This window comes from Taudactylus pleione, unplaced genomic scaffold, assembly GCF_031769625.1.
Source record: "Taudactylus pleione unplaced genomic scaffold, aTauple2 ptg000515l, whole genome shotgun sequence".
Taxonomy (NCBI): Eukaryota; Metazoa; Chordata; class Amphibia; order Anura; family Myobatrachidae; genus Taudactylus; species Taudactylus pleione.
In genome coordinates, this window is record NW_028284917.1 from 4,468 (window position 1) to 76,556 (window position 72,089).

General features: G+C 48.1%; 1 protein-coding gene across 1 annotated transcript; it reads left to right on the top strand.

Moving 5' to 3' along the window:
- Nucleotides 1-16,310: 16,310 nt before the first annotated feature.
- On the top strand, nucleotides 16,311-47,760 carry LMO1 (LIM domain only 1). The gene is made up of 3 exons (XM_088450303.1): nucleotides 16,311-16,520; nucleotides 38,995-39,120; nucleotides 47,320-47,760. Exons 1-3 carry the CDS (start codon nucleotides 16,315-16,317, stop codon nucleotides 47,423-47,425), a joined length of 438 nt encoding a protein of 145 aa, XP_088306429.1. The 5' UTR covers nucleotides 16,311-16,314; the 3' UTR covers nucleotides 47,426-47,760.
- Nucleotides 47,761-72,089: the final 24,329 nt, after the last annotated feature.

Below are 72,089 nucleotides of genomic sequence, written 5' to 3' on the forward strand. Positions count from 1 at the left end.
GATGGGGCAGGTGTTTTTAGGATTGCAGGTGCATGCAGCAGGTGGATTTTTCACTTTTGTTTTTTAAAGTATACTTTAGAACAGTGGTGTCAAACTCGGGCCCTTCAGCTTTCATGGGACTACATATCCCAGCATGCCCTGCCACAGTTTTAGCATGCCCTAATAGCAAAACTGTGGCACTGCATGCTGGGATGTGTAGTTCCACAACAGCTGGAGGGCCTGAGTTTGACACCACTGCTTTAGAAACACTTAAGCACCCATTTTCAAGCACACAAAATTTAACAGGACTATTTATTTACCACAAAAAAAATACTATTTTCTGTCATTCTTCACCACTTTTACAAATATGCTTCTAGAAAGCTTTTAGCACAAATTAAGGACACAAAGGGGGAGATGTATTAACGGCAAAATGCGGTAAAACCCCCGAAAATGCAGTTTTCGGGGGTTTTACCGCATTGCTCATATGTATTAAGCAGCAGAATGCGCTGCATTCTGCTGCTTCGCGTCGCTAGGTAACGCCACCTTCAGGAGGCGTTACCCAATAGAAGCCTATGGGCTTCTTAGCGCGACGCTCGGGGCCGGGAGGGATCCGATCGGATCCCTCCCATGAGCCCCCGCGGCCCGCGTCCTTCTGCGCATGCGCAGAAGGACTTCTGGGTGTTCAACCCGGAAGTCCCTCTGCCCGGCCGCATCGCAAAGGACAGCTCTCATCGAGAGGGCTGTCCTTTGCGAAATCCTTGGTACATACCGCGGTAATGAACTGCGGTATGTACTTGAACTCGGGGGGGATGTACCGCAACGGCGATGTCGCCGTTAATACATCTCCCCCAAAGTACGTTTATTAGGGCTAATCGTACACATCTGTACTGATTTCCAGTGTCAGAGCGTCTTATTGTGGGGTACAGACTGATTCCCCCAATCTATTCAGTACTTTCCGCCTGTCATGCATTCGCCTATTTGCGTTTTCGGCTCTTCTGTAATTGAATAGGGTGAAACGCGAGGACGTGCATGCTGCAAATTCGCGTCCCAAACAGGTGAATGCGACGGAAAGTACAACAGGCGAAAAGTTTCCGACTTTTTGCTTCTAATTGATGCATTTTTTTATATAGTGGAAGGAGCAGAGGGCCTGATTCAGACCCGGTCGCAAACGCTGAGCGCTTGCAACCGGGTCGATGGTGGCCCACAGCGCATGCACATGACGGAGCCGGCTCCGTCGTGCGCATGCGCGAGACCCGGCTAGCGACAGGCACTCCGTCGCTCCGGGTCTCGCACCAAAGGGGGCTAGCTGTCGATGTTGAGTGACAGCTCGTCCCCTTTGGTGGGCGGGCAGTGGGAGTGGCTGCCCAAATTGAGGCGTTCCCATGAGAACGCCTGCCGTTTGTTAGACCCGAAAGCTCTCTGGGGCTTGCGATGAACAAGACCCTACCACAAGGGTCTCGTCGCAAGCCTGATGGTCGCGATGGTTTTGACCATCACGACCATCATCCTGGCCGCTCGCAATAGCTGTAAGTGGTCACCCACAGCTATGCGAGCGGCCAAGAGGCTGCTCCAAAAAAAAAAAAGCCCGGCCCTGATTCAGAGCGAGCTACTCTGAATCAGGCCCAGAGTCTCTCAGCAGCACAGAGTATATCAGGGGATGAGTGATGTGTCAGTGAGGACACGGCTGCATCATACTTGTCTAAGCTCCCGATTCGGCCGGGAGCTTCCCGAAAATCGGGTGCTGCTACCGGACCCCCGGAAAGGCAGGCAAGCCTCCCGGCGGCCGCCGACCCCTCCAGATCCCTCCTTGGTTACAATAGAATTGAGGGTAGTCGATGACGCGATTCATGCTGAATCGTGTCATCATGACCACACCCCCTGCTTCCTGCTTCACAATGCCGGTAATCTCAGCATTGTAGCGGGGGCGGAGCCAAAATGATGCGACCACAACCACGCCCCCTGCTCCGCCCACAAATAACGGGTAATATTTTCCCCCTATGCCGGTCACGCCGCCGTTCTACAGTATTCCGACCTGGCTGCTCCCTCCAACCAAAAACTTTAATTCCAAATCGTCTCGTCTCCATAGGGGAATGGTAATTAATTAGCAGACATTGGGCAGCGATCTGTACAGTTTCCGAATGATAGGAAAATGACGAGACTGGCATAGCGTGTGCAGCGCTCACTACAGTATATCAGGAGCCGATCCGACCGTCGGGCCCTAGTGCTGCGTACACACTACACAATTATCTGCCCTGTCTTTTAGATATAGCCATGTCTGGCCAAAAATCGCATAGTGTTTATTGCCCAGCTTTAGAAGCTGACTGGTTGCTTCAGGCAACCAATATAACTATTTCCCCCCTATAACTATTTTTATTTGCCCTGTGCATCGGATCGCTAGTGAATTTTTTTTTTTTTTTAAATAATGGCAAGATGTAGCCACTGACAAAACGTTCATAACTTTATATTACTTTAATTATCTCCAAACAACTCATCACCGTTGTTTATCTCTTAAGTAAACATTTTGTTTTTATTATGCACTAAAATTGCATTGTGTCTTATTGCTTATCCCTGCACTGGAAAGGTCTGTAATAGATAAATACATTAACGCGTTACACCAGGCAGGGGGGCAGAACTGTGCTAGCTGCAGAGAGAGCCGTAGTGTAACTCGCTGCTAAATGTGACGAATGCCATGAAGTCAAGACCATCGCGACCATCATCATGGCCACTCGCTATAGCTGTGGGTGGTCACCCACAGCTATGCGAGTGGCCAGGAGGCCGTTCTGAAAAAAAAAAATGCCCGGCGCTGATTCAGAGCGAGCGCTCTGTCAGAGCGTCCGGCTCTGAATCAGGCCCAGAGGCCTTTTCTGTGTTGCCTAAACATGTAGAAATATAGGGCAGTTTGGGGTGGCAACCTGGAGCTTGTGGCCAGATCCTTTGCGTCTCAATGGGGTCCGTATGACCCAGACAAGGAATAAAGTGAGTTGGAGCTGCCGTATTGGCGTATTAGCCATGGCTTCGCTGTTCATTGCAAATATTTTTTATGGCATATGATCATTGCTGCATGTATTAAAATGTGTGTGAGGACTTTTTGTGTGTTCTTGCTAAGATGTCGTCTGAAGCAGTAAGATACTAAAGGAATCTGTTTTTGCTGCAGGTGAGAAAGCACATGAAAATATATTGTGGGGGGGAGGGTGACACCAAAGTCATTTTATGGGTGGTATTCAATTGTGTTCGCGGTCCGGATCTCCCGTCTAAAGTGACGGGAGATCGTGGGGCACTAATCAATTGTTGCTGATTTTCGCGCTCATCGCGCCCATAGTGGTCGGGTTTAGCCGCATAAAACAGCTACCTCCGAGCCAAAGTGCTGGGCGCGATTGTGAAAAGTGCTGTTTGGGCGCCCAAACAGGTCACTTTTCGCCCATTTCAGCTCGCACCCCCCTGGGGCTGCGAGATGAAATGGTGCGCCGGCAGCTGATCGCGCCTGACAGGAGCAACAATTGAATCACTTCTGTCAGGCAAAACAATTGAATACCACCCTATAAATGCATTCAGGAGCTACAGCATACAGGAAATTCTATGATTACTGTGTCAGTTGGAAATAAAGAGATAAGACAACACTGATATTAGTTGTGGAAAGGCTTATTTCCAGTAAGAGCATTAAACTGTTACATGAGCTCCCACAAGAATCTGTTCTAGTCCAACACTATGGATAAATGCAACGGGATGTAATCAGGATCCTGACGGCCAGAATGCCGATGGTCGCAATAGCGATTGCAGCATCTCGACGGTGACAATCATGACAGATTCCAAAGGTAAGTATTAGGGTTAGGCACTAGGGGGAGGGTTAGGCTGCGGTGTGGGGATGGTTAGGGTTAGGCACTAGGGGGAGGGTTAGGCTGCGGTGTGGGGATGGTTAGGATTAAGCACTAGGGGGAGGGTTAAGCTGCGGTGTGGGGATGGTTAGGGTTAGGCACTAGGGGGAGGGTTAGGCTGCGGTGTGGGGATGGTTAGGGTTAGGCACTAGGGGGAGGGTTAGGCTGCGGTGTGGGGATGGTTAGGGTTAGGCACTAGGGGGAGGGTTAGGCTGTGGTGTGGGGATGGTTAGGATTAGGCACTAGGGGGAGGGTTAAGCTGCGGTGTGGGGATGGTTAGGCACTAGGGGGAGGGTTAGGCTGCGGTGTGGTGATGGTTAGTATTAGGCACTAGGGGGAGGGTTAGGCTGCGGTGTGGGGATGGTTAGGGTTAGGCACTAGGGGGAGGGTTAGGCTGCGGTGTGGGGATGGTTAGGGTTAGGCTCTAGGAGGAGGGTTAGGCTGCGGTGTGGGGATGGTTAGGGTTAGGCTCTAGGAGGAGGGTTAGGCTGCGGTGTGGGGATGGTTAGGATTAGGCACTGGGGGAGGGTTAGGCTGCGGTGTGGGGATGGTTAGGGTTAGGCAGCAGGAGGGAACTGTTAGGTTTAGGCTGTGGGAGTGGTGGGTTATGCCAGCTACACATCAGAATGGTGTGTAGCTGGGGGTTCCAACAGGCCCCTGCATCGGCAAGCGCATACACACTTGCAGGGGGTGACGGCGCGATGTAGGATACCATTTTGCATGCGGCAGCATGGCACCGTACACGATATCTTGATTGACCTGCAGCACGGCCAACCAGAAGATATCGCGTGCGACCAGGGAAGCGAGCAAAACGGGCATACACACTTAACGATATGCCCGATTTGATGTTCCAATTTGCCCGGAAATTACAATTTGGGCCGTTATCTATTAGGTGTGGACCCAGCTTAAAGGTTAGGATACTTACCAAAATCCGGCGGTATTCTGACAGTTGGGATGCCGCTGTTTGTACTCTGACTATCGACATTGTGACCGCCGGGATCCCTTACCCAACCCGATCCAACAAAGGATTGGTGTTTTTATCTCACAATATAGAACTTACAGGGATACTGGCATTACATAACATGTGTGACCGTACAGTATGTTCATCCAGTTCATGATGTGACACGTATAATGGCATGTATGTTAATCAGCTTCCAGTGTGGAGTCAGGAAGGATGTATTGTGTCATTGGGGTTCACTGGCCTTCCCATGGTGCAGTGTAGGATTTGGAGCTTGAAGGGTTAAACCTGTTAGACACAATCACCGGTAACGTCCTTCCCAGTAACATTGTACCGTGCCTTCTTCAAACTCTGATGAGCCCTTTGAAAACGAGATGACAGGTACCAGCGAGATCCCTTGCTGATAAGTTTGTTGGTTTTAAAAGGGTTATATAGACTTCATCCATGGCAGCCGCCTTCCTGCTAATTAAAACTTTCCGGAGGTAAATTTAATTCATATCTAGAGCGGCTGATTGAGCTGTGAGATGAAAATTACAGCGGAATATGGACACAGATAAGCCTTCTCTGGCTGATAATGCGTGGCAGATTTCATTAGGATTGTGCAAGATCTATCGCAAGAGTTTAAATGGAAATATTTATTTTAGTTCTTAGAAATAAATACAATTTTATTTAAAGAGGCGCTTTATGAGATTTTATCTGTGTAAGAATGACTTGCGGAGGCCAAAACAATAGCCGTGCCTCTACCTGCGGGGATTAAGGAGTGAAAAATAAATAACCCGAAGACGCCAATTGGTTGGCGTTGAAAAGGAAGGAAGTATTTTTACTGTGACTTCAGATGTTGGCGGGTCAGTGTCAGTGTTTCACCTTCTATGGGGGGGATTCAATTAGCCGAATTAAAACGTCAACTTTTCTTGTTTAACTTATGGAACCTATCGCCCGTTCATTTCACTTCTCAGCTGTATACGCTCTTGTCTGCAACATTTGCGCGATAATTCTTGCAGATTTTGCACGCATAACTAAAGGTGAAAATGGGGAAATCTGTACCCCTAACAAAGGCAAACATATAGAATAACAGTATAGAAGTCTATTAGTGGCCATAATAAAAAATATTTGGGGTTCTTAAATTATGGCAAATGTCTGTTATAGGCATTTTGCTAAAACAGTGAAAAAATTATAGAAAGCTATTGTTTTCTTTTTGCAATATATATGCTCTGCTTAAATTGGGGCTGCATAAAAATCTTGATATATATATATATATATATATATATATATATATATATATACTTATCTGTGTCATTTTAAGCCAGTTTAAAAAAACCTTCAAATTACACCTCTAACAACCACCTGCAATCTTAAAAACACCTCTCCCATCCATACAGCACTCCCATATACCTGTCCCATCCATACGGCACCCCCATATACCTGTCCCATCCATACAGCACCCCCATATATCTGTCCCATCCATACAGCACCCCCATATACTTGTCCAATCCATACAGCACCCCCATATACCTGTCCCATCCATACAGCACCCCCATATACCTGTCCCACATCAATTAACTCATTTACCTGCACTTGGCATATTTTCTCCCCCAAAATTAAATGGGATTATTGGCCAAAGTAAGATAAATAAAACAATTATTTTTGTCTGTACTCATTAAGGAGGGTGTCCCAGTGTTTCTGAACCAAGGGCCTGATTCAGATATAGACAATAATGCGATCTTCACGCAGATCGAGCGATTGTTTGCCGTTGCGCATGCATATAAGCCGCACTGCACGTGCGCAGTAATCGCATCGTGATTATGGATGCACAGAGGAATCCCATCGCAAAGTGAGTGACAGGTAGTCAGGGTTTGTGGGTGGTAACGGGGGGGTGGTCAGAAAAACGCAGGTGTGTCTGACCGTTTGAGCACCGTTACATGGGCGTGCATGAATTAGCCCATGATAGCCCGCAGCGTGTCAGGAGAGCTGGTGAGTGTACAGATGGCCAGGCAAGGGCAAGATGGCCACTTAATGTGCGTCGATGTTACCGATAATTACACACATAAGCGACGTCGTATGCAGGTATGTAGGCAGCAGTGGATGTCCCCACGCTCGGGTGATCCTTTGAACCATGCGCATATATTCGCAGCTGCGTTGCGTACGAAATTGCAGCTGTGATCGCATTAGCCTGCATCTGTGAATCAGGCCCCAAGTCCCGTCATTTTTACCATAAAATAGGGATTTTCCCCAAATTTTCACCTGCCCAGGAGGTGATGAAAATAAATTTTTGTTTTAAATCGCTCCTTAACTTGCGGGCTAATTGAATAGGGTGAATGTATATTTCCACCCAAAATTTACTTTTATGCACTTTAACACGCGAAGACGTGGTTCATTGAATCCCCCCTCCCCCCCCCCCAGTGTTTTCATACTACTCCGGGAATAACTATAATAAAGTATGGTAATGCATAAAGTTGAATATAAACGGCAGTAGCCCCATGTGGGAATCTGATAGGGGTGGTGTTCGCAATTTGTGGCATCACCATTTTAGTGAGTTATGGGGTGGGCCAGGGCATTTTCTGAGTTTATCGGGAATGTTGACATTTTATTAGTCAAATTATGCTTCAAATGATGTTACATGAACTTCTAATTCTAAAAAAAAAACAAAATTACCCAAACTGTGCAAAATCCACCAGCAAAATCTCTAAAGTGGGTGTGGATCTAAATTTAAAATAACTTTACTATTGAATCTAATTGTCCAAATTAGAAATTAAGTAGATTGATAGATAGCTTTTTGGGGACTGTCCTGCCATCCCACGCGTGGGCCGCAGTGTCGCTAGGGGGTAAAAAAGTGGGTGGAGATCATCGGCAGGTGAATAGATGCCATGCGCATGGCATCTATTCACATTGCATGTAGAGCCTGGGACAGCCCAGCATTTCCGCTAATGCTGATTACGCCCCAGATGATGAAGACAAAGGCGTGCTGTGAGGCCACGCCCCTTCCAGGAGGAGGCGTTTGCCTTCAGACAGGGTCCTGATTGTACAATTAGAAATGTTGGGAGGTACGGCTGTTGTATTAGTGGTGCCTCCAGCCTTAAAGTAGTTCCCCAAACCAAGTAGGGCCAGATTCAATTGTCCATGAAGTAGGCCTCGGGTTTCATTGGGAGTTTACGTGGCTCTTAGCTCGCAGCTCCAAAATGACAGGACACAGTGCAGTACCCCTGGTACACCCCTCCCAATGTGAAATAATGGAGATGTAGTTTAAATCCCGGCTGTCGGGATCCCGGCGACAGCATCCCGTCCGCTGACATCCCAACAGTAAGTAGTGGGGTTAAGGAGAGGGTTAGGGTTACGTAGTAGGGGGAGGGTTAGGATTAGGTACTAGAGGGGAGGGTTACTTTTAGGGCAAGTTATGGCCGGTACACACTTGGCAATATGTCGTCCGTTTGGGCCGGATCAGATGACATGTCGGCAACATCGTCTAGTGTGTACACTCAATGTCACTGCTAGTGAGCGCTCCCGTGCATCTTCAGCGACATCGCTTGCAGATCTGACGGGCGATATTGTCAGCGTGCCGCCTTCGTGATGTTGCTCCCGACATTGGCAAGTATGTTTGCACTTGCCGATGTTGGTTCCTCCGCTGGTCTCGACGCTTGCGAGATCGTGCTGGGTACACATCTTTAAATGTGTACACAGCATTAGGTTCAGGCTGCGGGGAGGGAGGGTTAGATTTAGGCTGCGGGGAGGGAGGGTTAGGGTGCATGGAGGGATGGTTAGGTTTAGGCTGCGGGGAGGGAGGGTTAGGGTGCGGGGAGGGAGGGTTAGGTTTAGGCTGCGGGGAGGGAGGGTTAGATTTAGGCTGCGGGGAGGGAGGGTTAGGCTGCGGGGAGGGAGGGTTAGGTTTAGGCTGCGGGGAGGGAGGGTTAGGCTGCAGTGAGGGATGGAGGGTTAAGTTTAGGCTGCGGGGAGGGAGGGAGGGTTAGGGTGCGGGGAGGGAGGGTTAGGTTTAGGCTGTGGGGAGGGAGGGTTAGATTTAGGCCGCGAGGAGGGAGGGTTAGGGTGCGTGGAGGGATGGTTAGGTTTAGGCTGCGGGGAGGGAGGGTTAGGGTGCGGGGAGGGAGGGTTAGGCTGCGGGGAGGGTTAGGGTGCAGGGAGGGAGGGTTAGGGTGCAGGGAGGGAGGGTTAGGTTTAGGCTGCGGGGAGGGAGGGTTAGGCTGCAGTGAGGGATGGAGGGTTAAGTTTAGGCTGCGGGGAGGGAGGGTTAGGCTGCAGTGAGGGATGGAAGGTTAGATTTAGGCTGTGGGGAGGGAGGGTTAGGGTTAGGCTTCAGTGAGGGATGGAAGGTTAGATTTAGGCTGCGGGGAGGGAGGGTTAGGCTGCAGTGAGGGAAGGAGGGTTAGGTTTAGGCTGCGGGGAGGTACGGTTAAGTTTAGGCTGCGGGAAAGGAGGGTTAGGCTGCAGTGAGGGATGGAAGGTTAGATTTAGGCTGTGGGGAGGGAGGGTTAGGGTTAGGCTGCAGTGAGGGATGGAGAGTTAGGTTTAGGCTGCAGGGGGGGAGGGTTAGGGTGCAGGAAGATTAGGTTTAGGCTGTGGGGGAGAGGGTTAGGCTCCAGGGAGGGAGGTAGGGTAAGGTTTAGAGGTAGGGTTAGGATACTTACTGACAGGTGTCGGTATCCTAGCCCTGACGGAATGCCGGCCTCGAGATTTTGACCGCCGGCATCCCGTACCCATCCCTAATCATGTATTTAAATGTTTTTAAATGGGAAAATATGGCCAATAACGACATTTAATTTATCATGGCATTTTCTCTAAAAATAAAAGAAATGGGTTACACGATGTTGGATGTGTATGTTGAGGTGTAATGATGTGAGACGTGTGTTGAGGTGTAATGATGTGAAACATGTATGTCGAAGTGTATTGATGTGAAACATGTATGTTGAGGTGTAATGATGTGAGACATGTGTTGAGGTATAATGATGTGAGACATGTGTTGAGGTGTAATGATGTGAGACGTGTGTTGAGGTGTAATGATGTGAAACATATATGTTGAGGTGTAATGATATGATACATGTATGTTGAGGTGTAATGATGTGAGACGTGTGTTGAGGTGTAATGATGTGAGACGTGTGTTGAGGTGTAATGATATGATACATGTATGTTGAGGTGTAATGATGTAAAACATATATGTTGAGGTGTAATGATGTGAGACGTGTGTTGAGGTGTAATGATATGATACATGTATGTTGAGGTGCAATGATGTGAGACATGTATGTAGGGTCTTTTATTGTTGGGCCCCCACTATTGCGGGACACGTACATGCGGTGGGCCAATCAGAGGACCAGAGTGGGTTGGGGCTAAGCGCATTGCAATGTTAAGAATAACATTGCCATGTCACCATCAGACCTCTGCTATTGATGGCAAAAACATCGACCATTGGTGGCTATCCATACGTCATGCCTGTGCCCATATACTCCCCCTTTGTGGGTCTACAGAAGCTGTAATAATGCATCATTTGCACCCTATTTGTGAGCACCCACTGCCCCCAGTTTATTTTCTCTGTTATAAATGGAGATCTTAGCATTCCTCTGCCTTTACATTGGAGAGGAGGATTCTGGGAGGTCAGGTCTGGAGCAGCACTGGTTAACGCTCCTCAAACAGCCAGTGAATCTATTTATTTTACCATTTAAATACATTAACTGCGGTAGCGAGGAATGGCAAATGCGTACTTAGAGACAGTGTAAATGAGTGGCATTTTCAATCATTAGCTGCGCCGGGAGAGATTTCCAGAAAAGCCACTTTTAAAGCCTTAAGAGGTTTTTTTTCCTGACCCGTCTCCATGGTTTTGAGGCTACTTTGTTATGAAATGGATCAATACTTCACTGTTTGTGCGAAACCGTCTTAAGTGCTGTTGTCCTAAGCTTTTAGCTTCACTAGGTCAGTTATTACTGCTAAGAAGGGTGCTCTCATCACAAGCAGTATCAGCCCGAGGCTGCGTTTTAATACTCCGACAAAATGTCAAGTATAGATAGACTATTAGTGTTTACCGTGTTTATTACACAGACTGTATTTGTCCTTTGGGAGGCTGAAACGAACATTTAAACAGGAAGTTTCATGACACCAAAGCAATTTGCTGGATTTTATTTATTTTTTTTTTTTTTCCTTAGCTCGACCCAGCGTAATAAATTACAAATAAGTATTTGAAACAGAAGTGGCATAATGAATAGGCGCCTTGAAAGTTTAAAAAGCTTTAAAACGTTTTCCATTTAGGCTGCGAGGAGGATGCACTTAGTGCTGCTCCGCTGCTGAAATGTTCCTAACTCTGTCCAAATTCTAGTAATATATATATTTATTAATTATGGCACTTTTACTTGGATTTAGGATCGAAATAAAAAAACAAAAACCTTGTAATTGTTTCCAGCCATGTTAACGGATAATAGGGCTGATGTTCTTTGTTCGGCACGGAGTGGATCAGATAGACGTGTCGGCCCAGAGTTTGACACAGCTCCTTATTATTCGTTTTTAGCGAACTGCTTGTGCACAGACATATATGCACGCACTTTCTGAGCATCTGCGGCCGATTCTAAGTCCGGCGGATCTTGGCCAGATCTCTCTTGGCATGAAAGGGGCGTTTCGGAGTTGCAAAGCGGCAGTTGCCCGCCAGAGACCTGTCCCATGGGGGTGTAGCTACAGTTCCCTGCTGTTCTGAGTCGCACATAAAGTCTGTGTCTGACTGATCTCTTGCACTCGGTATGGCGCAGGTGCAAGAGCTGATAAGAATGCTGATGGCTACAGCTGTGGACGGAAAAACAGTGGGCGGTGCAGCTTCCCGATTGAAGCCGCAGGGGACCCTCGCGTTAACTTACGGTATTGAATCTGGCTTCTACAGCTTCCCCGCAAATATTGCCACCTCCAAATCAGAGTGAGGCCCATTACCGCAAAAGCGTTACAAGACAACTATATGGTCCAAGGTGAATTATATTCTGATGCCACACAATACAGGGCAGGTGTGGGCTCCCCAACACAATACAGGACAGGTGTGGGCTCCCCAACACAATACAGGACAGGTCTGGGCTCCCCAACACAATACAGGACAGGTGTGGGCTCCCCAACACAATACAGGACAGGTGTGGGCTCCCCAACACAATACAGGACAGGTGTGGGCTCCCCAACACAATACAGGGCAGGTGTGGGCTCCCCCACACACAATTCAGGACAGGTGTGGGCTGAATGTAGACTTTGAGAATGGAATGATGGAATATATAAGAGTCTTGTCTATGGTCATTCTGTGGAAGACTCGATCTGGCTTCATTGCTTCAGCATTAGTGGAATTATAGAAACCGTGTCAATGATGAGATCAGTATAACTAATATCTTCTGTAACACACTGGTTGAATCTAGAGTTTCCAAGTGATCCAGTTTAAGCATTTATAAAGGTTTGGGGGGTGCGCTCACCGGGAAAATCATTGGAATGTGTTGGGGAGCAGCCAAGTTACTGGTGTCACCCTCCCCACAATCTGGAAACTAGAAACAGTAGATAAAGTGCCCGCTCACCTCTTGTCTCGTCTGTCTGTGTGTATCACTTTATCAGTTAACACAGTTCAAAGATTTGTTCTTACTGTGGGGCCTATTCATCATAACTAAAAATTCTCTGGAGGTAATTAGGTTTAGAACTGGCATGGAGGTCTACCTAATTACCGGAGGAATTCATCATTCCTCCTCTCCATAACTATCTATTCTGAAAAGCTGTCATTTTTGCGATGACAGCTTTTCAGGAAATAGATACTTTTCTACGCTACTTTACTGCAGCTGTAATCAGTGCTGCGCATGCGCCGTTACATTCACAAAAGCAGCGCATGTGCAGCACTGATTACAGCTGCGGTAATTCTGTCCCCCACTCCCCCTTCCGCTTACCCCACCCCTGTCCCGCACTTACCTGCAGCCACCTCAGGCTCAGTCTGCTGTGTTGACACTGTGTTCTCCCGGAAGAACACAGTAAAGTTTAGCATAAAAACGAAAACATTTTTTTTTTTTTATATATAAACTTTACTGTGCTCTGCCGGGAGAACTCTGGCCCTGATTCAGAGCCGGACGCTCTGACAGAGCGCTCGCTCTGAATCAGGGCCGGCCAATATGATGGTCGCGATGGTCAAGACCATCGGGCTTGCGACGAGACCCTTGCGTAAGGGTTTCGTCTGCCGCAAGCCCTGGAGTGCTTTTGGCTCTATCAGAGCCGAGAGCACTCCCACTGATGTGATGTCAGTGGGAGTGATGTCAGTGGGGCCAGCCCCCTCCGTCTGGGCAGCCACACCCCCGATACGCCCACCAAAGGGGGCGTGCTGTCAATCACCATCGACAGCACGCCCCCTTTGGTGCGAGACCCATAACGACGGCTTGGCCGTCGTTATTCGGGTCATGCGAATGCGCACGACGGAGCCGCCTTGGGCAACATCGACCCGCTTGCGAGCGCTCAGAGCGGGTCTGAATCAGGCCCTCAGTGTTAGCACAGCAGAGGGAGCCTGAGAAGCGACCAGAGTGACGGAGGGAGCCGGCAGAGGACCTGCCCAGCTGACAGCAGGTAAGTGTAACCCGCTATACGCCACCTGAGAGTGGCATATAGTAACACCATCAAATTCCGAAAATACATAATTTTCGGAATTTAATAAATAGCCTAATTTCCATATCCCCATACTAATGTACTAATGTATGGGGAGTGTGGAAATTAATGCAGGGGGACTTAACCAGGAGATATCAGTGATCTATTTTGTGTTAAGTGTCTTCATGAATACTAAAATAACGGTAATTAAGGAAAATGTCCTGAAAAACGTTATTTTAGTGTTGATGAATAGGTCACTGTATATGGTATTAATGATGGTGATTAATTACCCAGCGCGGCTTTCCATGTTTATATAATATATATATTTACATAATATCCCCCATTGTGTATAAATTAAAAATATTGTTTATGACTGTAATTTGTGACTATATCCAGTGGTCAGGTCATGTTGGGGGTGTAATGTCCTATGTCTGTATAGAGTGTAATAGATGTGTATTATGATAATGTACAGTGGTCAGGTCATGTTGGGGGTGTAGTGTCCTATGTCTGTATACAGTGTAATAGATGTGTATTATGATCATGTACAGTGGTCAGGTCATGTTGGGGGTGTAGTGTCCTATGTCTGTATACAGTGTAATAGATGTGTATTATGGTCAGGTCATGTTGGGGGTGTAGTGTCCTATGTCTGTATAGAGTGTAATAGATGTATTATGATCATGTACAGTGGTCAGGACATGTTGGGGGTGTAGTGTCCTATGTCTGTATACAGTGTAATAGATGTGTATTATGATCATGTACAGTGGTCAGGTTATGTTGGGGGTGTAGTGTCCTATGTCTGTATAGAGTGTAATAGATGTGTATTATGGTCATGTACAGTGGTCATGTTGGGGGCGTAGTGTCCTATGTCTGTATACAGTGTAATAGATGTGTATTATGATCATGTACAGTGATCAGGTCATGTTGGGGGTGTAGTGTCCTATGTCTGTATAGAGTGTAATAGATGTGTATTATGGTCATGTACAGTGGTCATGTTGGGGTGTAGTGTCCTATGTCTGCATACAGTGTATTAGATGTGTATTATGGTCATGTACGGCGGTCAGGTCATGTTGGGGGTGTAGTGTCCTATGTCTGTATACAGTGTAATAGATGTGTATTATGGTCATGTACAGTGGTCAGGTCATGTTGGGGGTGTAGTGTCCTATGTCTGTATAATGTGTAATAGATGTGTATTATGGTCATGTACAGTGGTCAGGTCATGTTGGGGGTGTAGTGTCCTATGTCTGTATAGAGTGTAATAGATGTGTATAATGGTCATGTACAGTGATCAGGACATGTTGGGGGTGTAGTGTCCTATGTCTGTACAGACAGAGAGTAATAGATGTGTATTATGGTCATGTACAGTGGTCAGGTCATGTTGGGGGTGTAGTGTCCTATGTCTGTATACAGTGTAATAGAATTGTATTATGGTCATGTACAGTGGTCATGTTGGGGGTATAGTGTCCTATGTCTGTATATACAGTGTAATAGAATTACATTATGATAATATCCAGATTTGTCTGTTTTATTTCAAGTGATACACAGGCGCTATAAACTACAGTAAATTAGTATTTGGTGTAAGGTTCATTTACCCATGACATATATATTATATATATATATATATATATATATATATATATAAATATCATGGCTATTTTTCTGGATAAATAGGTTCAGGAACTGTGGGTGGAGCTATAGAAAAAGAATGATATATGTGTATATATTTATAATATAAATATATATACATATATTTAGTATTTTGAAAAGAAGGCACTGAAAAGGGACTTTAAAATAACTTATCTTATAGAAAATAAATTTTGGCGCAGGTCATTACGTCACAGTTAATGAGAGGTTCGGGAACTGAGGGGTCGATTCAGACCCGGACGCTAAGCTGCGCTCTCTCGCAGCCAAAAGGGGCCTTGTATGCAAATTCCGCGATCGCACTGTCTGGTGTAAGGCATACATGCCTACCCACCCGGTTTTAGCGGGAGGCTCAGGATTTTTCGGGTAACCCTCTGCACCCTCGGAAGGGTAGGCACTTCTCCCGCATTCTGTCCACTTCCTATGGCAATCGGCAATCGCTGGTCCCCGTGTAGGGGCGAATCTTCATGAATCGCGTCATTTAGCACCGCCCCTTATTTAAATTTGTGCCAATCTTGGCAATTTGTCATGGAGGGGGTAGGGCTTAATGACGTGAATTGTCAGGCCCCGCCACCATCGCGACCAACCTTTTTCTCCTCTCTGGGTTCTCCCGGGGAGGAGATAGAAACAGTAGGCAAGTATGGTGTAAGGACGCCCTCTATGTCTTAGAGAGCGACGGCAGAGCGAACGCACGCCGGTCTAAAGACGCCCACTTTTCCTTTCTTTAATCATACACTTCCTGGAGATGATGTGTGTAATCAGAACCATCGAGAGCCATCAGAGCTGCACTCAGCCCTTGAGGTAGACCCTACCCCACCGCAAGCACTGCGATCACTGCAGGCTGAAATCCAACCAAGTGACGTGAACAATGACGCCTCCATGCTAATTATGCACACCCATAAAACTCCGTTTAGACGCCCAGACACGCCTGCGTTCGCAGCACAACTTCGCCGTTCACAAGCACCTTCCCCTGTTACCACCCACAAAAGGCGCTATCTGTCACTCAAAGTAGCTCCCAGTCTGTGTACTACGAGCGCACAATTCCCGAGCGCAGTGAGTGACTCGCGCATGCGCATATTGACGCATACACACGCACAGACAGGCGACTATCGGCTATAGCGTGCGTCCGCGGTTTAGCGTCCTGGTCTGAATCAGGCCCTGTGTTCCTGCTTGTTCCTGCTGACAAATAGCCCTGTATATATTGGTTACATTATCTGTGGGGTATTTTATACTTGAATGGAGAAGTGCTCATTTTTACTGTCTCTGTCCCATTTCTCTCCTACCCTAGGAGTGCCGATGCTCTCGGTACAACCCAAAGGGAAACAGAAAGGCTGTGCTGGTTGCAACCGGAAAATTAAGGACCGATACTTGCTTAAGGCCTTGGATAAGTACTGGCACGAGGACTGCCTAAAATGTGCCTGCTGCGACTGTCGCCTGGGAGAGGTCGGGTCAACGCTCTACACCAAGGCAAATCTCATTCTCTGTCGCAGAGATTACCTGAGGTGAGGGAGATAATATTACTGTGGCTTCAAGACCCTTAGAGGTAAATTTACTAAAAGTGAGAGATTTTAGAAGTGAGTTTTAAAAGAGATGTTGCCCATAGCAACTAATCAGATTCTATTTAACATTTAACTAGCACCTTCTAGAGCAGGGGTTCCCAACCACAGTCCTCAAGGTACACTAACAGTCCAGGTTTTAGGGATAGCCATACTTGAGCACAAGTGACTTAGGGGGTCATTCAGACCCGCTCGCGAGCGCAGGACGCTCACAAGCGGGTCGATGTTGCCCCACTGCGCATGCGCACGACGGAGGGAGCTCCGTCGTGCGCATGCGCGAGACCCAGGTTAGCGACGGGCTCTCCGTCGCTCCGGGTCTCGCACCAAAGGGGACGTGCTGTCGATGTTGATTGACAGCACGACCCCTTTGGTGGGCGTGCCGGCGACGTGACTGCCAGACGGAGGCGTTCCCATGGGAACGCCTACCGTCTGAAGCCGGCCCCACTGACATCAGTAGTGATGTCAGTGGGAGTGATTTTGGCTCTGATAGAGCCAAAATCACTCCAGGGCTTGCGGCAGCGAGACCCTACCGCAGGGTCTCCGTCGCAAGCCCGATGGTCTTGACCATCGCGACCATCATCATGGACGCTCGCATAAGCTGTGGGTGGTCACCCACAGCTATGCGAGCGTCTAGGAGGACGCTCCATTTTCATGGAGGAGGGCCCTGATTCAGAGCGAGCGCTCTGGTCAGAGCGTTCGGCTCTGAATCAGGCCCTTAATTCGTACCTCAGTTATTTTATTTAACCATCTGTGTACAATCATGGATATCACTAAAACCAGAACTGTTAGCGTGCCTTGAGGACCGAGGTTGGGAATCACTGTTCTAGAATATAATAGCTAGAATCTGATTGGTTGCTATGGGCAACATCTCTTTTAAAACTCACTCCTAAACACTCACTTTAGTAAATGTGCCCCTTATAATAAAGAAGCGTGGGTAATATTTATATCAACACTGGTTATATGTGATGGCATCGCTAGGTATCAGTCACATAGATAAGGTACTGAAGTTAAATAGAAATACAATACACACGTTATGTTATTATATGCAAAATCTGCAATGAATAAAATCTGAATAATTAATATAATATAATAGACAGCATGCACATGTACTGCCTGTAGTATTTCTAGAGAATGTGTATGTATGTACGTATGTACAGTATGTAAACCTATTCACACTCACAGTAAGGGAAGGATGAGTGCAGAGAATTAGGTTGAATTAGAGCAGCGTACGTTTCAGTCTGCCTTTAGGCTTTCTTCAGGGGTGTATCTCTATTTTATGAATATTTCAGTGAAAGGTTATAATGATGGAGTCGCCTCTCTCAAAATTCTGCATTTGACCGTGGCCCATGTGAATTTGCTACTTTCATATAGCCCTAATTGGCATGCTATGTGACACTGGCATATCTGTGTTTATAACGGAGTCTCTGAATCTGAATACGAAACGCAGCTGCAAAAAAAAGTCGCACAAAAGTCTCAGGGCCTGATTCAGCAAGGAACGCAGTTGCTTATAGGCACGCAATCGCCCACTGCGATCGGGACTGTGTTCGCAGCGGCTACGCAGGCTCATTGCAGAGTGATTGACAAGAAGTGCCGTTTGTGGGTGGTGATTTTGGGGTGGTCGTCCGAACGCTAGCGTGCCAGTGCATTTCAACAGCGTTGCATGTGCGTGCATAAATTATCCACTGCGATGCCGTACGCAGCCTGAGGCCTCATAGCGTGCGCTGAAGTGAGCAATTCCTGAGTGAGGTCTGACCTGCCTTACCTGTGCGTATGGGTCAGATGGTAACTCCATTGTACCAATGTTTTCGCAGTCTTGTTAACCGTTATGGATGTGCATATAGGTGAAGGGGATGCAGTCAGGAAGCCGACGGTCGAAATGCCGACCGCCGGCTTCCCGACTGTCAAATCCCAGCAAGGTACTAATGACAGGCGTCGAAATCCCGATGCCTCTCATTAGACCTACAGCGGGAGCCCGTTGCCCGGTATACCGAACTAAGGTAAGTCGGGCGCGGACAGCCGAGGAGGGGGGGGGAAGGTTAGGTTTTAAGGCTCCCGGGGGGACTTCGGTTAGGCACCCCCCCAGGAAGGTTAGGTTTAGGCTAGGGTAAGGGGGGGTTAGGCACCCTCGGGGGGAGGTTAGGGTTAGGCACCCCCCCAGCGAGACTTAGGTTTAAGGCTGCTGGGAAGGGGGGTTAGGGTTAGGTACTTAGAGGGGGGTTAGGATTAGGCACTAGGGAGGGAGGTTAGGGTTTAGGCACCCCTAAAGGAGGGTTAGGGGGGGGGAGTAGGGTTAGTAAATACTTACCTTTTGGAGCTGTCGGGATCTTCACTGCTGCCGGTCTTCCGTTGTCGGGATTTGAACCACCGGACATAGGTCCAGCGGTATTTCATACCGATCCCAGGTGAAGTGGGAGTCCCTATGTAGTGCTGCGGCGGAATTGCGATCTCTGTGGATTAGCCTACTATCGCAGTTGAACTGCGTGCGTACGCTATATTGCCCTCAGATAGAAAATAGTGTTGGTAATTCAATAATAACTACTATAAACATTGTGGTGAAACCCCCACATTCTAGTACGTGTTCTGTACTCACAAGACGTTAGTAATAGAGGGTGTGGACCAAAGATTTGCAGCTTTTTAGCCTGTTGTCGCTGCATTGTGCTTCCTGCTGAGAGCGAATAGCAACTTTGCTGGTAGTTTCTCTGTGACATTATTGCACACGGATGTACTGCATGTTGGAGATGTATCTACTACAGTCACTGTTTGATTGATGAGTTCACACAGACGCACAAATCCCTGGCGTCCAGGGAAAGAAGCCGGATAGGGGCGGAGGGATCCAAAAGGATCCCTCTTTGCAACCCGGGAGCGGGGTGTGCGCCATTTCGCAGTCAAGTTCCGAAAATATTAAATTTTCGGAGCATGATGATTTCTGTCCCCATACTAGTGTATGGGGACAGCGGGCCACATTACGAGAGAAAGGCAATCAGGAGATATCTGTGATACCAGTGTTTGGGGAGCTATGTGTGATACCAGTGTATGGGGAGCTATCTGCGATACTAGCGTATGGGAAGATATCTGTGATACTAGCGTATGGGGAGATACCTGTGATACTAGTGTATGGGGAGATATCTGTGATACTAGTGTATGGGAAGATATCTGTGATACTAGTGTACGGGGAGATATCTGTGATACTAGTGTATGGGGAGATATCTGTGATACTATTGTATGGAGAGATATCTGCGATACTAGTGTATGGGGAGCTATCTGCGATACTAGTGTATGGGGAGATATCTGCGATACTAGTCTATGGGGAGATATCTGCGATACTAGTCTATGGGGAGATATCTGCGATACTAGTCTATGGGGAGATATCTGCGATACTAGCCTATGGGGAGATATCTGCAATACTAGCGTATGGGAAGATAGCTGGGATACTAGCGTATGGGGAGATATCTGTGATACCAGTGTATGGGAAGATATCTGCGATACTAGTGTATGGGGAGATATCTGTGATACTAGTGTATGGGGAGCTATCTGCGATACTAGTGTATGGGGAGCTATCTGCGATACTAGTGTATGGGGAGCTATCTGCGATACTAGTGTATGGGGAGCTATCTGCGATACTAGTGTATGGGGAGATATCTGCGATACTAGTGTATGGGGAGCTATCTGCGATACTAGTGTATGGGGAGCTATCTGCGATACTAGTGTATGGGGAGCTATCTGTGATACTAGTGTATGGGGAGATATCTGTGATACTAGTGTATGGGGAGATATCTGTGATACTAGTGTATGGGGAGATATCTGTGATACTAGTGTATGGAGAGATATCTGATACTAGTGTATGGGGAGATATCTGCGATACTAGTGTATGGGGAGATATCTGCGATACTAGTGTATGGGGAGATATCTGTGATACTAGTGTATGGGGAGATATCTGTGATATCTCCTGCTTTACCTTTTTGATGAATGACACGGACACTTAATTTCTACATTTTGTAGAAATGAAGTGATAATGAATAGACCCCTATAAGTGTAGAGATTAGGGCCCTCATTCAGAGCCGTTCGCTATTTGCGGTCGTTCGTTTAAAAACAAGGGGTGGCTATTCAAATGATCCGTACGCACATTGCAGTCTGTTCACACCTCTAAGTCTGAACGAACGAGCAAAACATACGCTCGTTTATTTGTTAAAAACGCCCCCTGGCCGCTCGCATCCTACGTCATGTCCGCTATTTATTAGATTAATCGAGTACATCGACAAGGGTATGAACTGCTCGCTATTCTTGTGGTTGGTGTTTGCTACCACAAATTTGCGAGCAGTTCTGGCTCTAAAATAACCCAGTGACGTGATCAATGACGCTGCTGTTTTAAATATACACACCCATAAAACGCCCGTTTTGACCTTTAAGCACGCCTGCGTTCGGATCTCCACTCCCCATTTTCAAGCACCTTCCCCTGTTACCACCCACATACGCCTCATTCTGTCACTCAAAATAGCAGGCACTCGCTATATAGCGTACAAACGATTTTCGGCCGCACTGACTGGTTCGCGCATGCGTACTAAAAAGCGTACGCATGCGCAGATGTGCAAACATCGCTCGGAACGAGCGTACTGCCGCTAACGAGCGGCTCTGAATGAGGGCCTAGGTGCAGTGGTATTATAGTGTAAGTGTTGTGTTTTTATGTAAACTCTTTAGCACAATCATACTACAATGGATGTGGTATAATAAGTCCTCAGTCAGAATGAGTTTAATTCTGTCCCCTAGCCTAACCCTAGCTGTAGCCTAACATTAACCCCAGTCTAACCCTAGCTGCAGCCTAACCCTAACCTCAGCCTAACCCTAGCTGCAGCTTAACCACAACCTAACCCTAACCACAGCCTAACCCTAACCTCAGCCTAACCCTAACCACAGCCTAACCCTAACCTCAGCCTAACCTCAGCCTAACCCTAGCTGCAGCTTAACCACAACCTAACCCTAACCACAGCCTAACCCTAACCTCAGCCTAACCCTAACCACAGCCTAACCCTAACCCCAGCCTAACCCTAACCTCAGCCTAACCCTAGCTGCAGCTTAACCACAACCTAACCATAACCTCAGCCTAACCCTAACCACAGCGTAACCCTTAACTCAGCCTAACCCTAACCACAGCCTAACCCTAACCACAGCCTAACTCTAACCACAGCCTAACCCTAATCCAAGCCGCAGCCTAACCCTAACCTCAGCCTAACCTTAACCATACAGCCTAACTCTAACCACAACCTAACTCTAGCCCCAGCCGCTGCCTAACCTTAACCCCAGTCTAACCCCGGAGCAGGGCATGCGCAGTGTGAAACACGCAAGATACAATCCGCGGACAGACTTGCATTCAACTCTGGACCAGCTCCATAGTAGGCCTCATTCTCAGTCAGACACGCTTGAGCTATTTTTTTGTTGTTCTGTGCATGTATCTAAATCACACTGCGCATGTCCAGAGTCTGCGCTCGCAGAGTCGCAGTGGCGATTGAGACGCACAGGAGACCCGCGGATGTCTTGAAAATGTATCAGACATTCCTGGGCGGTGACAGGGAGATGGCTAAGCGGGCGCATAGAGATGATCCATCATATGGGAGTGCGGCGGACGTGTCGCTGATAGCGGATACGAGTTCTCATTGGAGGCCATACTCTGACGGACAATCTGCGTCTAGCGAGTTTTCAGTGCGACCGATGGTAGCGTCTAAAAGTGGGTTTCTCACTCATTGTACATGCAGGCGCACGGCTGTACCCCAGGGAAGGGCTTTTAGCGGCATTTGCATAGTGTCGCACACGCAGTACCGCCAATAGACGCAGGCACATACGCTACAGCGTCTCACTTAGAATCAGGCCCTGTATGAGGTGCACAACCTGCTTATATAGTAACAAGATTTCCAACTAACTGCAAAGCAGCCCCAGGGTCCACAGCGGTTTAATGGAAAGAGCTTGTGCGCTGTTTCAGATGTTGACATGAGACTAATACCACAGATTCATATAAGACCCTGACATTTCAGAAATACAGGATATACGATCTCTGTCCTTTGCAGAATGATAGCCATTATTACCCATTCAAGGGGATGTCCATAAATGATTAATACCAGCACTTCCCGTACAGACCCCTACCCTACCGTATTGTCCATTCCTCGCACAGACTGCATCGTCCTGGTATTCCCACCAAATGTATTACTAAGGACACAGCCGCAGAGACTAATTGGCCCAGATGCTCGTTCCCTCGTCTAGGACTTGATGGAGCCCAGCGGTGTCTCACAATAACCAGGGGAATTTTATTTGTAGCAATTTCATTCACGGCCGTTTTGACAGGCTGGAAACAAATGGCTGATGGTGAAGTATAAGTGGCTGCCCTCTGAGCTCCCCGAGGTGCGCCACGGACAATGTGCGAAATGAATAGAAGATATTATCACCAGCCTGTAGTTACTCCGCTCTGCAGCCTGGAATAATCTCAGGCACAGGGCCAAACGTCAGGACCAGAGCCCTCCAATTCCGTCCTGTGCCAGGCATGTATTCAGCCATCTACTGGTCAGCGCAAAACGCCTGGAACATGCGTCAATTGCAGCTTCCAGTGTTTGCAGTGGAGCTTATGCACATATGCGCCAAAACCGTAAGCTCTAAGAGCCGCACGTGAAAATAGAGGCTTTTGTGCCATTATATTGAGTCGGCGGAACATCGAGATGTGTCCACCGCTGCACCAGTAGCATCTGCTGCCCCAGGCCAGACGTACTTACACCCTAATACACTTACACCCAACTAGGTCATAAGCACAAGATGTTGTTTTGTTTTTTTAACTTTGGTTTTGATAACGAAAAACAGATTCGCTGTTCGGTTTGATTTAAAATAAAGAATCCCCTTTGCTAATACAATCTTTCCGAACAAAAGTAGCAAAAACAAACTCTATAATACACCCGCAAACCATGTAATATAGATAGGTTCAATGAAGAAAGCACTTATCAGCTTCAGAGATGATTACGCAATCAGCCAATCAGAAGCAGGTAGCTAGTGCTGGCCAGCGTCCTCACTAGCAAGGTAGGGCCCCAGTACTCTAATCATGGGTATCATAGGAATGGGTATTCCTTCCTTATAAAGGAAAAAAAAACCTCTTTGCATGCTGGGGATGGGGGCACACTGTGAGCCCTTCAGTCTGGCACAAATCTGGGAGGGGGTGGGGGGGAGGCAATTTTGGCGGGACAGTCCCCCCAGGAGTAAAGGTTGGGAGCATTCTCTCTCTCTTGGCTTGTGCAGCAGCTCGGGAAGCCGCATGGACTGTACAGAAGCTCGGGAGGCCACAACCTAACCCTACCAGGGGGCTGTCTAACCCTAAGTTTCACCCCCCCCCCCCCGGGAGCCCCTAACTTGACCCTCTACCCCCTGCGACTGTCCGCGCCCAGCATACCTTCGATCGGGATGCCTTGCTCCCGGCGTAGGTAAAATGACAGGCGTCACGATTAGACAGTCAGGATTTAGACCTACGGCACCCCGACTGCATACCAGCTGTACCCACGTGTGGAATAACCACACAGCAGAACAAAGTCGCCCTCCAGCTGCGTTTCTCATGCACACAAACAGCAGTGGGAATGTGAAGCATGCGGACAAACACCGGCTTCGACGGACTGCACCGGCTGCAGCCCCCAGAAGCCGGATAGGTCTGGCGGAAAGGCTCACTGGGGGTGGCGGATTTTACTGCCCCTAGATATAATCTGACACTGCTATCCATGTATTTATAAGTGCGGCAACAGCGCAATAAAGCATTTAGGGGTGTGCGAGCCCTTAATGCAGACTGAAACCTATGAGGTTTATTCATCTAATGCCCAGGAGCTGGAGTTTTTGCAGGATGACTATAGCCTTCCTCGGGAACCTCCTGCGTTATTGCCCCTTGCACTTATTTGCCATGAGAAGCGTCGGTACTTGTCCCCCGATTTCTAACACATCTCAAGATGGAGTTATCGTGGATAGGAGATGCTTGATCATTAAAATACAGCAATTTTTGTTATCTATCTTTAAATAAATAGATTAAAAAAAACCAGCAATTTTTGTTATCTATCTTTAAATAAATAAAGAGATTAAAAAAAACAGCAATTTTTGTTATCTATCTTTAAATAAATAGATTAAAAAAAAAACAGCAATTTTTGTTATTTATCTTTAAATAAATAAAGAGATTAAAAAAAAAATACAGCAATTTTTTTTATACTGTATTTTTTTTATTTGTATTTCTTTTTTTTTAATTATTATTTAAACAGTATATTTTTTTTAATTTTTCATGGATTTTGGAACTGGTAGCCCAAGTTTGCTCTCCCAGGGCATGTAGTTTGGATCGGCCATACGCTGTAAACTGAACGCCACATGGTGGGTGGGGAGAGAGCGTCAGCCACCGCGGCATGAGAAGTAAATTTTTTCAGCGTAAATAGGGGAATTACGTCTCTCCCAGGTATTATCCCAGCGTACAGTAAACAGGATGCTGTGCTCGGAGAGAGGCTGTATTATGTGCGCATTGTAAGCTAGATTTACCTCAGCCACACTATACATAAAGACCGTTAACACTTCAAGTAATGGAAAAAGTCGCCAAAATTGCTACCTTTTTTATTTCCCACCCTTTAAAAGTTTCTCCGTGTGATTTAATATCTGAAGCGTATCGCCAGGATCTGAAGTCGCACAAAGACCTTGCTCTATTTTTACATCAAGTGATAGACTTTAAAAAGTGTCAAGCGTTCCAACTCCTTGTCGTTTTATTCTGTACGGAGCTGCTGCAACCTTTTTCCTTCCCAGCGAGGGTAATAGAGCAAAGCGGCGACGGCTTCTGAGGAGCAGAATACAAGAGAATATTTAAGGCTGCTAAATGCCCCGATTAGATCTTTCGGAGACGTTCCATGATTTTATATAAAAGGCGGCACAGAAAACGTCCTTTTTTTTTTTTTTACCCTGGTTTATTGACAACGCTATTGAAGATTGTTAAAGTGAGAATTGCAGGAGACATGTCTGCACATAAAATCGGCCCGTCACCATGAATTAAGACCTATTCAAGAATACATCAAAACTACCTACAGTACCGGTTCTTCCAGGGTCTTTGAATACAGTTCAGGAAAGTGAGCATTATTAGTCATTAAGACAATGTAGGTGAGGATTGTAGTAAAAAGCAGGAACGGGTTTTAAGTTAAAAAAAAAAAAACACAGCAAAGGATTATGGGCCTGATTCAGAAACGGACGCAGAGCCGATACTTTCGGAAAACGAATGATTGTTTGCTATTGCAGGTATGCGAACACTGCACTGCAAAGGCGCTGTGATTGCATTGCGATTCTCTAGTACATAGGAATTACTCGCAATGTGGGCGACAGCGTTTGGGGGTGGCAGCAGTGGGCGTCGCTGTGCTACGGAAGCAATTAGCATATTTTAGCAACTGCGATCCGTGAGGGAATGGAGTTGTGATTGCATTAGCGTCGATCTCTGAATCAGGCCCTATGTCCGCACTTGGGGCCTGATTCACTATCATTCGCAACTGCGATTGCAATAGTAATTACCCACGCAGTCTCACTGCTATAGTATGCCAATCCATTGCGATCGCTATGCCGCCGTAGCACAACATAAGGGCGCCCACTTTACCTTACACACATCCGTAATCCTTAGCAAGACTGCGAAACCATCGGTAACATGGAGTACTATCGCAGCCTCACGCACACTTGCACAAGCTCTGACCTTACTCAGGAATTGCTAACTTCATCACACTATATGGGGCCTCAGGCTGCGTAAGGCATCGCAGTGGGTAATTTATGCACGCCCCTGCAACGGCGTGACAGAGCGCTCGCTCTGAATCAGGGCCGTCCTTCTTCATTTTTAGAGCGGCCTCCTGGCCGCTCATATAGCTGTGGGTGACCACCCACAGCTATAGCGAGCGGCCAGGAAGATGGCCGCGATGGTCAAGACCATCGCGACCATCGGGCTTGCGACAAGACCCTTGTGGTATCAGAGCCAAAAGCACTCCCACTGACATAATTTGTGATGTCAGTGGGGCCGGCCCCAGACGGTAGGCGTTCCCATGGGAACGCCTCCGTCTGGGCAGCCACGCCCACCAAAGGGGGCGTGCTGTCACTCACCATCGACAGCACGCCCCCTTTGTAGCGAGACCCATAGCGACGGCTTGCCCGTCGCTATCTGGGTCTCGCGCATGCACACGATGGAGCGGGGTCCGTTGTGCGCATGCGCACTGGGCCAACATCGACCCGCTTGCGAGCGCTCAGCGCTCGCGAGCGGGTCTGAATTAGGCCCAGAGATCATTGCTGTCGGCACTTGTCACCAGGTCAGAAAATCTGCATCTATCTAGCATATAAAAGCGTTAGGATTTTGTGCATATTTCGATCAAAACAATTAAGATTACAGCCTTAGTCAAGGGACCCTCATTATACAAGATGAAATGACTGGTAAATGCACAGATGCAGGGACTGATTCTGAGCTGATAGCTGCAGAAGTCTACGCTAATGCCTGAATCTGCACATTGGGCCGGGTTAATTACGGGTCGCTGTTGCGATCTCAGCTCCGTAATTGCAGGCAGGTCTGCTGCGAAAATATGCTAATGATTGCTATGGCAATGCCAGCATAGAGACGCCCACTGTCTCCCACTACAGCTATCTCACATCCGTAATACATTGCAGTCCTGAGTATACATCGGTAACATCGAATACCATCGGCCCCTCACGCACAATTACAGCAGCCCTGACCTTACTTGCTAAATTGCTAACCTTGTTGCACGCAGTGAGGATATGCTTGCCTACCCTCCTGATTCGGCCAGGAGCCTCCCAAAAATCGGGTGCCACCCCCGGCTCCCCAAAATGGCAGGCAAGCCTCCCGGCAGCTGCGACACCTCTGCACCCCCCCAACCCACACGATTATAAGAGAATCCCCCGCAGCAGGGGGGGCTCGTGACGCGATTCCGGCAGAATCGCGTCATTTTGGCCCTGCCCCCTGCTTCATAATGCTGGTAATCCCGGCATTGTGCAGCGGAGCCGAGGCAAAAATAACGCAATCACGTGAGCACGCCCCGCTCCGCCCACAACTTCCAGCCACGCCCCCTTGATTTGCGACCTGGCTACCCCCTCCCGGTAGGGGCAACCAGAAAGTCGGCAACCCTGAGTGAGGACTGAAGCTGCGTATGCAATCACACTGGCTAATTTATGCACGCCCACGCAACGGCGCTCAAACGGTCAGGCACACCGGCGTTTTTCCACTGCCCTGTCAATCACTCTGCGATGGCTCTGCGTGGTCGCAGTGCAATCGCAGTGTTGCCTTCACGCATGCGCACTGCGATTCATACGCTTACGCAGTACGCAACAATCGCCCGTCTGCATACGCTTTAGCAATAGCACTCCGTAATTAATCAGGCCCATTGATTTTACGCCATTCGCTGCAATAGCAACCTCTAGTATCAGCACTTGCACCAGACCCTATTTGCCGACATTCTGGCTTCCCCCGCGACATATGGGGGTGTTGCATTAGGGGTGGATGGGGGGCGTGATCACACGGTCGCATCTTCGTGGCCTCGACCCTGCTGCACAAAGCCTGGATTACCGGCATTGTGAAGCAGGGGGTGGGGCCACGAAGATGTGATTCAGAGCTAATCAGAGTCTCCCCGCTGTGGAGGGGTGTTGCAGGGGGTCATGGGGGTATGCAGGAGGGTGGCGCCGGCTGGGAGACTTGCATGACCCGATTTTCAGGAACCCCCGGCTGTTCTGGGAAAACAGGTAAGTATGCACTAGACCCGTGCTAGATTAGAGAGATACATCAGACACAGCCGTCCCTTCCCTGTATGCATGACTCACCTTTCAGACACTCCCATGACCTTCCCACAAGACAGGGCGGTTCCGTGCGGTTGCGTTGTTGCTGCCCAATTCTCGCCCTGAAACACCCAATTTCACTGAAAGACGGATTTTGCCAAGTTTGTCCTAATCTGAATTGGACGGACATACTTACAAATGCGTAAATTCACATCTGCGCATGCGCTGTGGGCAAATACGTGCCCCATGCGCCCCTGCACAAACATCCGTCTGACTCACAAACATCCAGACAAGGGCTCCCCCTAATTGGCCTGGTATAGCCTCGTCTGGCAGTAGTCGGGACAACATTAGGCAGGAAAAGCACTATGGGCCTGATTCAGAGCCGTTCGTAAGCGGCCGCTCGTTTGCTCCGAGCGATGTTCGCACAACTGCGCATGCGTATGGGTTTTAGTACGCATGCGCGAACCAGTCATTGCGGTCGGAAATTGTGTGCTCGCAAAATAGCGAATGCCTGCTAATTTGAGTGACAGGAGGAGGCGTTTGTGGGTGGTAACAGGGGAAGGTGCTTGAAAACGGGGAGTGGAGATCCGAACGCAGGCGTGCCAAACGGTCAAAACGGGCGTTTTAAGGGTGTGCATAATTAACAAAGCAGCGTCATCGACCACGTCACTTGGTTGTCTTTTAGCCTGAACTGATCGCATGATTGCGGTAGGAAAATGCTACCACAAGCACTGCGAGCAGTTCAGATGCCTTTCGATGTACTCGATTAATCTAATAAATAGCGGAGGTGATGTATGATGCGAGCGGCCAGGGGGCGTTTTTTAAAAAATAGCGAGTGCATGTTTCGTTCGCTTGTTCAGACATAGAGGCGTCGACAGACCGCAAAGAGCGAGCGCTCTATTTAAATATCCAGCCCCTTTTTCTGAACGAGCGAGCGCAAATAACGTCCGGCTCTGAATCAGGCCCTATGCCCGGGCTCTGCCTTACCTATATTATACATAGGGCCAGCCTGCCTGGTAATAGCTGCCAGCCTGGGTATCTGGGAAGAGTACATTTTATCTGTAACGTAACCTAATCCTAACCCTCCGCTAACCTAACCCTAAACTCCCCTCCTGTTACCTAATCCTAACCCTCCGCTCCGCTAACCTAATCCTAACCTCCCCTCCCATTACCTAATCCTATCCCTCCGCTAACCTAACCCTAACCTCCCCTCCCGTTACCTAACCCTCCGCTAACCTAACCCTAACCTCCCCTCCTGTTACCTAATCCTAACCCTCCGCTCCGCTAACCTAATCCTAACCTCCCCTCCCATTACCTAATCCTATCCCTCCGCTAACCTAATTCTAACCTCCCCTCTCGTTACCTAATCCTAACCCTTCCCTCTGCTAACCCTAACCTCCCCTCCCGTTACCTAATCCTAACCTCCCATCCTCTAACCTAACCTCCCCTTCCGATACCTAATCCTAACCTCCCTTCCGCTAACCTAATCCTAACTTCCCCTCCCGATACCTAATCCTAACCCTCCGCTAACCTAACCTTAACCTCCCCTCCCGTTACCTAACCCTCCGCTAACCTAACCCTAACCTCCCCTCCTGTTACCTAATCCTAACCCTCCGCTCCGCTAACCTAATCCTAACCTCCCCTCCCATTACCTAATCCTATCCCTCCGCTAACCTAATTCTAACCTCCCCTCTCGTTACCTAATCCTAACCCTTCCCTCTGCTAACCCTAACCTTCCCTTCCGTTACCTAATCCTAACCTCCCATCCGCTAACCTAACCTCCCCTTCCGATACCTAATCCTAACCTCCCCTCCGCTAACCTAATCCTAACTTCCCCTCCCGTTACCTAATCCTAACCCTTCCATCCGCTAACCTAACCCTAACCTCCCCTTCCGTTACCCGATCCTAACCTCCCCTCCGCTAACCTAACCTCCCCTTCCGTTACCTAATCCTAACCTCCCCTTCGCTAACCTAATCCTAACCTCCTCTTCCGTTACCGAATCCCAACCCTTCCCTCCACTAACCTAAACCTAACTTCCCCTCCCGAGAAGGGAGGGTTAGGATTGGGTTACGGGAGGGGAGGGTTAGGATTAGAGATGTGTGGTTCGGTTCTCCAGAAATCTGTATCCACCTGAATTTCGGGAATCCGGGTAAATCCATATCACAGTTCTGATCACCTGAGGAGATCCAGGTAAATCCGGGTCGCAGTTCTGATCTTTTTGTGGTTCGGAATTCGGATTTTATTTCCAAATATGGGGTTTTGGATTGAATAAATGACACAATTTTAGCTGTTTTTAAAACTTTTTATCTATATATATATATTTTTTTTAATCCATATCCTAAACCTTGAAGGAGATATAGATCCAAAAGCAAAACACGGGGGTTGGCCACATCCCTAGTTAGTAGGGATGTGGAGAGGGGAGGGTTAGGATTAGGTTACGGAAGGGGAGGGTTAGGATTAGGTTACAAGAGGGGAGAGTTAGGTTTAGGTTAGTGGAGGGGAGGGTTAGGATTAGGTTACGGGTGAGGAGGGTTAGAATTATGCTATGGTAGGGGAGGGTTAGGATTAGGTTATGCGAGGGGAGGATAGGGTTAGGCTACAGGAGGGCAGGGTTAGGATTATATTATGGTAGGGGACGTTAGGATTAGGTTAGTGGAGGGGCGGTTATGGTTAGGTTATGAATGGGGAGGTTAGGGTTAAGCTCTGGGAGGGTATGTAGTCTGGAAGCCGACGGCCTAAATGCCGACCGCCGGCTTCCAGACTCTCTAATCCCGACATGGTACTAATGACAGGTATCGAAAACTCGACGCCTGTCATTAACCATACGCCGGAAGACCGACGCCCGGCATACCGAACGAAGGTAAACCGGGTGCGGACAGTCGCGGGGGGGATAGGTTTAGGGCTCCCTGGGGAATTTAGGGTTAGGCACACCCCCGGGAGGGTTAGGTTTAGGCTAGGGGAAGGGGGGGTTAGGGTTAGGCAGCGGGGAAGAGGGGGTTAGGTTTAGGCACTTAGAGGCTGGATTAGGGTTAGGCACTTGGGGGGGAGGTTATGGTTAGGCATCCCTAAGGGAGGGTTAGGGGGTAGAATTAGTTTAGCGATACTTAGGGACGATCAGGATCTTCACCCTTGTTGGGCTGCTGCTGTCGGGATTTGAATACCTACTACACCCTCTGGGAGGGGAGGGTTAGGATTTTGCTATGGGATGGGAGGGTTAGGATTAGATTACAGGAGGGGAGGTTAGGGTAAGGGAAGGAAGGTTAGTGTTAGGCTACGGGAGGGCAGGGTTAGGATTATGTTATGGGAGGGGAGGTTAGGGTAAGGGAAGGTGGGTTAGGCTACGGGAGGGCAGGGTTAGGATTATGTTATTAGAGGGGATGTTAGGGTTAGGCTCTGGGAGGTGAGGGTTAGGATTATGTTATGGGAGGGGAGGTTAGGATTAGTTTACGAGAGGGGAGGTTAGGGTTAGGCTCTGGGAGGGCAGGGTTAGGATTATGTTATGGGAGGGGAGGTTAGGGTAAGGGAAGGTGGGTTAGGCTACGGGAGGGCAGGGTTAGGATTATGTTATTAGAGGGGATGTTAGGGTTAGGCTCTGGGAGGTGAGGGTTAGGATTATGTTATGGGAGGGGAGGTTTGGATTAGTTTACGAGAGGGGAGGTTAGGGTTAGGCTCTGGGAGGGGATGGTTAGGATTATGTTATGGGAGGGGAGGTTATGTTTAGGTTACAGAAGGGGAAGTTAGGGTTAGGATATGGGAAGGGGGAGGGTTTGGGATTAGGGCATACCTTACTACTCTTCTGGAAAGTGTGGGAGACAATTGATTTATTTTGGGTAGTCCCCGGGGACCCCAGGATGAACGAATGAATCTCCCACATTCCGCCAACTTCCTAGTGAATTAGGCAGGATGAGGATATAATACTGGGAATCGCGACTCCATATGGATGGGGCGGGGTTAAGATAATGCAAATTGCCTAATGACATGAAGAGCCCGGACCTGCCCCCAAAGTGGTCTTCTGCCTCTCCCCGGGAGAAACATAATCAGCAAGTGTGGTCAAAAGCGATGCAGGGTCCGACGGAAGTCATCCAGTAAGACACTGTTGGAGCCTCAGTACCAATTAAGGCCCTCATTCAGAGCCACTCGTAAGCGGCAGCTCGTTCGCTCCGAGCGATGTTTGCCAAACTGCGCATGCGTACGGATCGTTATACGCATGCGCGAACCAGTCAGTGTGGCCGAAATTCATGTGCTCGCAAAATAGCGAATGCCTGCTAATTTGAGTGACAGGAAGAGGCGTATGTGGGTGGTAACAGGGGCAGGTGCTTGAAAACGGGGAGTGGAAATCAGAACGCAGGCGTGCTTAAAGGTCAAAACGGGCGTTTTATGGGTGTGCATATTTAAAACAGCAGCGTCATTGACCACGTCACTGGGTTTTTTTTTAGCCAGAACTGCTCGCAAAATTGTGGTAGCAAAAACCAACCACAAGAATAGCGAGCAGTTCATACCCTGTTCGATGTACTCGATTAATCTAATAAATAGCGGACATGACGTCGGATGCGAGTGGCCAGGGGGCGTAGTTTCCCAAAAAACGACCGCAAGTTTTGTTCGCTCGTTCAGACCTAGAGGCGTGAACAGACCGCAAACAGCGAACAGTTCATTTGAATAGCCACCCCTATTTTCTGGACGAGCGAGCGCAAATAGCGACCGGCTCTGAATCAGGGCCTAAGTCACCACTAGACCACTAGGGGCGTTTTGTTGACATTCAAATCATGTCGACATTTCCTCAGTAGTGACTTGAACGTACGACTATGTTAACATGATGAATGTTACTACAGTATACCACATCCATGACATGCGCTGACCACAATTGTCTCTGTGTCGGAGTTGTGCGTTACACACTGACCACCTCATACAGGGAGGCGTGAATTCCTGTGACATCGTACACAGGGCCCCACCATACACAGGGCCCCACCACATACACAGGGTCCCACCATACACAGGGCCCCACTACATACACATGGCCCCACCACATACACAGGGCCCCACCACATACACAGGGCCCCACCACATACACAGGGCCCCACCACATACACAGGGCCCCACCACATACACAGGGTCCCACCACATACACAGGACCCCACCACATACACAGGGCCCCACCACATACACAGGGCCCCATCATACACAGGGTCCCACCACATACACAGGGTCCCACCACATACACGGGGCCCCACCATACACAGGGCCCCACCACATACACAGGGCCCCACCACATACACAGGGCCCCACCATACACAGGGCCCCACCACATACACGGGGCTCCACCATACACAGGGCCCCACCATACACAGGGCCCCACCATTCACGGGGCCCCACCATACACGGGGCCCCACCATACACAGGGCCCCATCAATTCTTTACTGCTATTATACCCTGCGACTGGCTTCGCCTTTATGGTGGTTTGGTGCTAAAGGAAACTGAACAAATGGCGACGTGCGATATAAACGGTCAACGCACCAGCATTTGTCACGTTTATGTGCTCTGCCAAACAGATGCTTTTTATCTGTAGCTAGACAATGAAGTGAGGCAGGCTGGACACACACTGGATCCTACCTGGCTGGCAGCATAAGATAATAAGGTTTTCCATTTGTCTAAATTGGGGGGGGTCTGTAATTCCTCATTAAATATTTCAAAGCGTAGGGACATTGCACATTTAACCTTGCACCCCGCGACAAACCGACTACGCCAGATGCGCGGCTCTCGCCTCTGAAGCGTGCTGTTTAAATGGTTACGGCAGCATTTGTCTAAACTTCCCCACCGTTCTCGCTGACAGAGTGCCTGCATTTGAAATGCTTCAGAAAAGGCCTTTTACAATGCAAATAGTTACTGTGTGGGGGCCTTTTATGTCGTGTAATCTGAAAAGTGGCCGACACAATTGTGCAGCACATGAATAATGCATGGTGCACGCTGCCACATGTAGTGAGACTTCACTGAGTTCTAATCTAGGATTAGACCCCTCGCCACCCCCTCATCCCATAGTATTATCTCGTTCCTTCCATAGTGTACAGGACCACGGCCAGCACACTCTGGCTGCTCAACCTTATTAAGCGATGCTTTATATTAGACGTATATATATCTATACATTTACTGTACACACGATAGATACTCAGAGATCTCATTCTCCAATTATATAATGTCAAACAGTACACATAGTAATAACAGGAGAGCTTCAATGCATACAAAAAATAATATATATATATATATGAGATGTGCGCTGTCCCACGTGTTTTGATTTTGGATCCGGATTCATCTCCGTGTTTTGGTTAAACCACCCTCAAGTGTTTTGATTTTGGATCCGGATTCATCTCCGTGTTTTGGTTAAACCACCCTCACGTGTTTTGATTTTGGATCCGGATTCATCTCCGTGTTTTGGATCTCTATTTTTTATTTTTAAATAAAAATCAGCTAAAATGATAAAATTTTCACCTGCTGGCATGCAGACCAAAACACGAGTTCACAGTGGCGTGACTACTGTAGGTGCAGGGGGTGTGGCTGCTATGTGGCCCGGCCCTCCCCCTGCACCTACGGTGCCAGGCCTCAGTCTGCGCCCCCTCCGCACTCCAATCCCCCCCCGCACCCTCATCACTCCCCTCTCCTCGGCTTACCTGCTCTGATTTTGCACCCCGCCCCCCCCCTCTGTGGTCGCGTCCTCCTGGTTGGCTCCGCCTCCGTCTCTCCTCGTTGATTGACACTCGGAGGAGTCGTGTCCGTCTCCTCCCAGCATCAGTGAGTGAGGGGAGCTGGAGCGGACCAGGAGGGGAGGTGTGTCTGCCCTGCGCAGCGCGACCACGGAGCAGGTAAGTCGAGGAAAGGGGAGTGCGGAGGGGGGGCCGGGGACCTAGAGGGGCCCGTGAAAGTATTGCTATTGAGCCCTTCTGGGTCTAGTTACGCCCCTGCGAGTTCGGTTTTTAAATCCGAGTACTGAACCGTGGGAAAATCCGAACAAAGACTCGGTTAGACTCTGTACCCCAAAGTGATTCCGAACTGTGACTGGGCTCGACTTGGAACCCCCTAAATTCAGTTGTTATCTGTTTTCAGGGAACATATATATATATTAGATAGAATGTATACATACATATTGTAAGTATATCTGTTGATGTATATATTTATACACATAGTACACACACATAATCATACTGTAATATATATATATATATATATCTATATATCTATATGCAGACACACGTGTATAGATGTATACATAGACTGAGTAAGCATGAGTGGTGGAATAAGTGTGTGTATGTTGTATTTGTATATAATTGATGACAGCATACAGTAGCTGAGTGCGCCTAAGAAATGAAATTCAATGGATGCATCAGAACTGTCTCCCTGCAAATGCCTCTATATTTATACAGTAGCATCCAGATTGCCAGACACAGTCTATATCACTATTTAATAGTCACACATTTGTAGTCACCGACAGCTCCGTTCTCTTCCAAGGTGTTTGGAACAGGAGATCCCTGGCTCTTATCATGAGAGAATAAGTAAAAAAAAAAAAACATAGTTAATCCTTTTGCAATATATTATTGACCCTGCAGTTACACGGAGGTCATCTCTCTGAGCTAGAAACAGATTGAAAGCTGTAATTGCTTGGGGGGGAAAAGAAAAAAAATCAGTAGCGAATGGAATAATTGTTGTCCGAATTTTTTTTTTTACTTTTACATTCGAGTTTTGATGACTGAAATAGTAGTTATTTTTGACACAGCCGGGACGTGACAATTCTACACATCCCGATCATTTCCAACCCGGAGGGTGAAAAAATACGGGGGGGGGAAAATAAATAAATAAATTAAAGCGTATTCAATTTCATTGAAGATTTTCTGCTCTCAATCGTTCCTATTTTTGTATCAAAAGAACACTGCGATTATAGCGATAATGGACGCCGGCTATGAAAAGCTGATCCGTAGCTTGCGATACTTTTTAATAGACCAACATATCATTTATACAGCGCACTGTATTCCTGCTCAAGGACGCCGGCCGCTCGCTGCCAGATGGGGATCTCTGTGCTTGGGAAACCTCGTGCTCCAGGATTCATGTTTTTAGATTGATACCGGACGCTGGTCGGCTCGGCGCTAACACAACTCACTAGTGTAATTATATAAAACAAATAGACTGGAAGGTCACTGCAGTAAATCTCTTTCTTCTCCAGTCGTATAGATTCTTTGCAGGAGCGGCCGTTTGTCTGTGTTACTTAGAGTTTCACCTCTGAATATATACTGACGCCATTCCGTGGTCCAGGGCGGCGAAATGTACTGGAAAGAAAACAAAAACGGGTCATTTCGCCACCCGCAGATTTTATGCCATTTCTGATGTTCCAAATACTTTGATTCTGATAAAGGGATGTATTTAAATATCGGGACTATGGCGCAACATGACGTAAAGGCATGGCGCACCGACATCTTTGTAGTTTGGAAGGTGACGACACACGGAACGTATGCCTTGCACAAATGAGATACTAAACATGTCCCCAAAGAATGTCGCGTGCCGCCGTGGGGGACGCTGGGAGGTATCCGATTGGATCCCTTCCAGAAGAATTGCTGTAAAAAGCCTATAGGCTTCTGTTGGCATTACCCACCGGGTACAAGCTCCGGAATGTATGGTATTCCGGAGCTTGGTACATATGGGAAATGCGGTCGAACCCCGGGCAAGTGCAGTACATCCTGACAGATATACATTTATGTGCTATAGCAGGTGGTGCCCAGACTGAGGACTGACTTCCAAATTTGTGACACGCCATTTTATATATAAATAAATGTAAATGAACTTTATTGTATTAATAAAAATGTTAGTTAGACATACCTGAGTAATAGCATTCATATGCCTACTCTCCCAGAACAGCGTCTGTAACGCTGGGATAGGTACGGGATGCCGGCGATCAGAAACCCAATGCCGGCATTCCGACAGGGTTACAATACTGACACTTGTCATCAGTATTCTAACCCTCCCCCTCTCCCTACCCGGAGACTAACCCTAACCTCCCCCCTAGTGCCCAACCCTAACCCTCCCCACTAAGTGCCTAACCCTCCCCCTTAGTGCCTAACCCTCCCCTCTTAGTGCCTAACCCTAACCCTCCCCCCTTAGTACCTAACCCTCCCCACTTAGTGCCTAACCCTCACCCCCTAGTGCCTGACCCTCCCCCCTTAGTGCCTAACACTAACCCTCCCCCCTTAGTGTCTAACCTTAACCCTCCCCATAGTGTCTAATCCTAACCCTAACACTCCCTCCTTAGTGCCTAGCTCTAACCCTTCCTTAGTGTCTAACCCTAACCCTCCCCCCTTAGTGTCTAACCCTAACCCTCCCCCCTTAGTGCCTAACCCTCCCCCCTTAGTGCCTAACCCTCCCCTTTAGTGCCTAACCCTCCCCCCTAGTGCCTGACCCTAACCCTCCCCCTTAGTGCCTAACCCTCCCCTTAGTGCCTAACCCTAACACTCCCCCCTTAGTGCCTAGCCCTAACCCTTCCTTAGTGTCTAACCCTCCCCATAGTATCTAACCTTAACACTCCCCCCTTAGTGCCTAGCCCTAACCCTTCCTTAGTGTCTAACCCTAACCCTCCCCATAGTATCTAACCTTAACACTCCCCCCTTAGTGCCTAGCCCTAACCCTTCCTTAGTATCTAACTCTAACCCTCCCGCCTTAGTGCCTAACCCTACCCCCCCTTAGTGCCTAACCCTCCCTTAGTGTCTAACCCTAACCCTCCCCCCTTAGTGCCTAACCCTCCCCCTTAGTGCCTTACCCTCCCTTAGTGTCTAACCCTAACCTTCCCCCTAGTTCCTAACTCTCCCCCTTAGTGCCTAACCCTAACCCTCCCCCTTAGTGCCTGACCCTATCCCTCCCTCTAGTGCCTAACCCTCCCCCTTAGTGCCTAACCCTAACCCTCCCCCCTTAGTGCCTGACCCTAACCCTCCCCCCTTAGTGCCTATCCCTTCCCCCAGTGCCTAACCCTCTCCCCTTAGTGCCTAACCCTCCCTCCTTAGTGCCTAACCCTCCCCCCTAGTGCCTAACCCTAACCCTCCCTCTTAGTGCCTAACCCTCCCCCCCTTAGTGCCTAACCCTAACCCTCCCCCCTTAGTGCCTAACCTTAACCAGCCCCCCCAGTGCCTAACCCTATCCCTCCCCCCTGAGTGCCTAACCCTAACCATCCCCCCCTAGTGCCTAACCCCGCTACTAACCGTTGGGATGCCAGCAGTCGGGATTCTGACAGGTGTCGGGATTCCGGCTCCGGCATTCTAAGCGCTGGCGTCCCGTAACACTGTAACATGCCGCATATCATTTTAATCAGCAGAAGCTGCTTGTGCGTCCTATTTGCATCGCTGTGTGAATAAGACGGATTTTAAGCGGAAAAAGTCACACGAAAAGACGCTCAGCGCTACCAAGTGACACCACGGCTAGATGTTTGTGGACACATTTGTACATGATGGGGGTGATTGATCCAGAGGTCTTATCCAGTGAGCCGATGTCAGGCTGGTGGTTTTGTTGTGATTTCCAATGCAATATTTCTGCTGCAATCTCTCACTGACTCTTCATATCCAGTCATGTTGCCGTCTGTGTAAAGTGATCCCTGTACATGTGTCTGTTTGGCAGGCTCTTCGGGACCACGGGGAACTGCGCCGCGTGCAGTAAGCTGATCCCTGCCTTTGAGATGGTGATGCGTGCCAGAGATAACGTTTACCACTTGGACTGTTTCGCCTGCCAGCTCTGCAACCAGAGGTGAGAACTCAGCACTCACCAGCCACAGATACGCTGACAATGGGAAACGCACGCAGGACGGGAGCGCCATCTCTATGGGGAGCCATGAAAGTGTCAAGTAAAATATTTGTATCCAGTGAAATGACGTGGGACCACCTTGACTTTCAACCCCATCCGACACATATATGTCCCATATACAAAAGTCACTGCCCCTACTCTGGTACCGAATATTGCATATATTACCAAGGTCATGGTCCATACACATATATATATATATATTCCTCTTATCCTCAGCTCTGTAGGAGAACCATACTGGGAGACCCACAGGCACATGGTTTTCTTTCTGCTACGACTCCCCAGCAGTAACGCGTTTCACCATCACTTGTGTAATCCCAGCCTATAAATATATACCTCTTATCCTCAGCTCTGTAGGAGAACCGTATTGGGAGACCCACAGGCACATGGTTTTCTTTCTGCTACCAGACTCCTGAGCAGTAACGCGTTTCACCATCACTTGTGTAATCCCAGCCTATAAATATATACCTCTTATCCTCAGCTCTGTAGGAGAACCATACTGGAAGACCCATAGGCACATGGTTTTCTGTCTGCTACCAGACTCCTGAGCAGTAACGCATTTCACTATTGTGTAATCCCAGCCTCATCGTTCTGTTTCTGCAGAGCACGTAATGATACTGTGCTGATTATTAATATACTGAGCGTCCCATTAACTTTGTGTTGTGATTTTTAGCAAATTAATAGATGAATAAAGCGCCTGGTTCAGAGATGTCCGCTAATGCCATCGCAGCTGCTGTGCGAAAATAGACAAATGGCGCAGACATTGAGGACTGTATTGAGACGCCCACCTGTGGATCGGCCAATCCAAACATCTGCATGCAAAGACGCAGCATCAATTGCAGATCATTTGATGATCGCAGTTCTGAGTCAGGCTAGTCAAAATGGGAAATGGGACCGCAGGCCGTAACACGCCCTGAAAATGGTCGCGACACACCTGTGTGATTTGCCCCCGCTTCCCGTTACCTCTCCCAAAGCTCACTGGCTGCTAATCACTCACTGCAAGCGACTGCGGTAATGTACCTTGATGCATAGACACATGCGCAGTTTACCGATAATTGCTCAACTGCGTAAGTATGGGCATTGCGTACATCTCTGTATAAGTCTCCAGAAATCTGCAGCACATTGCTCTGTTCCATCTCCCCCTGATAGTTACATAGTGATATATTCTGCAGATTATTACATTACTTACCTCACTAGAGAGCTGCAGAACATTGCTCTGTTCCATCTCCACCTGACAGTTACATAGTGATACATTCTGCAGATTATTACATTACTTACCTCACTAGAGAGCTGCAGAACATTGCTCTTTTCCATCTCCCCCTGACAGTTACATAGTGATACATTCTGCAGATTATTACATTACTTACCTCACTAGAGATCTGCAGAACATTGCTCTGTTCCATCTCCCCCTGATAGTTACATAGTGATACATTCTGCAGATTATTACATTACTTACCTCACTAGAGATCTGCAGAACATTGCTCTTTTCCATCTCCCCCTGACAGTTACATAGTGATATATTCTGCAGATTATTACATTACTTACCTCACTAGAGACCTGCAGAACATTGCTCTTTTCCATCTCCCCCTGACAGTTACATAGTGATACATTCTGCAGATTATTACATTACTTACCTCACTAGAGACCTGCAGAACATTGCTCTTTTCCATCTCCCCCTGACAGTTACATAGTGATACATTCTGCAGATTATTACATTACTTACCTCACTAGAGATCTGCAGAACATTGCTCTGTTCCATCTCCCCCTGACAGTTACATAGTGATACATTCTGCAGATTATTACATTACTTACCTCACTAGAGATCTGCAGAACATTGCTCTTTTCCATCTCCCCCTGACAGTTACATAGTGATATATTCTGCAGATTATTACATTACTTACCTCACTAGAGATCTGCAGAACATTGCTCTGTTCCATCTCCCACTGACAGTTACATAGTGATATATTCTGCAGATTATTAAATTACTTACCTCACTAGAGATCTGCAGAACATTGCTCTTTTCCATCTCCCCCTGACAGTTGCATAGTGATATATTCTGCAGATTATTACATTACTTACCTCACTAGAGATCTGCAGAACATTGCTCTGTTCCATCTCCCCCTGACAGTTACATAGTGATATATTCTGCAGATTATTACATTACTTACCTCACTAGAGATCTGCAGAATATTGCTCTTTTCCATCTCCCCCTGACAGTTACATAGTGATACATTCTGCAGATTATTACATTACTTACCTCACTAGAGAGCTGCAGAACATTGCTCTTTTCCATCTCCCCCTGACAGTTACATAGTGATACATTCTGCAGATTATTACATTACTTACCTCACTAGAGATCTGCAGAACATTGCTCTGTTCCATCTCCCCCTGACAGTTACATAGTGATACATCCTACAGATTATTACATTACTTACCTCACTAGAGATCTGCAGAACATTGCTCTGTTCCATCTCCCCCTGGCAGTTACATAGTGATATATTCTGGAGATTATTACATTACTTACCTCACTAGAGATCTGCAGAACATTGCTCTTTTCCATCTCCCCCTGACAGTTACATAGTGATACATTCTGCAGATTATTACATTACTTACCTCACTAGAGATCTGCAGAACATTGCTCTTTTCCATCTCCCCCTGACAGTTACATAGTGATACATTCTGCAGATTATTACATTACTTACCTCACTAGAGATCTGCAGAACATTGCTCTGTTCCATCTCCCCCTGACAGTTACATAGTGATACATCCTACAGACTATTACATTACTTACCTCACTAGAGATCTGCAGAACATTGCTCTGTTCCATCTCCCACTGACAGTTACATAGTGATATATTCTGCAGATTATTAAATTACTTACCTCACTAGAGTTCTGCAGAACATTGCTCTTTTCCATCTCCCCCTGACAGTTGCATAGTGATATATTCTGCAGATTATTACATTACTTACCTCACTAGAGATCTGCAGAACATTGCTCTGTTCCATCTCCCCCTGACAGTTACATAGTGATATATTCTGCAGATTATTACATTACTTACCTCACTAGAGATCTGCAGAATATTGCTCTTTTCCATCTCCCCCTGACAGTTACATAGTGATACATTCTGCAGATTATTACATTACTTACCTCACTAGAGAGCTGCAGAACATTGCTCTTTTCCATCTCCCCCTGACAGTTACATAGTGATACATTCTGCAGATTATTACATTACTTACCTCACTAGAGATCTGCAGAACATTGCTCTGTTCCATCTCCCCCTGACAGTTACATAGTGATACATCCTACAGATTATTACATTACTTACCTCACTAGAGATCTGCAGAACATTGCTCTGTTCCATCTCCCCCTGGCAGTTACATAGTGATATATTCTGGAGATTATTACATTACTTACCTCACTAGAGATCTGCAGAACATTGCTCTTTTCCATCTCCCCCTGACAGTTACATAGTGATACATTCTGCAGATTATTACATTACTTACCTCACTAGAGATCTGCAGAACATTGCTCTTTTCCATCTCCCCCTGACAGTTACATAGTGATACATTCTGCAGATTATTACATTACTTACCTCACTAGAGATCTGCAGAACATTGCTCTGTTCCATCTCCCCCTGACAGTTACATAGTGATACATCCTACAGACTATTACATTACTTACCTCACTAGAGATCTGCAGAACATTGCTCTGTTCCATCTCCCCCTGGCAGTTACATAGTGATATATTCTGCAGATTATTACATTACTTACCTCACTAGAGATCTGCAGAACATTGCTCTGTTCCATCTCCCACTGACAGTTACATAGTGATACATCCTACAGATTATTACATTACTGACCTCTGTAGAGACCTGCAGAACGTTGTTCTGTTCCATCTCCCCCTGACAGTTACATACTGATGTTTTCTGCAGACTATTACATTACTGACGTCTCTAAAAGTCTGCAGAACGTTGCATCTGTTTCATCTACCCCTTGTAGACCTCCGATGTATTTTTGATACCTGGAAAAACTTAGCAAAGTGACATTATTGTTTTTGTACAATATATACAGTAATTGTGTATTTTTAAAATGAGGACCATTATTTCCATACAGACCATTCTAGGGTTGATATAGATGAGTGTGTCCTCCTTTCCTCCTAAACTCTGTGCCATCCTCCCTTATCTCAGTCCAATGTTTCCATGGTTTGACACTCTGATTGCAGGAGGAAGCAGAGTGTGATACAAGTCACTGCCTCTTCCTCCTGCAACCAAGGAATTAGCAGCGTTAGGGATTGACGCCCACCACCTTGCCCTCTGCAGTCACTGTGACCAACGGACCAATTGGAGTAAGGGATAGTGGAGATTTTCTTTCAATAAAATGTTGTCTAGTACAGAATTACAAGAGAAAACAGCACTATATAATTTTTTGATACATATTATATATTATTGTTCTTGTTGGTTATTTATAAAGGAGCCACAAGGGTTCTGTAACACCGGATAGCAGGCAATAAGTTACATATTTATAGCGTACTATCAACAAGTTAGCAGCTTCACATAAATACATCACTAAAGTGTGCAATTAGCATAATTAGTGGGCGAGGGGCTTCTGCGGAGAGCTTACAATCTATTGGAGTAACATTAGTTAATGAGTAACTGTTCCGGGTGACCCTATAACGCAGTCCGACTCCGCATTTCATACTGACAAATAAAACATAAAATTTGAATAGAATAAATTTGTCATTTAAAATAAAAAAAACCCTTTAAATCTGTTGCTACAAATAAACCCATCATTACAATCTCTAAGTCCCAACATGAGCCCACCTCAGATGCCCCCTCTACACCACTCCCGGCTGACAGCTATCAATCTGATAAGTCGCCTTAAACTTTTTCCGGCATATGTCTAGTAGTTTATGTTAAGCTTCTCGTGATAAGAGAGAATTGTAACTTATTTCCTATAGAACTTGCACTAAGAGGGGTTTATGTATCAGCACCAAACAGTCACAACTAAACTTGGAACAGATGTGTCAACTTGATAGATCCATTTTGATATGATACAGTTATACCCCTTTTACACCAGAGCAAAAACCTGGGTTTTTGCTGGGTCTACCTGGGTCGCAGCTCAGTGTAAAAGGGTCCCTGAAAAATAACCTGGGTCAAGTGACCCTGCAATCCAACCCAGGTAGCTACCAGGGTTGGACCCAGGTAATGGTGCAGTGTAAACGGTGCAACCCGGGTTATCTGACCTGGATCATGCCTAAAATGAGCGGATTGGTAGTTGTGGAGCATTCACCTCCCACTTTTTATGACCTCACAGGTTTAGCAGGGCAGACCTGAGTTCAGTGTGAACAGGGCTGACCTGGGAGTAACCCAGATCAAAGGTGCAGTGTAAATGGGTCTGACCAGGGTTGGAACCATGTCCAAAAACCCAGGTCGGACCTGGGTTTTTGGTGGAAAAGAGGTATTACTGACAATGGACAGGCGGTTCTTATATACAGTATCTGCTGTAATAGTGTCCACAACAGGCCTCTAGTGTGTGTACTGGATAGATATAATTTAATGGAGGCCTATGAGTAAAACAACTTGCACGCTGATTCGGGCGTGATACACAATTAGACCTTTATAAAATGACTTGTGCTCAGATCATAACAAAGGGTCAGCGAGACAATTAAATGATTATTCAGCTGCTATAAAACAGATCTCGAATGTCCGATGTAAGTGACTTTAGAGCTACAGCGACATCTAGTGGCCGTCACGCTACATCAGATACAAGAGTTACAAATGTCTGTGTAATAAATCAGCAGGAAATGTAATTAACCTGGTGATATAAATATTTGAAGTTATTTTTTTTTTCTGGCTGATGTATTTATATAGAAGTCGGAATATATTAACATCCTCTGAGAATGATGACAATCCATCATTAATATATTAGAGTCCCGTATAGTGTGGACAGTAGCGTAATGAAGTGTAGAAATACCTATTAATTGTAAATTATCTTCAGAACAGTGATCTCACTTTCCTACATTGAGGCATACAGTTAAAACGGCTGTTGTGCATCGGTCCTATTTTCTATAGAGGGAGTGCAGCGCGCTTTGCGGCTGATGCAGAGACAGAAATGGACGCTATTGTGCAGCAGATGCGTACCGTGCGACAACTTGTAAATGTTGCAAGAGGCGTCTAGTGCCTCCTGCAGTATTTAGGAGGCACAAGGGTGCAGCCATCGGTCTCGGCATGCCCAGAAAATGGGGCTGGCACCCTCCCATTTTCTGGAACTGTCGCCATCAGCATGTCAATCATTCTGCAGTTATTGGGACACTGCAGCGGACGGGGCAGGATAAGATCTTTACATGCGCAATGCGGCTCCTGCAGATCTGCAAACATCGGAGATGTACGTAAATATCAAATGTATGTAAATCTATGAATTAGGCCCAGCGTGCGTAGCGTGACGCACAAGATTTTGCTGCGCCTGTTCTAACCTAAATGTGGTTTGAATGTATCATTCCTCCCCAGCGGAGTGGTGGAACACAGGAGGGAAAGGGCGTTATCATGTAGCCCATGTTCAGTTTGGGGGCGTGTTCATGCAAATGATCCAGCAAGTATGCGCGTATATACCCCATGGGAGTTTGCGCTTACACTGAACAGTGACCGTTCCCGATATCTCAGAGAGTGCAGATGCAGATCTTCCATCAGACACTTATTAAGTGTTATCGCTGGTGGTACATGTGGTGGTTCCCACTACAGTCCCTATACAGCCACATATCACCGCTCTAGTTCCCTTTTGTACCAAGATCCTGGCTCATGTGATAGCTTTCCCTGAGACCCAAACAATCCATATCTGCTCACGTTCCTCCTTCCGACCCAAAACCTCCCACCCACCATATACAACCCCTCCAACTCATTCACATCTCTTAACTTGATTCGTCCTCCTTGTCTTGCATATTCCCGGAAAGCTAAATCTCAATGCAACATCCCCACTTCAACACACAACTTCTTCATCTCACATGAAGCTCAGCATCCATACCATTACTGAGACTTAGCGCTCCCTCTTGACACTGCTTTCTCTGCAACTATGTCCTACAGGGGTCTCTCTCTCACCCACTCTCCATGATCTAGTGTCTGGCAATCTGGATAGGCTTCGTATTCTTCCATGGCTACACCTTTCAAGTTGTACCTCCAGGACCTTTCTCCTCCTTCTTCTCTCCATTCCAGCCAAGGCCTAGTTTCCCAATTCTTTGACAACATTGCAGCCTGACTCTGTCTTGCCATATCCAATGACTTACCTTTTTGTTTCAACCCTACAGACACTGCCACCTGCAACCTTGCTAACTTGCTCCTCTGGACTCTCCCAGTGGTGGATGTCATCTCCCACCCATTGCAATGGACACTTCCAGATCATCATCTGCTGCCCCGCCTCTGCTCCATCTCAGCTTCTCCGACTCTCCAGCCTTCTCACTCCCTGACACAACTTCCTTTCCTTTTCTAGACCTTGCTTCCTGTGCACCCACCAAATAAATTCCATTTTCACTCAGGGACACTTAAACACTATTACCTGCCTCGTGAGACATAGATAGAATAACCCAACTTCTCACTGTAGTCATTAGCAACCCTCCCCCCCGCCATAACTTTTTCCCGTTCTCTCTTTTGACTGCCGCCCTACGTGACCTTCCCATCACCCAACAGCCCCGCTTCAAGTGGTCCTCAATTCTGCCGGGAGACTGATCTTCATCTCTCTCACTGCTGAAACTCCACTTCCTCCTCTCGGATTACTACCCTCACTCACACTCCCAAGTCTTCTCTCCCGTACTGCTCCCCTCTTATAGAACTTCTTACCAGTCCGTCCAGACTCTCCCAAAATGGCAGCCCTGCTCTCTACCTCATGATTGTAAGCGAGTAGTGCCCACTCTATCTTCTATCTCATGTCCATAACTTCTTCGTCAACCTTGTATGTACTTATCTCGTCAGTCTCTCTACTTATGAATGGGTTGTCTTAGTAAGATTTGTTATACCCTGTAGATTTTTTTTTAAGCACCTTGCACATAAGCTACAATGACGATTCAGTCGGGCAGGATGTATATGAATAAATTATCCGCTGCAGATGAATTTGTTGAGCCATTCTTCTGGTTTTAACACTGATTATTCTTTCCTTCCAGATTCTGCGTTGGGGACAAGTTTTTTCTTAAAAACAATATGATCTTGTGCCAGATGGACTATGAAGAAGGGCAGCTAAACGGAAGCTTCGAAACGCAGGTTCAATAACGATCGCAGTCCAGCTTCACGGAAGCAAACACACAGAGTGGGTGTTCTGCCATGCAAGCAGTGAGGATTGTCTGTTGGCTTGCCTGCAATATTTTTTAAATTCTCGGTCCCCTGCCCCAAGGACTGTGTACAATGTAGTACTCCCCGCCCCCCAATACAACACAAAGCAGTTGCAATCTTAGATGTACGGTTGTGCCCGCTTAGAGCTGTGCACTGCATTTGCCTGTATGTTTGTGAGGGTTTTGGGAGGGGGGGTCCGGGAAGGTTCTGTACAGTCTGTTTTATGTATATAAACTTGAACATTTATTTTATGAAAATGTAATGCAATTTTATTACTGGTGTGAAATTAAAGATTATGAATGTTTACGGTTTGGCATTGGTCTGTTCCGGCCTCCAGCCAACGTCCAATCGGCTCATTCCTTTCATTTTAAAGAATGTACTAGAGAAACGCTAGCTAGAAGCTCATTGACTCATAAGTTCCCGATCCATGTATCAGTGCTACCATATTTAGGAACTGGGGAACCAGAACAAGGTCAACGTCTCGCTTTCTGGTAAATGAATGTAACATGGAATTAATCGCAACCACTGGAGGATTTTACCCATACTAGCTTACTCCCCCGGAATAGCCGGGAGGCTCCCGAAAACTGGGTGGCCGCCACCTTTGCAAAATCCACCTCCCTCTCTCTCCCGCAGCCACCCACTTACCGAGTGGGCAATTCGCGCTGCATCTCATCATCATAAGCCCGCCCCCTGCTTTGCAATGCCAATAATCACGCCATTGTATAGTGGGAGGGTGGGAAGGCGATGAGGCTGCCATGCCCCTGCACTGCCCACCATTGCCGCCACCATGCCCCCTGCTGTGCCGACCTGGTTGCCCCTTCCCCCTGCTATAATGACGACCCTATCCGTCTTGGTAAATAAATATTTTCTCCCAATGGAGAGAGATAAAGTACCCACCAATCAGCTCCTAACTGTCATGTTACAGGCTGAGATTGAAAAATGACAGTTAGGAGCTGATTGGTTGTTAGTTTATCATTCTCCGCATTATCACTTTCCAGAGCTTGGTACATCTGCCCCCATATATTTATAGATACAAAATTAGCTTGGCAGTAAATTATTCCTGGTGAAACCAATATATTGCAAAACAGAAAAATAGAATCGATCTGGTCGCTTAGGTGTAAAATACCCCCAGTCTGTCCTTCGTATCCTGCCCTCCCTCTGACACAGAAGCTGTCATGTATGCAGGAAGATGTGTGATGTGACTGTGAATCCTATCCATGCACTAGGGCGGCAGTGCTGAGCAGCTGGAACCTCAGGAGCCGACACTGTCATAACTCCAGATCATAGGGCTGTCAGGTGTAGGTTTCTGTGGAACTACAAGTGTCAGAATTCCCTGCCAAGCTAAATGACAGCTGGTAACAACAGGTAATGGAGGACACCTGGAGCTATTCAGTATTGTCAATATTCAATCCAGTGCTATGTACAGCAGATATACTGTATTACAGGCGATTTGTGAGTGTAACTTACATGAAGAGATAACTGGCTATACCACAAGACTGTGCATCTAACTAACAGCTTCTGTACCCCCCCCCCCCCCCCCCGCACCACTCCTGTCCACAGAGCAGCAGGAACATACTGTAAGCTGCACGATACAGGGGGGGGTGATCACATCTGCTAAAGCAAACACAGGAAGCAGAATTGCCTATTGCCGGGGCCCAGCAATGAGCAAAGACTGATTTATTAAAGCATCAAATATTTATACAAAGTATAAATGATGAAACTGGATAAAAGCGGTACAAGTATTATGCTTCTCTCTGTAGTAATGTGCGTTCTAACTGAGCAGTCATAAAATGAATGGAAACATCAACACACGTCGGTAGTTCTAGTGAAATGTATACTATATACATTACATATACACACATATACGTATGTCATTACAGAGAGAGAGAGGGATGATCCTGCGCAGCCGGATACCTGTCTCCTGGTGAAATCGCGTCCCATGACATCACGCCGAGTAGTGCTCGGACCTGCGAGCAGGGCTCAGCTAATACGATATCCAGTGCGAATGTCGACAGTGCTACATTTAGGGGCGGGGTTAGGATAAAATAGTGAAAACATGCTACAGTATGTCGACATAATAAACATTTATGTATGCTGACGTGTCGACAGAACACCCATGTCGGCATTTTGACTGTCGTCACTCGGAACATGTCAGCGTTCTGGTGTCGACATTCTAAATGTCAACATAACATACAGCACCCAGCAAATACACAGTCGGGTTTATGGTAAAGGAGAAGACCATAGAAAATAAACCATATCACCTGCCCAATTCTACCTGTACAGTCAGCGTCCCTCTCGGTCATGCAGGGCCTAACACCCAGCGCATACAGTGGTAAAAGGCATGGTGTATATACTATATACTGTATGTATATGTGTGATCTGAGTAAGCACAGGTAAGTTATATCACACTCTCCGTCACTGGCTAATGCACCTTGTGGATCAAGAACAGAGGAAGAAGAGTGATAATAAGGGGCACAAGTCATCCTAAAATTATTATTGATGTGATAACTACAGTATTATAATAAAGACTATTAGGCACTCCCTATGTGATCCTGTAATACTCTGTGCTCCTGGATTGTTGCTGATTGTCTCTGTTATAGCAAACCATGTTCTAGACCTGCATTGTATATATGATAACATAACATGAGGCTGAATCATAGCTGGACGCAGAAATGGCCGCGGTTGGGTCTATTCAATGGCGCTCGCCTGTCTGCGGCTTTATGCATATGTCGCAACATACCGTATATACTCGAGTATAAGTCGACCCGAGTATAAGCCGAGGTACCTACTTTTACCACAAAAAACTGGAAAAACGTATTGACTCGAGTATAAGCCTAGGGTGGGAAATGGCAGCAGCTGGTTGTGCCCCCAGTAGTAATCCCTCCTGGTAGTGCCCCCAGTGGTAATCCCCCCTGGTTGTGCCCCCTGTAGTAATCCCTCCTGCTAGTGCCCCCAGTGGTAATCCCCCCTTTCAGTGCCTCCAGTAGTAATCTCCCCCTGGTAGTGCCCCCAGTGGTAATCCCCCCTTTTAGTGCCCCCTGTAGTAATCCCCCCTGGTAGTGCCTCCTTGTAGTAATCCCCCCCTAGGTAGTTCCCCCTGTAGTAATCCCCCCCTGGTAGTTCCCCAGTGGTAATAACTCCTTTTAGTGCCCCCTGTAGTAATCCCCCCCTGGTAGTACCCCCAGTGGTAATCCCCCCTTTTAGTGCCCCCTGTAGTAATCCCCCCCTTGTAGTTCCCCCAGTGTTAATAACCCCTTTTAGTGCCCCCTGTAGTCCCCCCCCCCCCCAGTAGAGAGAAAAGTAATAAGAATTAAAAAAAACATCACTTACCTGTAACCCCGCTCCTGGTCCCGCCGCTAACAGCTCCTCCGGCCGCTTTGCATGGGAGAGACGTCATTACTCATGACGACGTCTCTCCCTTTACCCACTGCGGGAGCCGGAAGATGACTCCCGCAGTGGGAGCAGCAGCCGCTGAGAGTCTGACAGACTCTCAGCGGCTGCTGATTACAGCAAACACACAGCTGCCAGCTCCGGTGGCTGTGTGTTTGTGCCGTGTAGCGCTGACCGAACTCCGTCCGGTCAGCGCTACCCTTCACTCGAGTATAAGCCGAGGGGGTACTTTTTCAGCACAAAAATTGTGCTGAAAAAGTCGGCTTATACTCGAGTATATACGGTAGTCCTTCTCTGGTGTACACCCGTGCATCCGAATGTGCAAGGACTGAGACGCCCACTGTCAGCACCCGTACACGCAGTAATACCGATTAGTGTGTCTTTATACGCCGCCATCGGTCGCAGCGCCGATACTTACACCAGCCCTATGGTGCAGTTTCTCTGTCCGAGTTTGGCCTCGTGCGTTAGATTTATTTGTCAGATTGTTGGTGAAACGGGGAGATATGAGGGAAATAGCCGGTGTGTGGTTCCCTCTCCGATTACGTTACTGCAGCTTATTTATTTCATGTAATAATGTTCAATGAATGTAATTTCCTTTTGCATGCATGTGACTGCGTTTGCATTAGCTGCTTCATTATAATACGGTGAGAGTCATTAGCCACAAATCCAAGTGATATTTGCATTATATTCCGCACAGTAAGTATTATTAAATGAGGGCGTCAGTGCGTTTGAACGCCATTTCAGGGGAGTGCATAAATTAGCACTGCGATGCCATACGCAGCTTGAGCGCCTACTGCGTGCAATGAGGTTAGCAATTCCAGTGTAAGGTCTTACCTGGTACAACTGTGCGTGACACTGCGTTGGTACTCTATGTTACCGATGGTTTCGCTAAGTATTACGGATGTGAGTAAGGGGATGTGGGTGTCCTTATGTTAGGCTGCAACAGCATTGCGATTGCAAACATTAGCATATTTTCGCAGTGACTTGTGTGCGTAATCGCAGTTGCGATCGCAATAGCGTTCCGTAATGAATCATGCCCCTAATCTACACTGCGGCCGGCCTCACAAGACCATCGTGGCAAATGAGCAGTAGGGAAAACATCAGCCAGTTGCGACCGTATATAAACTGCGTCCACCTCTGAAGCACGACCCTCTATTTCACATAAGAAGTCACCGCCTCAAATAATAATGGCTTATTCGGTAAGGACATTCCTATTAATGCTGGACATTGGCTTTCCACCTTTGGAATTCCCCTGTGAAGCCCCCCACCATTACTTGTAGCTGGGAGCATAGAGAGGACCATTCTCAGCCTTGTATGTAGTAAGTTCAAGGCGAGAGGTGTGCTTGACATTCTGCTCCTGATTGGACAGGAGCTGATGCAATCAGGTGCTGTCTGCTCTGCACACGCCCCCAGTCTGAGCCGCAGGCATATATGTAGGACAGCGTCATTTACAGCCGCTGTAGTACAGGTAATAGTACACAGTGGGGTCAATTTACTAAGCAGCGGTTGTACTGGGGGTTTAAATCCCTACACATCCCGATAGATTGAAGCACCAAACCACTTGATGTCCCTCTGTTCCACGTTGGTTTTGTGGCGTCACTTGTCCTGGGTCTTTTGACCAAAACCGCCATGGAACCTCCGGGAAAAGCAATGTAAAATTGCCGCATCTATCTGGCCAATCGGAAGACGAGGAATCTCAATAAACCTGGGGGCAATAATTATGTATTGAATAAGAGAGATAACATTGATCATTCTTTTATGAGGGAAATACTATGTTATTAATATACTGATGGGAAAATTGTTGTTTGATTTTATTTAGAGAGCAAATTTATTTATTAATCTTATTAGTGGTTCAGTATTAATTGCTCAATGAAGGTGAAAAGTGTTTTTATGATGGGGCAACATTTATTAGGTTACGGCTACAGTATATGACTGGTGCTCACATTATAACGTAATAAATGTTTCCATGTCATAAAAACATTTTTAAACACCAATAAACAATTAATATATATACTGACCGTGACGGATTAACAACAGGGTGGACGGGGCGACCGTCCAGGGTTCCCCACATATAGCTCCTGTACATCACCAGCATGGCAGGTACTGTGTCATATGTGGCATTGGGCAATGACAAGGCATTTCGACCGTCGGCTTCCCGACTGTCAAATCCTGGCAAGGTACTAATGTCAGGCGTCGAAATCCCGGCGCCTGTCATTAGACCTGCGCCGGGAGCCCGACGCCCGGCATACCAAACGAAGGTAAGCCGAGCACGGACAGCCGCGTGGGGGGGACAGTTAGGTTTTTAGGGCTCCCGGGGGGGGGCTTAGGGTTAGGCACCCCCCCCGGGAGGGTTAGGATTAGGCTAGGGGAAGGGGGTTAGGGTTAGGCAGTCCCGAGGGGAGGTTGGGGTTAGGAACCCCCAGGGGGACTTAAGGGAGGGTTAGGGGAGGGGGTAGGGTTAGGGGTACTTACCAAAATCAGCTGTCGGGATCTTCACCCCTGCCGAGCTTCCACTGTCGGGATTTGAACCATGTGGCCGGCGGGATTATATACTGATCCCAATGACAATGCTTGCGGATCTGAGCAATTGTATTTATACTGCGCATACGTTATGAGTTGCACGCTCCAAGTTTTATTACCGACGGCGGTTGCAGTGTGGACTTGGACGCAGTGTGATTGATAGACAGGGAGCGTTGATGGGGAGGTTAATGGGGGGGGGGGTGACTCAAATACAGGTGTGTCATGGTGGTTTGGGGGGGGGAGTGATCTGTGCCCGCGATTGCGTGCTTTTGACTCCGGCGGCTTACTTCCACTGGACACTCTGAGTGACCATACGGCTTCACAGAAAATCAATGGTGCGAGCGATAGTCCTGTACGTCTGTGTATGCGAGCGGCCAGACTTGAAACACTGCTAGAGGGCGTCTCAATACAAATCCCGGTAGCTGCGACATTTGCATAACCACTGCGTACGTGATCGCAGCCGCTCATGCATTAGAGTCCAGCTCAGGCCCATAACGTGAACTAAGGGCACTAATACAGTGACTTATTTTACACACTATACTTTTTAACATTCACAGAACATCATATTGACTATTTTATTGGCAGCCCCCCCCCACAAGTTAGTTGCCCTGGGACCCCCACCAACCTTAGTCCAGCCCTGTATACAGACATTTAGTTTCATTAGTCCATCAAAGCTTACTGATGACAGGTCGCCAAAGGTGACCGTAATTGAAACGTCAGACAATTGATATATATTATTGGGGCCGTGAGAAGCAGCAGGTCCATCCGGAATGTTGCAACATACAGTAACAACCAATCACATGTCAGGTTTGATGAGTCCAGCGTAATGAATAATGTATATAAATATCCAATTGGATGGGTGATTAAGCATGAAGCGAGACGATTGGTTTAGCCTGGGGCAAAAAGGGCACTTGTACCCAATAGGGTGAGGTTGTACTCCAATACTTCTCGCAGGTACTCTGTGGTAGTCACTTCTTCCTTTGGTGACAGTGAGAGGTGACATTATCCAGTTGGAACAAGATCTCAATAAAAGTACAACAACTTGACTGTTCCCTGCCCAGCACCAACTGTTACACCAGACCTGATGACATCACAGAAGCTGATTATGATGTAATCAGTCACATGATCTGCCCAGCCACAGATGGTACATCCCAGTCTGCCTGTCTGATCTAACTGAATAGAGGGACACTATAACTGTTGTATATATTAATGGATGAGTGAGTGGCGGACTATACCATAGGACCCCCCCCCTAAAATCCACCACCCGCAGGCAGCCGTATTTGGCTTATAAGGGCTGCAGCCAATGCAGTGCCTAGAAGCCTGGGCTGCTTGTCAATTTGAGCGCATGTGTGAGATCGCGATCCAGCCCGTGCGCACAAGCCGGCTGCACAGAGACCGTCAGAGAGCAGACTTGAGCAGCGAGCAGACCCCCGGGAGATGCAGGTTGGAGCTGCCGCTGGATGAGTCCTAATTAATTTCCCCAGCAAGGTTTGTTGTGAGGCCAAATACAATTCTCGGAAACATTTTTTTGGAAGGTTGTGGATCAATTTCCAAGTAAAAAATTATATATGATGGTTTTGCCATCTTTCTAAACATTCCGGATGTGTGTAAGGTAAAGTGGGCGTCCTTATGTAGTGCAGCGGCAGCATAGCGATCGCAGTGAATTAGCATACTGCGTGCGTAATCGCTATTGCATTCGCAGTCGCGTTCCGTAGTGAATCAGGCCCAAAGTCCCTGCCAACCAGCTTCTAACTGTCATTTTTCAAACACAGCCTGTGACATGCAGTTAGGAGCTGATTAGCTGGTACTTTATCTCCTTTGATGCTTTAATAAAGGTGCATTAACCTTGGGCCCATTACGATATAGGACCGTTCCTCAACCTCCTAGTAATGGTCTAAGGAGCAGACATAAAGGACCATATATACACGTGGTACAGTCACTGTTTTTTAACAGCACGAGTCCCGTCGTGTGTATGCAGAGGCGCAGTAGCGATTGAGGTGCACGGAAATGTATAGGGCATTCCTGGGTGCTGACTGGCAGGTGGCTACGCAGATGCACAGAGATAGTCCATCCAGGGCTGTATAGAGCCTGGCCATGCCCGGGAACCGAGAAGGGGTGTGACCACGTCTCCTTAGGGGGAAAAAAAAATTTGCGGCGCTGGGGAGGGGGGCGCTGCGAGCCCCTCAGCCCTGCGCATAGCCAGTGGGTGGCGCGATCAGTGGCATAGGAGACTGCTGCAGCTGCTGCTTGGCAGCCGAGAGCAGTCTCCCAGTGCAGCCCAGCATACGCTGCTATGATGTAAGAGGGAGGGGGTAGGTGGCGCCGTGCCCTGGCCGAGCCCCTCCAGCAAGCCCGGGCCCGGGAAATTAGTACCCCGCCCCCCCCTCTCGGCACCCCTGATCATCGTGCCAGTCTGATTCAGCATTGGCACTTGGCAGCAATTGTCTCCAGAAACACTAAGGAGCTCATTCAGAGCCGCTCGCAAGCGTCCGCTCGTTCACTGCCGTTGGTAAGCGACCGCGCATGCGTATGCTTCGTTCTGCGCGTGCGCAAAGTACTCGTAGTGATTGGAATCTGCTCGCTCGCCCAGCAAAGACAGCCCAGTGTAATGAGTGACAGGAGAGGCCGTTTGTGGGTGGTAACAGGGTAGGACACTAATAACGGGGGAGTGGAGGTGCGAACGCAGGCGTGCCTGAGTGTTTCAACGCCGTTTCAGAGGCGTGCATAATTAACAGCCAGCGTCATAGTACACGTCACATGCCTGTTTTTTACACTGAAGTTCTCGCAGTGCTTGCGGTAGGGTAAGGCAACCACAAGCGCTGCGATCGCTTCCGATTGTCCTCGATGTACCAATGTTTTAATACACTTCCTGCAGATGACGTGCGCTGCTGGGCGTCTCCTCATAAGCTAAAGGGCGTCTATAGACACAAAGTGTTCGCTCGCCAAAACAAAGTGGGCGTGCTTATGCCTTTCCGAGCGAGCGCCTGCCATGCCGTCACTTAGCCGAATTTGCATACGCTGGGTGCGAGCGATCGCATCTAGCGAGCGGGTCTGAATCAGCTCCTAATTATTACCATCTGCTATAAAAATACCTGATTGGCTGCTTGTTTAACTTTCAAATTGGCGACGTGGCGAATTAACAGGACTATAATGGGTATAAGGTGAAGAAAAAAAATCACAATGACTGAGGACAGTAATAAAAATGAGATCATTTTGTTGTAGCCCATTGATTAATAATGGTTCTGCAGCCCCAACAATGACGTTGCTTATCTCTGCGTATAGCTGTGATGCCGAATGCGGTCTCGGGGCTTCCCATTAACGGGCACATGCCGGAACAATGGCTACGATCACAATTTCTCTTTGCAAAAGCTAATACTTTACTCCTGGATTGGGTCCCATCTTGCATAATGCTGATGCGCTGTCACTGGGCTACGCGTGCGTAAATCCAGGCTGCCGGCGAGGAATCCAAAGTTATCTCACTGGCCTATGCCCTCACGACAGTCGTCTGTAGTCTTCAATGGCTAGTGCCATCTAAAATTGGGAAAGTTTGATAAATTAGAGAACACTGCAGCTCCCAAAAATGAGGACAATTGTAACTTACTTTACTTAACTAAACAGAACAGAAGATACCTCCTGCGTTCAAATGATTTTCAGGGGGGAGAAGTTTAATCTTGATAATGACGAGCTAAGTTACCCAACTTCTGTTGATCAAATAAATGTGGTGCATTAAGATTACTAAGAAGACAGGAACACCACATATGGTGGCTCTTCTGTCACAGTTCTATAAAGAGAGATTTCCCTTTGTAATCCGTTTAGACAATAGCAAAATATTGGAACAGATATCGTCTTCTGAACGGCGGAATCAAAGGGAGAATTGAAAAAAAAAAAAGAGAACAATTTGATGCCTCGGATTCTTTGCCGGGAAGTCGGTAAATTGTATTCACTGTAAGACGCAAATCTTCAAAAAATGGCAAAAACAAAAACATGCAAGGCTTGGCACGCCAACAGAAGGGAAGACGGACGCACATAATCTTCTTATCCCACGTATTGGAGCCCAGACACATTTTTTTGAGATAGAATAACAAAGCCGGTGCTTTTGGGAAGTCTATTGTACGGGTAACTAGTAATATGACATTTCAATGACGGGAAAGTTTTCCATGAATGGAGCTGGGAAGTGGGACTTTCTCCGGGGAACTCATTTTTACAGCGCTAACGTTTTCTTACACTGGCAGCGGAAATACAGCCAGGGCCAGGATTAGATAGACACCCCATTAAAAAATGCCACCTCCATGATGTCAGCAGTCACATGACCATGATTGCAACTTCAGTTTTGTCAGAGAGACATGCACCCATCCCTAAATTTAGAGGGAGCGCACCAGCATCAAGATTAATGGGAGAGATGACCACCATGAGTAGGCATAGAGAGCCATGGGGACAGCCACTGATGGACCCAGTAAGAAAGAGCCGGCCTATTTATCAAACGATAAACGGCCCATGTAACCAATGCGGAGACGCATTTTTAAGTTACCGGGACATTCATCTTTAGGGGTCCTATCAAACCCTCCCCCGGTATACAGCAAACTCCGAAAACTCCGTTTTCGGAGGTTGCCGCAGAGAACAAGCGCCATCTTCAGACAGCGCTTGTCCACGGATCCCCGCTCCTTCCTATGGGAAGGAATTCCTGGGATGTGAAGAGGGATCCAAGTGGATCCTTCCGCCGCCTCCTCACCAGCTCCCCGGCGGCTGTGCGCATGTGTGACCCGAGGTCACGCATACATTGCCAGGACGAGGGGGAGCAGGTAAGTAACGCAGCTACAGAGGTAGTTGCGATACTTTCAACGGGGACAACTGCTTTTCGGAGCAGTCGTCCCCTCACCGGAGCAATGATGAATTGCTCCTGTGTCAGGCTTCCCCCGCTGCGAGTTGGATACTAAAGTGTCCCTCGCAGCGAGTTCTAAACTTCATCATCGGAGGCCACCCAGTAAGAAAGAGACGGACCCAGTAAGAAAGAGCTGGGCACCATACATGGACAGCCACCGACAGACCCAGTAAGAAAGAGCCGGGCGCGGTACATGGACAGCCACCGACAGACCCAGTAAGAAAGAGCCGGGCGCCGTACATAGACAGCCACCGACAGACCCAGTAAGAAAGAGCCAGGCTCCGTACATGGACAGCCACCGACAGACCCAGTAAGAAAGAGCCAGGCACGGTACATGGACAGCCACCGACGGACCCAGTAAGAAAGAGCCGGGCTCCGTACATGGGCAGCCACCGACAGACCCAGTAAGAAAGAGCCGGGCGCCGTACAAGGACAGCCACAGACGGACCCAGTAAGAAAGAGCCAGGCTCCGTACATGGACAGCCACCGACAGACCCAGTAAGAAAGAGCCGGGCACGGTACATGGACAGCCACCGACAGACCCAGTAAGAAAGAGCCGGGCGCGGTACATGGACAGCCACCGACAGACCCAGTAAGAAAGAGCCGGGCTCCATACATGGGCAGCCACCGACAGACCCAGTAAGAAAGAGCCGGGCACCGTACAAGGACAGCCACAGACGGACCCAGTAAGAAAGAGCCGGGCTCCGTACATGGACAGCCACTGACAGACCCAGTAAGAAAGAGTCAGGCGCCGTACATGGACAGCCACAGACGGACCCAGTAAGAAAGAGCCGAGCGCCGTACATGGACAGCCACCGGCAGACCCAGCAAGAAAGAGCCGGGCACTGTACATGGACAGCCACCGACAGACCCAGTTAGAAAGAGCCGGGCGCCGTAATGGAGAGCCACCGACAGACCCAGTAAGAAATAACTGGGCGCCATAAGTGACAATTTGTGACAGCTTGATCCTAATTAACTGTTAGTTTGTATGTGCACTTGTTTTTACAATAAATGTTTACATATCTTTATACAAACACAATGTATAATTTGATATTGGCGCACTTAAACAATGTCCCAATCTTAACACAGTAAAGTCCAATCTTCTACTAAAAATTCAGATGTGGTTCGGCTGCAACTTTTTGTCACCGCTCAGTCCAGCTCTGAACAGCTCAGCAAACTCTAAGAAACAAAGGACAAGAAGGTGCACACAGGACCTCAATCAGAGTCTCTCGCAAGATGCGATCGATCGCTGGCAAAAAGGGGCCGGGTAGTGTAATGAAGGGCTCGCACTATGTACCTCATTCAGAGCCGCTCGCTATTTGCGGTTGTTCGTTAAAAAAAAAGGGGTGGCTATTCAAATGAACCGTTCGCTCTTTGCGGTCTGTTCACGCCTCTATGTCTGAACGAGCGACCAAAACTTGCGGTCGAAATTTAGAAAAATACGCCCCCTTGCCGCTCGCACTATGTCATGTCCGCTATTTATTTGATTAATCGAGTACATCGAACAGCGTATGAACTGCTCGCTATTCTTGTGGTTGGTTTTTCCAACCACTATATTGCGAGCAGTTCTGACTATAAAACAACCAGGTGACGTGGTCAATGACACTGCTGTATTAATTATGCACACCTTTAAAACGCCCGTTTTGACCTTTAAGCACGCCTGCGTTCTGATCTCCACTCCCCGTTTTCAAGCACCTTCCCCTGTTACCACCCACATACGCCTTATCCTGTCACTCAAAATAGCAGGCATTCGCTATTTAGCGAACTAACGATTTTTGGCCGCACTGACTGGTTCGCGCATGCGTATTACAAACCGTACGCATGCGCAGATGTGCGAACATCGCTCGGAACGAACGAGCGGCCGCTTACGAGCGGCTCTGAATCAGGCCCTATGTTTTAGCTAGCTACGGCAAAGTGCGCTCGCAAGTGTATAAAGACGCCCCCTTGCCACTCACAACAGACGTCATCTCCGGGAAATGAATAATTAATCGGGACCATCGAGAGCCATCGGAGTTGCTCGCAGCCCTTGGCGGTGCCTTACCCTGCCGCAAGCACTGCGATCAGTGCTGGCTGAAATACATTCAGGTGACGTGTACAATGACACTACTTTGTAAATTATTTAAAGGGCGTGCATAACTTTGTAAATTATGCACGCCCTTTAAACTGAATTTTGGTGGCCTGACACGCCTGCGTCCGAACATCCACTCCCCCGTTCACAAGCACCTTCCCCTGTTACCACCCACAAATGGCACTATCTGTCACTCAAAGCAGCGACCTGAAAGTGGCTTGCGAGCTACCAAAATCAGATTGCAAAGAATGACTTGCGCATGCGCACTGCGACTTATATGCATGCGTAGATGTGCGAATATCGCTCCCTGTGTGTTTAACATACTGTCTTTGATACTGTGTCAATAGAAAGCAAGTTGGGTCTAAATCTCAGTAGCACTTGCACGTAATGCAGTCGCAATTCCAGCCACCTCCCCAAGTTCTCTGGCTGAGATAACAGCTGTCATCATTGGTAACAGCAGTTACATCAGGATGGGTACGGGCTGCCAGCGCTCGGGATCCGGCGAGGAAAATCCCGACAGCGTCAGGATACCGACACCACTTTTATCTCTGCCCAGTAACTGCCTTCACACACCAAATATGAGACCACTGCGTAACCCACTTAGGGGCTATTTGTCTCCACTCACATATCATGCCTCTTTGGAATGATTACAATTTTATTCCAGGCCAATGGCTGTTTGTTAGGACCTCTTTATTTATTTTCTTATTATACAGGACTTTACTTATGTCTGCATTATTATAAGTCTGGACTCTGAGTTACTGCATCCAAGTTGTCTGCTTTGTGCATTTTCTGGTCTCCCAGGGGTATATTTACTAAAGGTCGATTTTGATCGATTTAAAATCAATAAAAATCTATCAGCATCCCTGTTGTGATTTTGGGGCGACATCACACCTGTTTTAATACTCAATAAAACAGATCAAAAATCGTCTGTTAGTAAATGTGTGATTTAGCCCCAGAAACACAACATCGATGTTGATACATTTTCATTGATTTTCAATCGATCAAAATCAACTTTTAGTAAGTATATACCCCATAGCAGGGGAGAGAGCAGGGGTTTTGTGTGCAGTCTCCATCCGGGCCCCCTCCTCTCTACCTGGCGACCGACAGCACACTGAGTGCAGCAGTAGACTCCGTGCCCAGAGTATACTGCGCATGCACAGGTCACCAGGGAAATGGCCGCTATTATCTAGGTGACTTGTACAGCGGTTCTACTGCCGACGCGGAATTCCGGACGGGTAAGTATGAATAAATGGGTGCAGTTTGTGCGCTGTGGGCCCCCCTGGACCCAGGGGCCTGTGTGCACCGCATACCCTGCACCATACTTGCCTGCTCTCCCGGGAGTTGCAGGAGACTCCCCATTTTTTGGGTAATACCCCCGAAAGAGTAGGCAGATCTCCCGCATTCCGCCCACTTCCTAGTGATGTGGGCAGGATGGGGAGATTTTCCGAGAAATTTGCGGCTCCGTAGGGAGAGGGTGGGGGTAAACTACGCAAATTGCGTCATTTAGCCCCGCCCCCTCCTCACGGACCCACGAATAGCAGGATTTTCCTGTAAAGGGGACGTGGCCTAATGACGACTATAGTCTGGCCCCGCCCACAGAAGCTGAGAGCAGCAGCTCCTCTTTAGCTGCTCCTCGGAAAGGATTCCTGAATTGTCGGTAAGTATGCCCTGCACCCATTACAGAAACGCCCCTGCCCCCTAGTGTTTCCCTCATATTAGCATACCAGTTTATATTCTGGACTCATGTCTGCATAGTGTATCTTCATTGATTAGTGTTTCCGGCATCAGTTCAATCTGTATACCTTCTCCCAGAATAAATAGCACTATATTTTGTGACTTATTGGGCAACTGCACTCCAGGGGGTTCACCACACTGTTCCAATCTAGTCCGGGGGTTGACAAGGGTATTAGGAATGGTATTAGATGTCCTGGAATATGTCCGCTGTGACTTTCTGGGTACTTTGAGCAGGGCCGAAACTAGGATTTGTGATACCCCGGGCAAGGCCACAGTTTGACGCCCCTGCAAAAAAAATACAGCAGAGGACGAAAAGGATGTGTGGTTTTGTGAGACAGAAATGCCCCGATAACACATTATGCCACACATTAATGACCCTTATAACACATTATGCCATAGTAATGCCCCTTATACATTAAGTCACAGTAAGGCCCCTTACACATTATGCCAAGGTAATGCTCCTTCCACATTATTCCACGGAAATTGTCCTTACACATTATGCCACAGTAAGGCCTCTTACACATTATACCACAGTAAGGCTCCTTACACATTATACCACAGTAAGGCTCCTTACACATTATGGGCCTGATTCAGACCCACTCGCGAGCGGCTGTCCGCTCGCAAGTGGGTCGATGTTATGGACTGAGCATGCGCACGACGGAGGGAGCTCCGTCGTGCGCATGCGCCAGACGCGACGGAAAGTCCTTCGCTCGTTGTGTCCGATCAAAGGGGGCATGCTGTCAATGTTGATTGACAGCACGCCCCCTTTGGTAGGCGTTCCGGGGGCGTGCCTCCCTGACGGGGGCGTTCCCACGGGAACGCCTCCCGTCAAAAGCCAAAATCACTCCGGAGCTTGCGGTTGAAAACCTCAACCGCAGGCTCCGGCTCGCAATTTCGATGGTCGCGATGGTCACGACCATCGCGGCCAACAAAATGCACGCTCGTATAGCCTGTGGGTGGTGACCCACAGCTATACGAGCGTCCAGGAGGACGCTCCATTTTCATGGAGCCCGGCCCTCATTCAGAGCGTGCGGTCTGCTCAGAGCGTACTGCTCTGAATGAGGGCCTATGTCAGAATAATGCTCCTTACACATTATGCCACGGTAATGCTCCTTACACATTATACCACAGTAAGGCTCCTTACACATTACGTCACAGTAATGCTCCTTACACATTATGCCACGGTAATGCTCCTTACACATTATGCCACTATAAGGCCCCTTACACATTACACCACGGTAATGGCCCTTACACATTACGCCACGGTAAGGCCCCTTACATATTATGCCACGGTAAGGCCCCTTACACATTATGCCACGGTAAGGCCCCTTACACATTATGCCACAGTAAGGCTCCTTACACATTATGCCACAGTAAGGCTCCTTACACATTAAGCCACAGTAAGGCTCCTTACACATTATGCCACAGTAAGGCCCCTTACACATTATGCCACAGTAATGCCCCTTACACATTATGCCACAGTAATGCCCCTTACACATTATGCCACAGTAATGTTCCTTACACATTATGTCACAGTAATGCCCCTTACACATTGTACCACAGTAATGCCCCTTACACATTATGCCACAGTAAGGCCTCTTTTACATTATACCACAGTAAGGCCCTATCTCCCTTCTCTTACCGGCCAGGGCCGTGTGGTGGGTGAGCTCGGGGTGGCGTGGGACAGGGCTGCCACAAGATGGGGAACTGTCAGTACTGCCTTCATTGTAATGTGGCGCCGCTCGCAAACCAATTGGAGCTCACGGACCGGCAGCCTCTGCTGATTGGCTGTCGGTCCGCGAGCACTGATTGGCTTGCGACTGGCACCACATTAGACTGACGGTGTCTCGGTGCCTCTCAAGGCCAGGATGCGGCTCCAAACCCACAAGAGCAGCAACCTAGCCTCCCGGCAGCCTCTCCCCGGCACCCCCTGAAGTCCGGCAGACGGGTCACGTGTCCCCTTAGCCCCCCCTAGTTGCGACCCTGCTTTGAGGACAAATTTTAATTTCCATCAATCAGCCCTTTTGCAAATTTTTTGCCAACTCCCTCCCTGACTCTGATATACGTAGGCCCTACGTACAGATGGGGCATACTTGCCAACCCTCCCGATTCGGCCGGGAGCCTCCCGGCCCCCCGGAAAGGCAGGCAAGCGGTCACCATATCCATATACACCCGGCTGCGGAGGGGCCGGTGACGCGATTCGCACTGAATCGCGTCATTGTGGCCACGCCCCCTGCTTCACAATACCATTATTCTCATCACTTACCTGGCTACGCCCCCTGCTGATGAAGCCCGACAGAGGGAGCTAAAAGTCGGCAACCCTGAGATGGGGCCGCTTGGTCCACTGTGAATGAAAGGGTCCCTAGATTTTCATTTTCATCCCACTCCCAAGGAGAATGCTATTATGGCCTACTAAGCAGGGTATCTAGTCCACACTAGATTCAAGAGGATCTTATGGTGTCGCCTCAGACAAATGTTGGAGTTGCTGTCATGAAGTGAAACTCTTTGTCCGCATATAGGGTCCTGGGATGCTGCAGCCTGCCTTATTGATGAGGCTCTGAAAACTTCATTCTCCATGGGCTCTAGTTACTAACATTATTTTTACTAAAATAAAGTGAAAAAGGGTGTTTTCACACCCTTTTCACATTATGTTAGTTTTTAGTTTCACCTACAGTTACTAAAGGGCAATTGGAGTAGAATTCGTAAAATTCTACTCCAACCCCTAATTATCAATTATTTTTAGTAAGCAGATCGCATTTCCCATAATTGTAATGGGAAATGTGATCCGACCAAAGTTACTAAAAATAAAATGTCAAAAAATGCCGGGGAAAGCCCTGTGATAATAACGCCACCTGGAGGTGGCGTTATCCAGGGTCTCCCCCGGTTACCGGACTCCTGCTCCGCTCTAACATGCAGAGCAGAGCCTGGAGCCGGCCCCAGTGATCAGCTGTATGGTCTAAACAGACCACACGCTGATACACTGTAAAAAAAAAAAAAAAAAAAAAAACAACTTACCTGACTCCAGGGATCGGTGATCGGGGCTCCGGTGATGTCCTCTCTCCGGTCAGCTGGTCTCCCATGCTGCACTACAGCCCGGTCGTCACCTGACAGGGTCCCAGTGCAGTCAGCTGACCGGAGGACATGGCGGACATCACCGGAGCCCGGATCATGCAGGTAAGTGTAATTAAGGGAGAGGGGGGGGGGTTGCGGGTAGTAGCGGCGGCCGGTCAGCGCATGCATGGGGCACTTGTCACAGAATTTTTTTGCGAAAATATCGTGACTAGTGTGCGGAGGGTATTCACAGGGACAGAGCTTTCTCGCAAGCTCTGTCCCTGCAAGGGATTTGTAGTAAATCCCTGTGATATTGCCTGAATTCGCACTGCGAATTCAGTCGGTAATATCACACTACAATCTGCATTACCAATGTGGATTGTAGTAAATAGAGCCCGAAATCCCTGGCCCCTCCTTCTTGGATACCCACTAAAGCTGGCCACACATCTAAAGATTATCTGTCCAACCAGCCAACTAGTTGATTGGTTGGGATGAAAATCTGGTAAGATATGAAAGCAAATGACAATCAGCAATTTGCTCCCAAACGCTGGAAAATGGACAAAAACTGTTGTTTGAACAAATTGTTTGGATCAAACATTTAACAAACTTGTCTGACCGACCATTTTCATCTGTTTTCTGGCATTTAGGAGCAAATTGATGATCATCAGTTACTCCCATACGTTACCAGATTTTTATTCCAACTAATCAACTAGTTACTCCTAGGGCAATCCTATTCTCTGTGGTTTCGGCATCTGCAAATTCTCCATAGTCAAAAAAGCGGCAAAAAGTTTTCTCCTCCACCAAAGCAGGTGATGAGTTGTGCAAAACCCTTTGTCAGGATCCTATTTCTTTCATTTGTGTTGTCTTGTGACTTAAGCTGGCCACACATTAGGCCAACTTTCACCCAACCAGCCAACTAGTTGATTGGTTGGAATGAAAATCTGGTAACGTATGGGAGTAAATGATGATCAGCAATTTGCTCCTAAATTCCAGAAAACAGATGAAAATGGACGTCAGACAAGTTTGTTAAATGTTTGATCAAAACAATTTGTTGAAACAACAGTTTTTAGTCCATTTTCCGGCGTTTGGGAGCAAATTGCCGATTGTCATTTGCTTTCATCCCTTACCAGGTTTTCATTCCAACCAATCAACTAGTTGGATGGTTGGATGTAAGTTGATCTAGTGTGTGGCCAGCTTTACCCCTGCCATCTGACCTGTGGATCTGGATGTTCTAATTTGCCTGGGAGTTCTGCTCAAATATGCAGGCTGCAACACTTCCAGTGTGTGCAGTTAGACTGTGCTATTCCTTCCAAGCTGATTACTCACCTGAGTCTCCTTCTGTCTGTAAATGCTACAAATTCCTGATTGGAACAGCAGGTGTTGTCCAGATAGTAGTGCTGGATTTGAACTGCAGAGATTGAAGATACAATTGCTCTCTGTGCATGCTGTTCCAGGGGGCTGTGTGTGTCCAGGGCCAGTGAGCCTTACCTGTTCGGACGCTGTGGTGGGGTCCCTCTGGCAGGGGTGCGGGAATCTGGAGGTCAGCGCTGCATACTTCGGGGTCACACAGACACAGAGTTCTGAACGCAGGTGTCAGTTTGGGTCACTTTAGGCAGTGCTGCAGCACGACATAGGCGTCGCCATCTTGGATTTCATCAGGTGACTCAATTCAGCCAATCCAGCCAGAGCATTATCACTAATCCTAGTAACCATGCACTTCCTTTGGTATATAAGGGCTGCTGAGCAGTCCTTTCTTTGCCAGTGCAATGTTAATCCCAGTGCAAGCTGGGTACTAGTTCTCTGTGCTCCCTTGCTGTTACCTGTTCCTAGCTACTATCCACAGACCCTGCTTGCTCCAGACTCCAGCTACTCTTGTCAGATCTCTGTGAGACAGCAGTGCTTCTCCAGGCTACCACCCCTAGGGGGACTCCTGCTGACATCCGAACAGTTTGCACTTCTCCCCAGACAGCCAGTTACCAGTCGGCAATACTCAGCATACCTGTCAGGTTACCTCCGTCTGGGCTACCACCTGCCAGCGTGCCACTCTTGAAATCATACCCCTCTGAAATCTGCATCCTTTCAGTACCAGCAATCTGCCCTGAAGACCACCTAGCTCCACTAGTTCCCTGACTAGCCAACTACGGTTTACCAGTGAATCCTGCTAGGTCCCAGCTGACAACTGCAGACCACCTGTCCCAGCCGATAACTGCAGACCATCGGTCCCAGCCGATAACCGCAGTCCATCGGATCAAGCCGATAATCGCAGTCCTTCAGTTCCTGCCGATACTACTACTAACTATCGGTTCCAGCTGATATCTATCCAGCTGATGTCCCTGCGTTCTCCGGCTCCCGTCCGTGTTCCAAGTCCGGTCCCATTTCTGTTCCGCTCCTTCCATTTTGCCCAGCTGCAGGGCCTGATTAAGGCTTGTGGGGGCCCTGGGGCAACTAAGTTGTGGGGGCCCCCACCAAGCCACACGGAGCCTACCCCCACCCTCCCTGATTACTTACCTTCTGGCTGTGTGTTGTGAATGCAGCAGCGCAGTCAGCATTGCTGCATAGAGCACAGAGCGGCTCCTGAAGCCCGACATCAGTGATCAGCGTCGCGGATAGGATGTGTCACGTGATGCTGATGAGGGGACTCGGGAGCCGCTCTGCGCTCTATGTGGCAGAGCTGACTGTGCTGTTGCATCCAGAACACAGATCAGCTGCAGCTAAGCCCCCATCCAGGAACAGGGTACACTGGACACCTGCTCTCCGCAGGGTCACCCCAACGATGTGTGGGCAGGGGCAAATACAGGATTTTCTGGGAGGGGGTTATATAAATTAGATATTTCTTTTATTATTTTTTTGTTTTTTTATTTATTTATACACGTGTGTATTAAACACACACACATTATATATATGTGTAGCAAACGTATATTATATATAAAATCCACACATATATAGTATACACACACTAACACATATACACACAAATAAACACATACATACACACACACATATACACACAAATAAACACATACATGCACACATATACAGTATACACACACATAAACACATTATATATATATACACACACACTTAACACATACACACATATACAGTAAACAAACACATACACACATGTACAGTATACACACAAACATACTGTACATACAGACTAACACATACACACACAGCAGTATACACTAACACATATACAGTATACACATTAACACATACATACACATATATACACAATAAAACAGCACATACAGTATACACACTTACTTTTTATGCAGCTGCTGCTCACATCCTTAGGCTCAGCCCCCTCGCGCCGTATTGCCGCGATTCGCAGGTCATTTGGGGGTGGGGCTTGTCATATTAACCCCGCCCCCCCAGCCACGGTAGCAGGAGGAATTGGTCCGTCAGGGGGGTTTCTAGCCACTCAGAAAACTTAGCACGGCAAGGCATAAGCACACCCACTATGTCTTGGCGAGCGATCACTTTGTGTTTACAGATGCCCACCAGCCTGTCTTTAGCCACCCACTAGCGTACGTCATACAAGTATATACATTCATCGTTACATCGGGTTCCATTGGATCTGAAAGCAGCGCTTGCGGTTGACTTTACTCTACCGCAAGCACTACGAGCACTTCAGTGTATTATTCAACCAAGTGACATGTACTATGACGCTGCCTGTTAATTATGCACGCCCCAGAAACGGCGTGGAAATACTCTGGCACGCCTGCGTCTGCAACTCCACTCCCCCGTTACTAATGCCCTGCCCCTGTTACCACCCACAAACGGCCTCTCCTGTCACTCATTCCATTGGGCTGTCTTTGCAGGGCAAGCAAACAAAATCCGATTGCTTGTATTAGTTTGCACACGCGCACTGTGAACTACACGCATGCGCACATTAGCGAACATTGTCTGCAATGAGCGGCCGCTTGCTAGCAAGCAGGTCTGAATCAGGTCCTTGGTGTATTTTGTAACATTTTTGAAAAGTGTTCTAAAATTACACAAAAATATACTTACACGCATTTTAATGTACCCCTAATGTAACTGTAGCTTTTATCTTGACCAAAAAATAGCTTTCTATAATTTTTTCACTATTATAGCAAAATGCATATAGTAATAGCCATTTGACACAATTTAAGAGCCCCAAATACTTTTATTAGGAAAACGATATAGAGGTGTATTAGTGACCCTATCTCAGTTTGGGGGTACAGACAGATTTCCCCATTTTCTGCTGTACTTTTTGCAGGTTACTCCATGGACAGTTTTCGGGAGAGTATGCGAGAAAAGGGAGCGCGCATAGACAAAAGATGCCAAAGTGTCGCATAAAAAGGCCCGAAGTGCGCAAAACCGTAACGTGTTAAGTTCTCGCATTATCGTGGCTAATTGAATTTGGGGTGTGTGTATGTGTGTGTGTGTGGGGGGGCTCTTGTAAGCTTTTCATGCACAGTCTCACTTGTCTGCTAGCCAGGCCCTGGAAATGAGACGGAGGAGAGTGACGCACACAGATGGAGGAGAGTGACGCACAGAGACGGAGGAGAGTGACGCACAAAGACGGAGGAGAGTGACGCACAGAGACGGAGGAGAGTGACGCACAGAGATGCAGGAGAGTGACGCACAGAGACGGAGGAGAGTGACGCACAGAGACGGAGGAGAGTGACGCACAGAGACGGAGGAGAGTGACGCACAGAGACGGAGAAGAGTGACGCACAGAGACGGAGAAGAGTGACGCACAGAGATGCAGGAGAGTGACGCACAGAGATGCAGGAGAGTGACGCACAGAGACGGCGGAGATTGACGCACAGAGACGGAGGAGAGTGACGCACAGAGACGGAGGAGAGTGACGCACAGAGACGGAGGAGAGTGACGCACAGAGACGGAGGAGAGTGACGCGCAGAGATGCAGGAGAGTGAGGCACAGAGACGAAGGAGAGTGACACACATAGATGCAGGAGAGTGAGGCACAGAGATGCAGGAGAGTGAGGCACAGTGATGCAGGAGAATGAGGCACAGAGATGCAGGAGAGTGAGGCATAGCGATGCAGGAGAGCGACACACAGGGATGCAGGAGAGCGACGCATAGACATGCAGGAGAGTGAGGCACAGAGATGCAGGAGAGAGGCATAGCGATGCAGGAGAATGAGGCACAGGGATGCAGGAGAGTGAGGCACAGAGACGCAGGAGAGTGAGGCACAGAGACGCAGGAGAGTGACGCACAGAGACAGAGGAGAGTGACGTGCAGAGATGCAGGAGAGTGAGGCACAGAGATGAAGGAGAGTGACAAACATAGATGCAGGAGAGTAAGGCACAGAGATGCAGGAGAGTGAGGCACAGTGATGCAGGATAATGAGGCACAGAGATGCAGGAGAGTGAGGCACAGGGATGCAGGAGAGCGAGGCATAGACATGCAGGAGAGTGAGGCACAGAGATGCAGGAGAGTGAGGCACAGAGACACAGGAGAGTGAGGAACAGAGATGCAGGAGAGTGAGGCACAGAGACGCATGTTACTGACACACAGAGATGGAGGAGAGTGACGCACAGAGATGCAGGAGAGTGATGCACAGGGATGCAGGAGAGCGACACAGGGATGCAGGAGAGCGACGCACAGAAACGCAGGAGAGTGAGGCACAGAGATGCAGGAGAGTGAGGCACAGAGATGCAGGAGAGTGAGGCACAGAGACGCAGGAGAGTGAGGCACAAAGACGCATGTTACTGACACACAGAGATGGAGGAGAGTGATGCACAGAGATGCAGGAGAGTGAGGCACAGAGGCGCAGGAGAGTGAGGCACAGAGGCGCAGGAGAGTGAGGCACAGAGGCGCAGGAGAGTGAGGCACAGAGACGCAGGAGAGTGACGCACAGAGACGCAGGAGAGTGACGCACAGAGACGGAGAAGAGTGATGCACAGAGACGGAGAAGAGTGACGCACAGAGATGCAGGGACAGTGACGCACAGAGATGCAGGAGAGTGACGCACAGAGACGGCGGAGATTGACGCACAGAGACGGAGGAGAGTGACGCACAGAGAGGGAGGAGAGTGACGCACAGAGAGGGAGGAGAGTGACGCACAGAGAGGGAGGAGAGTGACGCACAGAGACGCAGGAGAGTGACGCACAGGGACGGAGGAGAGTGACGCACAGAGACGGAGGAGAGTGACGCGCAGAGAAGGAGGAGAGTGACGCGCAGAGAAGGAGGAGAGTGACGCGCAGAGATGCAGGAGAGTGAGGCACAGAGACGAAGGAGAGTGACACACATAGATGCAGGAGAGTGAGGCACAGAGATGCAGGAGAGTGAGGCACAGTGATGCAGGATAATGAGACACAGAGATGCAGGAGAGTGAGGCATAGCGATGCAGGAGAGCGACGCATAGACATGCAGGAGAGTGAGGCACAGAGATGCAGGAGAGAGGCATAGCGATGCAGGAGAGTGAGGCACAGGGATGCAGGAGAGTGAGGCACAGAGATGCAGGAGAGTGAGGCACAGAGATGCAGGAGAGTGAGGCACAGAGACGCATGTTACTGACACACAGAGATGGAGGAGAGTGACGCACAGAGATGCAGGAGAGTGATGCACAGGGATGCAGGAGAGCGACACAGGGATGCAGGAGAGCGACGCACAGAAACACAGGAGAGTGAGGCACAGAGATGCAGGAGAGTGAGGCACAGAGACGCATGTTACTGACACACAGAGATGGAGGAGAGTGACGCACAGAGATGCAGAAGAGTGAGGCACAGAGTTGCAGGAGAGTGAGGCACAGAGATGCAGGTGAGTCACACAGAGATGCAGGAGAGTGAGGCACAGAGACGCAGGAGAGTGAGGCACAGAGACGCATGTTACTGACACACAGAGATGGAGGAGAGTGACGCACAGAGACGGAGGAGAGTGACGCACAGAGACGGAGGAGAGTGACGCACAGAGACGGAGGAGAGTGACGCACAGAGACGGAGGAGAGTGACGCGCAGAGACGGA

Bases quoted from the DNA above. Each gene is read 5' to 3' on its own strand.
- LMO1 (XM_088450303.1), top strand. From the start codon at position 16,315: ATGCTCTCGGTACAACCCAAAGGGAAACAGAAAGGCTGTGCTGGTTGC. The intron at 16,521-38,994 runs GTGAGGGAGATA...TCTGTTTGGCAG, and splicing joins TGTCGCAGAGATTACCTGAG to GCTCTTCGGGACCACGGGGA. The intron at 39,121-47,319 runs GTGAGAACTCAG...CTTTCCTTCCAG, and splicing joins TGCCAGCTCTGCAACCAGAG to ATTCTGCGTTGGGGACAAGT.